This window comes from Henckelia pumila, chromosome 4, assembly GCF_033568475.1.
Source record: "Henckelia pumila isolate YLH828 chromosome 4, ASM3356847v2, whole genome shotgun sequence".
NCBI classification, from domain to species: domain Eukaryota; kingdom Viridiplantae; phylum Streptophyta; class Magnoliopsida; order Lamiales; family Gesneriaceae; genus Henckelia; species Henckelia pumila.
The window spans coordinates 65,836,201-65,908,289 of NC_133123.1; the positions used below are offsets into that span (position 1 = coordinate 65,836,201).

General features: G+C 35.7%; 3 protein-coding genes across 9 annotated transcripts; all 3 read left to right on the forward strand.

Annotated features, from left to right (window-relative positions):
• Nucleotides 1-24,587: 24,587 nt before the first annotated feature.
• On the forward strand, nt 24,588-29,346 carry LOC140894551 (phosphatidylinositol/phosphatidylcholine transfer protein SFH3-like). The gene is made up of 14 exons (XM_073303087.1): nt 24,588-24,722; nt 25,018-25,145; nt 25,538-25,799; nt 25,988-26,087; nt 26,194-26,460; nt 26,815-26,892; nt 27,016-27,117; nt 27,216-27,265; nt 27,383-27,482; nt 27,592-27,687; nt 27,773-27,871; nt 28,228-28,342; nt 28,436-28,833; nt 29,029-29,346. Exons 2-14 carry the CDS (start codon nt 25,100-25,102, stop codon nt 29,113-29,115), a joined length of 1,800 nt encoding a protein of 599 aa, XP_073159188.1. The 5' UTR covers nt 24,588-24,722; nt 25,018-25,099; the 3' UTR covers nt 29,116-29,346.
• Nucleotides 29,347-55,234: 25,888 nt separating this feature from the next.
• On the forward strand, nt 55,235-60,288 carry LOC140865013 (uncharacterized). Of its 7 annotated transcripts, XR_012144459.1 has the most exons (9): nt 55,235-55,630; nt 56,546-57,439; nt 57,713-57,802; nt 58,066-58,136; nt 58,245-58,297; nt 58,390-58,486; nt 58,743-58,831; nt 59,120-59,189; nt 59,997-60,288. XR_012144459.1 is itself a non-coding variant. In XM_073269491.1 (8 exons), the coding sequence occupies exons 2-5, from the start codon at nt 57,084-57,086 to the stop codon at nt 58,474-58,476; spliced, it is 567 nt and encodes a 188-aa protein (XP_073125592.1). In that variant the 5' UTR covers nt 55,235-55,630; nt 56,546-57,083; the 3' UTR covers nt 58,477-58,486; nt 58,743-58,831; nt 59,120-59,189; nt 59,997-60,288. The 7 variants fall into 7 exon arrangements, 6 of the variants coding, with proteins under 6 accessions (XP_073125592.1, XP_073125595.1, XP_073125593.1 ...); XM_073269491.1 differs by lacking the exon at nt 57,713-57,802; XM_073269494.1 differs by lacking the exon at nt 57,713-57,802 and having other exon boundaries at nt 58,245-58,289.
• A 6,079-nt stretch (nt 60,289-66,367) lies between these two features.
• LOC140861110 (bZIP transcription factor 44-like) lies at nt 66,368-66,838 on the forward strand. The gene has a single exon (XM_073264113.1). The coding sequence runs from the start codon at nt 66,368-66,370 to the stop codon at nt 66,836-66,838; it is 471 nt and encodes a 156-aa protein (XP_073120214.1).
• Nucleotides 66,839-72,089: the final 5,251 nt, after the last annotated feature.

Genomic DNA, 72,089 nt, shown 5'->3' on the forward strand with positions numbered 1-72,089 from the left:
CTGTTGGTATTTATCAACGTGAAGACGTCGGGGTTCAAACCATTGATGAACTGATCTGCCTTAGCTTCTTCATCTCCGGCAATTAACGGTGCAAAACGCAACAGACTATCAAACTTAGCCACGTACTCTTCAATGTTCAGATTCCCTTGCCTCAGATTGGCAAACTCTGCTCCCTTATCTTTGCGATACGAGATAGGAAAAAACCGCTTATAAAACTCAGATTTAAAAAGAGTCCAAGTAACCTCTGTACCTCTACTCTCAAATGCTTTCTTTGTCATGATCCACCAGCTCTTTGCACCACCACGCAGCTGATGAATTACTAACCTGATTCGGCGGTCATCGGTGTAGTCAATGGAATCAAACAACTGATCCATATCATCCAACCAACTCTCACAGTCAACTGGATTTTCTGAACCCATCAACAACGGCGGATTGAACGACTGAAACCTCTTCAGCAAGGTTTCCATAGGAGTCGCTGAAGCATCCAACTGATCAACTTCAGTGCTAGCTTGCTCAGTCGCAAGGATAACTGGCGGTGTGTTTCTGTTTATCACTCGACGAGGACCCATCTGATAATCAAAGGTTAGGACACGAGATATCTCAATCGCTACAATCAGTGCCCTTACAACCGCTTGGAATTCCGGATACCGGTCGATAACAGAAACAATTATATCTCAAGTAGATCATGCTTTAAAAATTTAAATCACAAAACCATGTAATTCAATAATTTCAATAATAAAGCATGCTCGCATGGAATTAAGTACACAGTTAAAATAATTCAAACACATGCGAGGAGCCAATACACGCAGACTCGATCTACCCGCTCACTCTAGTTCAACCAAGAATCTTATCTCTCTGATACCACTTAATGTGAGACCTCGGTTCTAAACAACAATTACAGGAGTAATTCAACAAGTAAGCAATTAAAAGCCAAGAGCATTTTTTTTTAAAGAGGGGCGCGCGGGCGCGTCGCTTGAGGTGCGGGCGCGCATGGCGTCCTGCCCAAGCCCTTGCGCGGGCACGCCTGAAGCTCTGCCCAAAACTTCCGAAACGTAGTGCGGGACGCGCGGGCGCGCATGGCCTGCTGAATTGGCTCAAAACAAGCCTCCAAAAGTGCAATAACATAACCAAAAGAAATCTAACATGATCCAACTAATATATATCCAACAACATAGCATTTAAATACATAAAAGTGAAGAACATGCATCGATGCTAGCTATTACAAGCCGAATACAGAATACAAGAGTTCTAACCACAAGCAAGACCACTTCCAATCCAAGTTCTTAACATGCTTCAAAACATAAACTAGATTGTCATGCTAACAAGACTTATAAACTGAGTCTCACTTCTACATCATTCCCTCAAAGCTAACCATGCCTCTTCTGACTTGATCATGCCCCACCTGTTGCCAAGTACACATACAAAACAAAGCAACAGCAAGATAACCGGTGAGATTGATAACCCCAGTAAAAGCAACATACAAGTAATACAACAACAAACATGATTTCAAAACAAAAACAAAATCAATAACAACGTAATGAAATGCATGTCTTTAAACCGGGATATCAAATCTGATAAACGAGGGATTTCTGCTGTGCTTTTGGGATCCCGAGGATAAGATCACGTAACCACTCACCGACTCTCCCAATCAAGGTGGTGCCACGTATCCCACTCCTCTAGACTTTGAGCAACTATAATGAGTATGCTAGCATTAGGCGAAAGGCTACAACCTAAGCCACTCAGTCATAGTCCCCAAACGTCTAAACAAAAAGGGCGGTTCTGCCCGCTAAAATCAAGTAGGCTCAAGATGAATGCATAATAGAAACATAAATATAAGCCACATAAACAACTCAAATAGCAACCAAAATACAAGTTCCTCATGCTAGAACTAGAATTGAAGCAATATGTGATTTGAAAGGGAAACTCGAGAACCAACAGTCCCGAGTATGCTATCCCGCTACGATGACTGCTTTTACCTTTCAATGCAGTAGTTCCAACTCTGGATAAGCTACAACAAAAGGTTTAATCAACAACTAAACAATCCAACAATAAGGCAACGGTTCAAGGTAATCTCTTTACCGTTCTTCGTCCAACTCTTTACGAACAATGCTGCTAACACGGGCTTGAAAAACTCCAAACGAATCTGTTCAGATACAAATCAAAGATCAATTACCATGATCGACTTACAAGCCAAGTTCAACAACTCAAAAACGGTTCGAAATCCCCAAAACTCAAACCGACGGCATAACGGCTATAACTGAAAAAACCGAAAACGCAGACAGCAGTTCAATAGCGATATCAACTCATATCAAAGCCAATACAACCATAACAAGGCAAACCCAACAAATCTCAAAACCATGATTTTCGAAAATGGCTTCCAAAAATCATAACAAATCTGAACTTCGCTCTATTTCAAAATCGACAGGTAATAAACGATCAGAACTCTGTCGAGAACAACATACTCTAATCTAGAACGATTCTAACAACATCCAAAAACTAGAATGTATCTGATCGTAGAAAAACTTACGATATAACAGAGTTCTCACTGCAGTGATCGATAATCTGCCTTCAGAATTAATTTCTAACGGACGGATCGAGCTCGGACTGGATTTTGAAAGCTCAAAAGCTCCAAGGAGGCGTCTTCAATGGTGGTTCACGCCCAAGGGAGAAGATGAGGAGAAATGAAGACTAGTCTCATGTGTAGATAATATATTAAACTCCAAAATTGCGTTCTAGTCCCTGAAAAATCCAATTTTTGCAAAAAGGACCCTGATCAAAATCAAGTCGGCTCGTGAACTCTGTAATCTCCGATTAACTCAAATAAACTCATTTGAGATAAAAACGGGGCGTTACAATCCGGAACGCCTACCAATTAATTTCCTTTCAAAACAAGGAATTTTCAAGGTCTGTAACTCCGATTCGCGCGCGCACAGTACAAATATTCTACTGCGAGCGACGATTTGAAAAAATTCATATCTCGAGTTCTAGCCGTCGGATCGAGCTAAAATTTGGACATCAGCTTTAAAACATCTTGTACTTTATTCTGAACGGTAGAGATCAGATTTATACATTTCTAAAATTAAATTTGAGTTTTTGAACAAAGCTACTCCGTAATTCACTCTTCAACAATTCATTTTCCTACAAAATTAACCCGAGGAGTGAAATACACACACATGCACTAAAACACATAAAAACACATAAAAACAATATGAATGCACACAAAAAATACAAAAACCTATCACGAAATAATGCACACAAAATGCACTTTTCAACTCCCCCATACTTAAACCTTGCTCGCCCTCGAGCAAGAAATGCAAAAACACTATATGCAAACAACGACATAAGTAAGAATGAATCATGAACAACATATCCTTCGATAAGTTTCAACTTGAACAACTAAAAACCACAAAAACTTCTGATTGTTCACAATACACTGTCAGTATAACGTAAACGTGAGTGTGTGTCATGTCATTCCAGTTTCATGCAACTTCAAAAGAATCTGTCCTAAGAACGCTTAGGACCTATGACAATTCAATGCAAGTATCACAATCCAGCACTCCGTCATCTCAACAATCCCAAACAAAAACATACACTTTCTTGAGATTAATTACGTACCTCCGGATTTTGCACCCGGTATTTTTAATAAGCCCAAACAATTACCCGCAAAATTAGTTATAACTAAGATAGGATTCGAATTTCAATCCCCTCGTCTATAGCCCGGATGGAGCATCAATCTCATTTAACCCGCAAACTTAGCTATGGAACAATGATTAGGATTTCAATCATTGTCCAAGCCCGGATAGAATTGTTATTTTAAATTTTCAAAATTTTTAACCACATGAGATCCGCATACTTAGTCAAGAACAGATATTAGGATTTCAATCTCTGCTCGTAACCCGGATGGAGTTAATTTAATTTTCAACAAAAGTTTTTTCAAAAATTTTATAGGTATGCTCAAGATCATACATGCAATGTCTAACAACTATCAAGAATCCAAAGATACTATCATGATCAACAAACATCTATTGTCGTGCAATGGTCAAACAAACACGAACATTATCAATTACATCGCTACACTACACCAGTCTAACATGTGTGCTTAAAAAGATTCACATTTCAACCAATAGTTTCTCATGTTCAATCAAAAGAAACATTTTTTAAAATTTTTTTTTCGACAAATCTATCATCATCGACCAACATTCATCATTCTACTTATTCACACAACACAAACAGAAAAAAAATGATATGCATGATTACGGACTAAATGCAATAAACTAGACCAAATGAATGCAAACAACAACACAAACAAAACTAATCTACCCCCCATACTTATCCAAAGCATTGCCCTCAATGCTTCAGAACAATGAACATAATGCGAAACAAACACACAATGACAACAAAAATAACACTCTCCTGGTTTCGTATTCGTCCTCTTCCTCCTTCGTAAAAGTCCAACAGCAACTTCTGGTGGCGGGGCAATATACTGCACATATAAAGGTGACAGGTAAGGCATTGGATTAGAAAAAGATAATAAAAAGGAAAATAACAATTAAAAAAATAATGAAAAGAGAACACTGGGTTGCCTCCCAGTCAGCGCTAAGTTTATAGTCTACAGCCAGACTATGCAGAAACAACCATCAAAGAGCGGCTGCCGCCCATAGTAAGAATCATACGACTCTACGTATGGGTTTTGATTTCCTTCACCCTCAAGCTTGGCATGATACTGACATGGGAAGCTCGTTGGTCCAGAAATACTCGGCATGAATTTTTTCTTTTTGAAGGAGACTCCGAATCTAGGCTGAAACTCATAGAGGATGCAATATTATGGAGTCGGCGTCAATGGCAAGAAAATATCTTCAAGTGGTGTACATGTAAAGACCATTGACGAGGTCAAATCTTTCTCCTTGGAAATTTCTTCCTCCTCCACCGTCACTTTTGGCTCCACGTCACATGAAAATTCTCCAAAAAATATTTCTTCTTGCTCTGGCTCAATTATTTCATTCTGTTGGCAGATCTCAAAAATTGGTTCTCTAAGAAGCGCAATCTGTTCATCCAAAAGACTCAAAAACTTGATGCGGCTTTCTAAGGACTGATTTATCTTTGTCTGTTGTCGCACCATGTTCTCCAACTGAGCCATGATCATCCTCAAAATACCCGATACACTCTTCTTGATACTCCGGTGGTTGGTTTGCAAAATTTTTGGGGTTGAATTCTGGAGGATATTTGTGACTCCAACCTTGCAGTGAAGGATCACAATGCCAATGATAGTCGAAATATGCCATATCATTTAACAAGTGCATCGCATTGTCGTAATCTCTGTGAAACAAGTGACTGCCAGTTGACAAAGCTTCATAATCTACCCAACTTCTTGTTGTCGCATCCAAACCACCATAAAAAATTTGAGTAAGGGTGCAGTTCAAAAATTGATGACATCGAAATATGTTCGCCAAATCATTGAATCAACCCCAAGAAGCATAGAATGGCTCTGAGTATTGTTGGCCAAACCTTGTGAACACCTGTCGATGATCCATCTCCAAGTACCTCACAAGTAAAAAATGATAAAATTAAAAATAATTTAAAAAAAACTAAAAATAATAAAAGATCTAGTCTCAAGCAAATAATCTATCCTAATATTAACTAAACAGTCCCCGGCAACGGCGCCAAAAACTTGACCGGCTAAATCGGTGTGATATAAATCTACTGGCAAGCGTACCAGGTCAAGTAATAGTAAAGTGGACATAGATTTCAAGTATCGATCTCACAGGAACTTTTGTCAATTCTCAAGAATTAATTATTTTACTTAATCTAGACAAAATAATAAAAAGCAATTTGATTTAAATAAAATAAGAATATAAAATAAAAACTGCTTAAGAAATAATAATAAAAATAACTGAAGATAAAAATAATTAAAACAAAAACAACCAAGACACACATAGGTACCGAACAAATCATGTAACATGTAGTCGATTCAGGACACAGATTTAATCTTAATTCACGGGAATTCTCCTAATTTGTTCAAAGGACTATTTCTAGAACAATCAAGCCTATTCAAATATTGACAGATTAATCTTTCGTAATTTTAATCAAATTTGAATGCATTAAATATTTATGAAAATTCAGTTTACACCCAAATCGCACATTGAAACCAAATTCTATTTCTAGTTGATTTTACAATATGATAATTATCAAAGTGATCAAAATCAAAACCTCCTCTGTCGACTTGGAATCGATTAACATGTAAACAAACTGTTGATCAGACTATTCACAAGACAAATATAAATCTGACAATCAATAAAATAAAATCAACTCTAAAAAATCTCAAACAAACATCCAAGTTTTCTACATAAATTTGTTCGGCCCAATCACGTCGTCTTGGTTGAAAATAAACTACTCAATAATTAAAAACAATATTCAAAAATAAAAATAAGAAGAATAAAAGAAAAGATAAATCTTCTCTCCCAAGCCTTGTAGCCGCCTCTCTCTGTGTTGTGCACGTTCTGGAACTTCCGAACCCTCAAAAATATGTTAAATCTTCTATATATATGGTCCGGAACGCCTATCAATTAATTTCCTTTCAGAACAAGGAATTTTCAGAACAAATCTGACGCCAAAACACGCGCGCGTGCGCGCGCAGCACTAAAAAACATAGGTTTGTAACTCTGATTCACGCGCGCGCGACGCAGTACAAATATTCTGCTACGAGCAACGATTTTGAAAAATTCATATCTCAAGTTCTAGCTGTCGGATCGAGCTGAAATTTGGACAGCAGCTTCAAAACATTGTGAGATTTTTTCTGAACAGTGGAGATCGGATTTTAACCTTTCTAAAATTAAATTTGAGTTTTTGAACAAAGCTGCTCCGTAATTCACTCTTTAACAATTCATTTTCCTACAAAATTAACCCGAGGAGTGAAATACACACACATGCTCTAAAACACATAAAAACACATAAAAACAATATGAATGCACACAAAAAAAACAAAAACCTATCACGAAATAATGCACACAAAATGCACTTATCACATATGCGCCTATTTTACCGCATATGCGTCTATTCCTTGGTCTCAAATCTAAAATCTCTGCCTGTTGCCGCTTCTGCACCAAATTTTCATGCATATGCGGTCCTTTTGTTCCTTCAATTCCCTTCCAATTCTCGCAACTGCTCCACTCCTGCCGCATAGCGCTCTTGACTTTCTCAACTTTAACAGATTTCCTTCTTCAATTTCTTCTTTTATCTATAAATTCACCAACTCTCATGAATCCTCCTACATACACATAAACAACAACGAAACCGCATAAATCTGCTCGAACAACGCAAATTTCAATTCAAATCATACCCAAATTAAGTGCTTAAAATGCACTTATCAAATTCCTTCAAACTAGATCTTTTGCTAGTCCCGAGCAAAATTAATCAAAACCAACACCAAAACTCAACTTCAACAACAACCCACAACTCAGTCAATCAAAGTTACATAATACTTTGAATCAAATGACCTCAGAAGTAGTTCAAAAACATTTAAAACCAATTTCATCCAACCCATTCAATACTGAAAAATTAATTATTTAACTTGTCAACCTCATAAACTCACAATTCCCGCAACTCACGTTTCAAAACACCTTCATTCAAATTCATTTCACACAGCCATAGATCATGAGGACTTTTTAAGTAATATGGGTTCAAAGAGAAATCAAATCTCACTCAAAACACTCAGAATCGGCTTAATGCAAAGAAGTATAGTGTGTGCGTATTTTGATTAAAAATACATAATCAAAGAAAGTGTCTCTCGACTGTCCATAGGATAAGTTCTCGCACCCTTACTCCACTAGTATATTAGGAGACTGTGACTCGGTCAATAGGACTTGATCAGTTTGTAATTTTTTGCCAGACTCATGACTACAAACAAAGGAAAACGGTTCAAAGAAGGGAGTAAGATATGATCAACCAATGAATCGCAACTCCTTTTTCATTCTCAAGCTAGATCAACTTCGTTATACCACTGTTTTCATTCTCGTTTTTCATATTTTCCTTTTCAACTTTTTCAACACTACCTTTATCTTTTTACTTTTATCCATACCTCATTCCATCTTCTCAACTAAAATTAGGAGAATAAAATTTTACATTAAAACTTACTCCCTTAGGGTCGGAAAAAGTGTTTAGGCTGAGGTAGTAAATATGAGACCTTGAAACGATGTCGAATGGGGGTTTATCACACGTTTTCACGCATTTCATTCGTTTTTAAATTAGGCTCAAACAAGGTACTAAGGATAATTAATTCATTGGGTAGCTTGAAAGGCACAAACGATTTCTAGAAAAATTGCCTAAATCATCCCTAAGTCACAGTATACCTGTATCTCGCCTCGAAGGGTGTCCGAACTATTTCTAGACAACATCTCAATCCACTTTCAAATCATACGAATTAAATCAGTGCAATAATCAATAATCATCAAAAGTAAGCGATGATTTTCAACACATTTCAGAAATGCACTTAATGTAATTATATTTGTGTAGGCTCAAAAGGGCAACTAGGGATATAATATGCTCAATGAAAATTAGGCCCAAAAATTTCAAAACAACGCCTCAATCATATCTAAGTCTGCATGTCTCAAACTCCAAATCAAGTGAACATCACAGAGTATATAGGGAATTATTCATTCATTTAGCTTTTCCAGTTCAGAATTTGTCAAATAGGCAGATACTCATGTAATTCATAAAAATAATTTTCTTCATTGGTCTTTCATTCCATTTTTTTTCATGAATTTGTAGTTACAACAAACAAATAAACAAAAAAACCAAAAAAGAAACAAACTTTAAAACTCCATACAACTGAACTCAACTCAACATACTCACTTTTCACAAGAATTAAATCACCCCCCCAAACTTAAACCCAATTATTGTCCCTAATGATTGAAAACAATAAACAGAACAAGGGACATGTACCTCTCGGTACCGAGCATCAGTACTCGGTACCATCCTTGTCAGACTCGTCATTGTGCGACCATGGTGGTGGCAATGGATATGGCACATTGGTAGGAGGGAAATTCTGAGCGAGTGCTGCATTGAAATCATGCACATGCACCATGTGCTCGCGCATTCTTTTCCATTGCTTATGCATTTGCTTTTCCAAAGCATCGAAGCTTCCAGAATAGTCACTCCCTTGAGCAGCATGTGAAGGAAGTGATGGAGCAGTGTGAGTCAGTGGAGGAGCAGGCTCAGACGGCTGTGGTGGGGGCTGTGCAATATCGGCTTGCGGTGTCTGTCTCTGTTTCTCCCTTTTCAATGGCCCAATAAGAACAATAGGAGCACGAGTAGGATGAAGCTGCTCAGTGGCATCCCAAGTCACTCCAGCATAACGGCAAAGATCCGTAATCAATGAAACATGGACTAAGATGCAAAGAGGATATTTTTTAATAGCAGCGTAAATGGATTGCTAAAGCACTTTACCCGCATTAACCATCCTTCCTGTGACTAGACAATACACCAAACTTTCCCTTTCCACCGTAATTTCAAAAGTGTGGCCCGATGACAACATGCGTGCGGCGACAAACTCATGCCAATTATTGGCGTCCCGGTTGAGAAATCTGGAGAACAATGTAATAGGGACACCTTTCTTATTCAATTTCCATTCGAAACCCTCAATGCAAAGTGAATGTTCTCAGTAAAAAGCCTATAATTATAGAATTCAATGTTTGGCATTTGATACATGGCGTTGATAGTTCGATAATCAAATGCCACCATTTTCCCTCGCACTCTCACTTTGTAGTCTTCATTCTTTACCATTAGATTGGCATAGAACTCCCGAAAAATAGACATGACAGCCTCGGGAGGTTGTTTGACGAATGCTTGCCAATTACGTCGTCGTGCTTCAACCAAAGTAGGAGCATTTAAGTCCCCCATATCCATTCCTCGCTCTTTATGCATACTTTTGAGAGACAATTCAGCAAAATTTTCAGCGGGATCAGCATTCCAAAACCGATTTTTATCAAACGAGGGTTGTGCCGAAGATGATGAAACCGATCCCTTTCCTTTTTTTTTGGTGGCATCTTTGCACTCAACTCAACTAAATATCACCAAATAACCCACTAATCACCAGCAACAAATTCACAATAAAGATTTCAACTACTCAGGCCCTTCACACTCTCTTATACAATTTAACAAACACCTTGGAGGCTTAGGTCTAACTCTCTCTTCATCCTCAATTAACCAACATAAATTCAACCAACATAAGAGGGATAGCCAAGTACCGAGCGCGATTTTGTAGACTCGAGCAGAGGCAGCAACAATTCGGAGCCTGTTGGATAGAAATCTTGCACGAATCGTAGAACCCCAAAAGCCCAGAGATCGGCGTCGACTGGAGAAAGTGAAGAATCGTGATAATCAAGTTTGGATGCCGGAATAATCATAAGCACTGACCGAAAGTGGAGATTTGTAATGGTGGAACACGCTTTTGAGGATATTGGGGTGTGAAGATGGAGTTCGGGATTATAAAGTGAAGACCCGACGAACCCTGTTTTTTAATTTAAGATAGCTGGTTTGGCGCGCAGATGCGGATGATTTCATGCAGACACGTGAATGTGATGTGCAGAAACGGGGCACAGCTGCGGAAGCTTTCACGCAGACGCATGAATGTGATTCTTCAATGCTCTGGAGTTCTGCTCAGTTGCGCAATTTTATCTTGCATATGCGCGACAATAATGTGTGGATTTTCTGGCCCTTAACGCATATGCGGGATGTTTTTCCTCTTCTGCAGTAATCTATATCAGAAGTAAAAAAATAAATTAAAATTGACATTTTAGCCATGTAAAATAAATTACACTACACAAAAGAAAACTGACAGAAAATAAGATAAAATAAAAAAATAAAATAAAATAATAAAAATAATAAAATAAAATAAAATAAAAATACATTAAATTAAATTAAATCAGTAACATGAGTTGCCTCCCAAGAAGCGCTTGGTTTATAGTCATCGGCCCGACTTTCCTGGTGCTTTTACACTGGCTCAATCAATGTTGGTTCTTCATATTCCGCACTTCATTGCCAAAATAGTGTTTCAACCGCTAGCCATTAACTTGGAAGGTTTGACCTTCATGACAACTCAGTTCAATGGCTCCATAGGGATGCACTTTCACCACGGTGAACGGGCCAGACCATCTCGATTTCAACTTCCCTGAAAACAATCTGAGACGATAGTTAAATAATAACACATGTTGTCCAGGCTCGAATTCTCTTTTCAACAATATTTTGTCATGCCACTTTTTGGTTTGTTCTTTATAGAGCTTGGCATTTTCGTAAGAATGATTACGAAACTCCTCAATCTCATTCAACTGCAATAGTCGCTCTTCGCCAGCAGCTTTCAGATCAAAATTCAACTTTTTCACGGCCCAATATGCTCGATGCTCTAACTCCACTGGCAGATGACATGCATTCCCAAAAACCAACTTATATGGAGACATGCCAATCGGAGTTTTGAACGCGATCCGGTAAGCCCACAGTGCATCATCCAACTTGATCGCCCAATCCTTTCGGTTAGTGTGGACCGTCTTTTCCAAAATTTGCTTGATTTCCCGGTTGGATATTTCTGCTTGCCCATTTGTTTGTGGATGGTATGCACATGCCACTTTATGTCTAACATCATATTTTGTCAGTAATGAATTAAAGATTTTATTGCAAAAATGCGTACCTTCATCACTGATTATGGCCCTTGGGGTTCCAAACCTTGTGAAAATATTTCTTTGCACAAACTTAACCACTACACGAGAGTCATTAGTGGGAGTGGCGATTGCTTCCACCCATTTCGAAACATAATCAACAGCCAGCAAAATATAATAATGACCAAAAGAGATGGGAAACAGTCACATAAAATCAATACCCAAAACATCAAATAATTCAACTTCTAAAATATTTGTAAGGGGTAATTCATGACGCCTAGATATATTCCCCATCCTTTGACATCTATCACAGGATTTTACCAAGGTATAACTGTTTTTAAATAAAGTTGGCCAATAAAAACCAGACCGAAGTACCTTGATGGCTGTCCGTGAGGCTCCAAAGTGACCGCCATATGGTGCAGAGTGACATTGTTCCAAAATTTCTTTTGCTTCAGCTTCATCCACACATCTCCTTATCACTTGATCCGAACACTTCTTTTACACAAATGGATCATCCCATAGATAAAACTTGACATCATGGAAAAATTTCTTCCTTTGGTGATGATTAAGATTTGGAGGCAAAACACCACAAGAAAGAAAATTAGCAAAGTCAGCAAACCAAGGAAGTTTAGAATTTACCTCAAAAATTTTCTCATCAGGAAACTGCTCCTTGATGAGTTCATGTTTAAATTTTCCTTCCAACTCCAAGCGATACAGATGATCCGCCACTAAATTTTCACTCTCTTTCTTGTCTCTACTTTCGAAATCAAACTCTTGTAGTAAGAGTATCCACCGAATCAATCTTGGCTTGGCGTCCTTTTTGGCAAATAGATAGCGAATTGCTGCATGGTCAGTATAAACAATTACTTTAGAGCCAATGAGATAGGACCTAAATTTGTCGAAGGAGAAAACCATAGCCAACATCTCTTTTTCAGTAGTAGTGTAATTCTATTGTGCTCCGTCAAGAGTGCGACTGGCATAGTAAATTGCCCGAAACATCTTATCTCTTCTTTGCCTCAAAACTGCTCCCACAGCATAATCGTTGGCATCGCACATCACTTCAAACGGCTCTTTCCAGTCAGGCACAATCATAATCGGCGCAGAAATAAGTGCCTCTTTGATTTTCGTGAACGCCTGCAAACACGCATCATCAAAGATAAAAGATGTATCTTTTTCTAATAAATTACACAAAGGTTTAGTAATTTTAGAAAAATCTCTAATAAAGCGACGATAAAACCCGGCGTGTCCCAAGAAACGTCTAATGGATTTCACATTATTTTGCGGTGGAAGTTTTTCAATTTCAAGCATTTTTGCTCGATCCACCTCAAGCCCATTAGATGACACCTTATGTCCAAGTACTATTCCCTCTTGCACCATGAAGTGACATTTTTTCCAGTTAAGCACTAGATTTTTCTGTTGACAACGCTGCAAAACAAGGGTAAGATTGTGCAAACAATGATCAAACGAAGACTCAAACACAGAAAAATCATCCATAAAAATTTCCATAACTTTTTCCACCATGTCAGAAAAAATTGCCATCATGCACCGCTCAAAAGTAACCGGTGCATTACACAAACCAAATGAAATTCTCCTAAAAGCATAAGTACCATAGGGACATGTGAAAGTTGTTTTCTCTTGATCCTCTGGCGCTATAGCAATTTTATTGTAGCCAGAATAACCATCTAAAAAACAGTAATGTTTATAAACTGCCAACCTGTCAAGCATTTGATCAATAAAAGGAAGAGGAAAATGATCTTTCCTAGTAGCCTTATTCAACCTTTATAATCAATACAAACTCTCCAACCAGTAACAGTACGAGTTGAGATCAACTCATTTTTCTCATTTTTAACCACATTTATACCTCCCTTTTTTGGCATAACCTGTACTGGCGACACCCAAGAACTGTCAGATACATTCAATAATTTCAACACTTCAGCTTTTACCACTTCTTTCATCGCAGGATTAAACCTCCTTTGATGATCAACATAAGGACTATACGACTTCTCCATTAAAATCTTATGCATGCAAATATTGGGACTAATTCCCTTGATATCAGAAATTGACCAACCCAAAGCAGATTTAAATTTTCTTAAAACTCTTAATAATTTATCCTTTTCATCAAGAGTAAGAGAGGATGAAATAATTACCGAGTAAGTCAAATTTTCTCCCAAAAATTCATAGCATAAATGACCAGGTAGTTCTTTCAATTCAGGAGTAGAATTTGGTACCGCTTTGCTGGGCTCCTTAGGCAATGCTTCAATTTTTTATTGGCCATCTTTTTCTTTTAGCAAACTTTCAAGAGAAAGAAGTTACTCTCTAAGTTTCCAATCCTCCACATCAAACTGGTTCACATAATTAATTAAACACCTATCCAATGTGTCCTCCAACTCCATTCCTGCACAAAAATTATTCTCATAAGAATTAGATAAATCAATGCGATTACAAGAATGTACCTCATCTTGGTATTTCATGGTTTTATAGATATTGAAAGTGACAGCTTCGCCACCAACTCGCAGAGTCAATTACCCTCCTGCACATCAATTAACACTCTGCCAGTCTCCAAGAATGGTCTCCCCAAAATTAGAGGGACATCTTGATCTTCTTCCATATCAAGCACTACAAAGTCAGCAGGAAAAATAAATTTATCTACTTTTACCTAGACGTCTTCTACAACTCCTCGAGGATATGTCAGAGAACGGTCAGCCAACTGCAGAGTAATCGTGGTTGGTTTCACCTCGCCAAGCTCCAAAGACCTGAAAATAGACAAAGGCATTAAATTAATACTTGCACCTAAATCACATAATGCTCTATTAACAGTCGCACCACCAATAATACAAGGAATAGTAAAACTCTCTGAATCTTTCAATTTCGGTGGAAATTTCTTTTGCAGGATGGCGCTGCACTCCTCGGTCAACTTCATCGTTTCAAACTTTTCAAGCTTTCTCTTCCTCGCCATCACATCCTTCATGAATTTAGCATAATGTGTCATCTGCTCCAAAGCATCAGCGAATGAAATATTTATATGAATTTTCTTGAATATGTCAAGAAACTTAGAAAACTTTTCATCCAACGCTTTCTTCTTGAACCGCTGAGGTTATGGCAGAACAGCTTTTGGCACTGGATGTTTCTCAGGCACAACTGCAGACTTGCTGGAATTTTTGCTATCAGATTTTTCAGACTCTACCACAATCTCTTCTACCTCTTCATCATCTACTACCTTTGGGTTAGCAGTCCCAAGTTCTTTACCACTTCTAAGAGTAACAGCCTTGCATTGCTCCCTAGGATTAACCTCAGTGTTGCTAGGAAACACACCCCTCTATTGATTATTCAATGCATTCGCCAATTGACCAATTTGTGTTTCAGATTTTTCATAGAAGCGCTCACATTTGTCAAGTGCATCTCCATACTATCAAGCCTATTTTCATTCCTCTTAAATCTTGTGGATGATTCTGCAATAAAATTACTCACCAAATCTTCCAACGATGCCTTACCCTCACCATTCTGAGTATTGAACCCCGGTGGAGGATTCAACACATTCTTATTGTTTGCATAGGAAAAATTCTCATGATTACGCAAACTAGGATGATACTGATTGGGTACAGGATTACCTCGATAGTTGTTGTAATTCCTGTTGTTCACATATTGAGCTTTCTCCACACTCTCAAATCCATCGGCAAAATTTACTGCAGTTTCCAGTGATGCTGTCTCAGTAGAACTTTGATTCCCTTTGGTCAGTGCAGCCAACTGTGTAGAAATATTATCTATCTGAGCAGTCAAAGCAGTGAATGCATCAACCTCATGAATTCCAGCAGGCTTCCTTAATAAGCGATGAATTCTAGAGGTTCGACTTCACTTCATTGTCCACCATAATTTATTTCTAATGATTGTTTAATTATAAATTCTTCTAATTTATTAGCCAAGAATCCCTATTATTTTCTACTACCTCTCTCGAGTGTCAAGCATAAATTCGTATTCAATAACAAACTCAATATCTCTATCAAAGTTCAATTATTAAATCCGGTAAATAACACAAGAATTCTTCTATGACTTCTATGGAGTTATATGCCTCTCGAACAATATAAACACCAAAGATGTATTTTCCTATGCCGTATTCAAAATCTCCTCTCTCAAGTGATAGATTCTAAATAAAATATCATTCAATCTATGGCCAGTAAATTGAAATCATTAAAATCAAGAAAACACAAATAAACTGTGCGAAGAATTCAAATATATAAATCAAAATATCTCAATCATGGTTTCCAGTCAAGATCCGTCTACCTCTAGACTAAAAAATTAGTTCATAATAAATTCAAAGATCAAACAAAAAATGTTCTTCAAATAATCCATCAAACTAGAAAATAGAGTTCAAAGAAAAACTAGAACGAAGTAGAATTAAGTTTTTCCGTCGCCGGATGCCGCCGTATTCTGTCTTCGTACCGAATTCTCAAGCTCTTGTTCTCTAAGTATTCCAAAGCCAATCGATTCCTGCAAATTCTGAATGCCAACTTCTCTTAAAAAATTTCTCTTTTCTATCTTGCTTCCAAGCCCATAAAAGCCCATCAATCTTGAACGTAAAGATTTTCCAAAAATTCTGATCTAATTCCCAAAAATACGCAGATATGCAAAATATTCCAAGTCCCGCAGATGCGTGTGAAATAGCACAGACGCGCTTTTAGTTGTTTCTCAATTGCTGGACTTTCACGCAGATGCGTGAGATTAGGCCGCATCTGCGTTCTTCTTCCCTTCTCAGATTCCTGATCTTTTGCGCAGATGCATGAACTTTTGCCGCATATGCCTTTTTTTCTTTTCCAAGTTTCTGGGTTTTGCCGCATATGCGCCTATTTTACCGCATATGCGCCTATTCCTTGTTCCCAAATCTCAAATCTCTGCCTGTTGCCGCTTCTGCACCAAATTTTCATGCATATGCGGTCCTTTTGTTCCTTAAATTCCCTTCCAATTCTCGCAACTTCTCCACTTCTGCCGCATATGCGCTCTTGACTTTCTCAACTTTAACAGATTTCCTTCTTCAATTTCTTCTTTTATCTATAAATTCACCAACTCTCATGAATCCTCCTACATACACATAAACAACAATGAAACCGCATAAATCTGCTCGAACAACGCAAATTTCAATTCAAATCATATCCAAATTAAGTGCATAAAATGCACTTATCAGGGTACTACCTACATCCCCTTGGATCTCTACTCCTTTCCCACTAAAGTCGTAATGACATAGCAGATCGTCCTCAATCAGGCTCTCGATATCAAAGGTTTGCGCGAACATTGTGTTGATAAAGTTTGTAAAGTCATGAGTGGACAGAGCTGGGGGCTCAAGAGTTGTGAAATTCATCGCCCAGTTGGATCTATATTCTCAGGGCTGGTTTGGTTTGAAAAAGAAATATCTGTTTGTCCAGCCCTTGTGGGAGCTAGGCTTACCCCTCAAAAATGGGTATTCGGGTCGCATGGAAAGGTAAAAGCAGTCTGGGGCAGTTTTCTTAATTTGCAGAAATTGGATAAAGTTTCCTATGTCTAAGGGAATTCTGAAGAAACAGAATAGGACACCTAGTGATAGAATCGAGCTAAAAGAGTTTGGGGATAATGGACTTGGACACACGCAAAATATTGACATAGGTATGACACGCAGCTTGGGATAGGAAATCTTAAACCCATCTTTACCTGATCTAGGATGAAACTTAAAAAGTCAGGGGGTGGTTTGTGAGCTCGGTCTTTACGGCTTGGGATTATAAGGTCATAAGTATCGGGCATGCACGATCTCTCCCTAATGAGGGGACCTAGGTCAGGACTTAGACGGGAGGCCAATACCTCAAACCATTGTTTACCCTTAGTAGTTAGTCGGGCTTCATCCGATCTAAGTCTGTGTAATCTCCTCAATTTTCCCTGTCAAGTCTCCGATAAATCCAGATCTGAGTTTGGATTATCAAAGTTGGAAGGCTCGGGGTTATCATGGGGAGAGTTGGGTGCTTCAACAAAGTCTACTATCTCTCTAATGGAGGTCTCATCTGGGGAAGACATATTAACTTACATAGTGAAATGAAGGTAAGACTTACAGGTGGAAGGGCTGCAGTATTGTAGTCCGGGAATGACACAAGCAGAACGAAAGCCTTTAGTCCAGTTCGGGTGAGCTCTCGGAATTTTGACAGCGTAATAGTACAAGAGTGAAAAGTGAAAAAAGAAAATTTTTACCGCCTATTTATAGAAGAGGTGAATTTATATAGACCGTTGACTATCACCTCGATCTACGGCTCGGGATGGGACAAGTCAAGTCAATCCAGCCTCGGGAAGTGAACCGTCAGAAGGCATCTGGGCCGTTCATTGAAAGCACATCACCCGGATCCTGATCTGGGCCGTTCAAAGGAAACACATCACGTGGATCCTGATCTAGGATGAAGAAACACAAGGAGGTCGGTGTTTTGTTTATACTAGGTCTAAACTCATTCTTTTTTTAGACCAGTTAGGGAGGTACTATTGATACCCCGTGAAATTATTCTAACCCGAACTCATTCATTATGGGTTTATGATGGTTGGCCCAATTATGGGATTATTATTATTATTAGGTAAAGTCCAGTCAGTTTTCTACCTGTTAGGTCTTGTCATGACCTGGGTTGCTGTTAAATGGCCGACCCGAGCTGGGGCCCAATGGGCTGGGCATACTTTTCTAGTTCAAATGGGACTCAGATACATTGAAGATAAGCTTGACCATTTTACAGATATTCATGAGATAGGGATAAACTCAAGGGTGGTCCAATGAACGAAGAGTCCTACTCCAGGACATGGTATAGTTCGACTAGGAAACTTACTCTATTAATCCCTATAAATATAGGTACTGTTATGGTTGTTTTCATTCATCAACACTCACTCTCACTTTTACATTCACGCACTCATATTCTCTTATTTTTGCATTCATCATACTCTCTGTCTTCAAGACACTGACTTAGGCATCGGAGGGGTCACGCCGAAAATATCTTTGGCGCCCCCCTAACCTAGTTGTTGCTCGTGCAGAATACACCGGTGCCCGATCCGACCTGCTTTATAAAGGAGTTGTAGGATCCATTCTACCAGACCGAACCCGAGGTAAAATTCCAACACCATCAATTGTGGAAACATTGGGAGTGTGGCAAATTCAGCATTTGGTGCCTCTTTGTGTCGTGTTCCGTTAATCAATGAGTGGTTACCATCTACATAACGAGAACAAAACACAGCATATTCATCTGCCAAATATGCCTCTGCAATATTCGCCTCTAGTCGTGCTTTATTTCTGACAAAATTTTTAAGTTTCACATACATCCACCGATAATGTACAGGCCCAGCAATTCTTGCTTCATATGCTAAACGTACCACCAAATGAACCATTACCATGAAAAATGATGGTGGAAAAACTCTTTCTAATTGACATAAAGCCAAAACAACCCCTTCTTCAGCCTTTTGTAATTCTTCTTCTTGTAAGTACTTTGCATACACCGCTCTAAAATACTCGCACAAAACAATAAGTCGTGCAGTCACGTTTTTTGCCAACACACGACGAAGAACAATTGGAAGAATTTGTTCTATCATGATGGGACAATCATGATTTTTTAGACCCATAATTCTACAACTTCCAACATCCACACACTTTGAAATGTCAGATGACATATCATCAGGGACACGAATATCTTTTAATACTGAACAAAATATTTTTTTTCAGCTTTGCTCATACGAAAACATGCAAGTGGCAAATATTCTGTACCATCTGGTTGTGACCGTGACCATAACTGTTTCATAATACCCAAAATTTTTAAATCTTTACGCTCGGCATAATTATCTTTGCTCTTGGTAGAATCATCTAACAATATTCTAACAATGTTATAACATACATTTTTTTCAATGTGCATAAGATCCAAATTATGTCTTATCAAATTGAATTCCCAGTATGGTAGGCTAAAAAAGATGCTTTGTTTTCTCCTCATTTGTTCAATCGACCCTGTTTTTGGTCTCACGGTTTGCTTTGAGGCGTTACTCTTACCAAACACCACATTCTTGTTCAATGTCATTCTTATAACTTTAGATCCATACAATGGTGCCAAATCTAACTCTTGATGCTCTGGTCTGCCATAACTTGGCATTGTTCGAATTTCTGTTTCTGGAGGTAGAAACGGTGACGCCCTCTAAATGACCATTTTCTATCATGTTTCAAGTACGATGCATCAGTCTTATCAGCACAAGTTGGACATGCATTTGTGGCATTTGTATTCCATCTAGATAAGCATCCCAAACCAGGAAAGTCACTGATTGTCCAAAGTAATGCAGCTCGCATTTGAGACAGTTCTTTGTCACAAGCATCATATGTAGCAACCTCATTTTCTCACAAATCTTTCAGTTATGAAAAAAAGGGACATAAACACACATCGATATCATTTCCAGGTGCTTTTGGACCTGGAATAAGCGTGGATAAAATAATAGAATAAGACTTCATGCATTTCCAAGGAGGCAAATTATAAGGCATGAGGACAATAAGCCAAGTACTATGTGAGGTACTTTGATTTTTAAATAGATTAAACTCATCGGTGGCAAGTCCTAAACGAACGTTTATGGGATCAGATGCAAAATCACGATGTCTTTCATCGAATGCCTTCCATGCTGGAGAATCAGCTGGGTGCCTAAGAGTTTCATCAGAAACACGTTTCTTGAAATGCCACTGCATACTTTCACATGTCCTGGATGACATGAATAATCATTGCAGTCTTGGTTTCAACGGAAAATGCCAAAATACCTTGGCTGGAATTTTAACCAAAAGACGTTTTTTCTAGTTTTATATGACTGCCCAGATTCTTTCTGCAAAATTTTCCATCTTGAAAGGTGACACACCTTGCAATCTTGTTCATTCTCATTTTTCCCCCCAATAAATCATGCAATCATTTGGACAAGCATGTATTTTTTCATATTGAAGCCCTAAACAAGAAATCAATTCATTTGCTTCATAAAAAGATGCAGGCAGTTGAGCATCAGATAGAAGTACACGACGCAAGAAGTCCAAAAATGTTATAAATGACTTATCATTCCAATTTCCACTCACTTTCAATTGAAATAACTCAACAAAGAACGTCAATTTAGAAAACTCTATGCATCCGGCATATATCTGTTTTTTCCCTTCTATATTAATTGATAAAAATCTTTCACACTAAACTTCATTGATGTATGACTCGTCGATGCACCAATGTAGTTTTCATTACTTGTAGATCCTTCGGGTATTCCAAATGCATCACACAACATTTCTTCAACCATGAGTTCATGATTTGTACGTTACTTCAAAAACTTGTTGAACTGAATCCGAAAGTTCATTGTTGAAGTTATCATGATCTTCTACAGTTTTTCTCCATTAAAATTCCAAATACGATAATCTTGTAAGATACCATTTCTCATCAAATATTCATACACTGTCTCTCGGTCATGATTCAACGAGTTTATGCATTTGCAACAAAGACATGGTTTCATGACTTTTCGAGTCGCTTCACCAAATGCATGACGTAAAAAATATAGAATTACCACCCGATACTCTAGAATGCCACATGGGAAGCCATTCATTCCTTCATGTTTCGATCTTGCTTAATTATATCTAAAAGAGTAATAAGAAAATTTCATAAAAAAAAAACAATATGAAATAATAACTTTTTTGTTCTTTTAAAAAGGTAAATCATAGTTTTTTTTCCTTCTTTTTATGTTTTATATGAGAAAAAAATATTTATCAAATTAAATACATATGATAAACAGTGATCACAACCAAAAGTCCCCACACTTTGAATGACGACAAATTTTTAGTATAAATATTATTCCTGGAATTCAACAAATACAAAATAAAATACCTAAATTTAGAAATTAAAATTAACATGATAAGTCTTCAAAGGAAATAAAATAATCATTTATGTCAATGGATTCCGAGACAAAAATCATTGGCCTTATTCAATTTAGAGGAAAAAATGATATGAAAATGAAACTTAATATCACCAAATTAAAGTGGGCTCTAATACACAAAATAATACATTTCAACTCGGAAAAAATACAAATACACAAAATTACAAAGATTAATAAACGGCGTACCAAAGTAGTTAACCAAGTTCGTCAAGTTTGTTTCCACGTAGTAGATGTACGATCTAAAGCTACATTGCCTATAAGAAAGCATGAAGTTTTCATGGGCATAGACGAGTTGATAAAGCTGACGCAGAAAGAAATTTTTCAGCGTTGCGGGTTCGATTCTCGTGTAGAACATATTTCCTGCTGAAATATTATGAGGTATGCTCTAGAGGTTGGCCATGTTGCTCCCTCTTTCAGGTCACTGCCGCTCGTGCGCATCTCTCGATTTAACCTCGCATGAGTCAATGGGCTTCTGACTCATGTGGAATGGACCCCCTTCGGGATCAACCCTTTTAAAATAAAAACATGAAACCTTGATAACCAGCAAAAAAACACATCGATGCAAATGTATGAAAGATTCTTGATCCATTAAACAAATATGAAGCTACTGCCATAATTCTCAAGTTGTTAACGGTGTTCAGATGTAGGTTGTAAAATAATATTAAAGCTACAGGAAAACACATAAATTTACACTTAAATCCTAAATCTCACATATCAATACTCATCCCACATTTTTCAATCATAACTCTCAAATTTTGCACTTAAAAACAAGATTATGCAAGCAAAAATTCTTCCTCAAAAATTTCAACTTGGAACACAATATGATACAAACAAAGGATTCATAGAAAAACTTTCCTAACCCATCACCCCAAAACAACTAAACCAGCTAAAATTTCAATATCATTAACATAACAAAAGATTATTGACCGGTAAAAACTAAGGAAATTACCTTCAAAACTTTGAGAGAAAGACGAGGTTGGATGATTCTAGGGTGCAGTAAACTCTGATGGTTCGTTTAAAGATTTTGGATTTTGTAAATAATATCATATGTGTGAGCCATGTTTTCTAATTCGTGCGAAACCTTTGGAATCGGTTTGTACCCGCTTCTCTCATATCTGTATAGGAACGGCTATATAAAACCGATTCTAAAGAAGCACTAGTAGAAGTGGTTAAAACAAAGCGTAGGCATAGCTCTAGCTTTTTCAATCGGTTAATTAACCGATTCTAAATTACCGGTCCTAAACGCCATTTTTTTCCATCATCATCCGGCGGGCCCAACCTGAGTTTAGACCCGCGAACCTGTTGATATTTTTTTTTGTAAAAAAAACTTAAATAAATTATTATTTATAATATATATATAAATATTTATACATACATACATATAGAAATATAGAAATAGTATACGTATATAATATATATATACAGGACGAGTTCGGGGCGGTTTCTGTCACGCCCCGGGCCCAGGCCCACGTCTGCGCGACTGCACAATGGGCCCCTATAACAACTACTTCGTATTCGTCCTCGCTTTATAAAAATGATTAACTCAAGTTGCTATAAAAGTCCATTGTAGCCCATTTTAAACTCATTTTAAACCTTTTATTTTTCTCATGTGGGACAGGGTTCTCACAATCACCCCTTCTTCAGAACGCGACGTCCTCGTCGCGACCTGAACTATCGATCCATCAGCACCGAAAACCTAGAGGGGGCTCCTACGGGTTCAAGAGGTGGCTCCCGCCATGTAGCACTTTGCCCCGCAGGTTCAAGAGGTGGCTCCCACGCACGTAGCAATTTGTCCCGTATAGCACTTATTTTCCGGGGTCTGCCGGCTGGTAACCTGTCTCTGATACCATTCTGTCATGCCCCGGGCCCAGGCCCGCGTCTGCGCGACAACACAATGGGCCCCTATAGCAACTACTTCGTATTCGTCCTCGCTTTACGAAAATGATTAACCCAAGTTGCTATAGAAGTCCATTATAGCCCATTTTAAACTCATTTTAAACCTTTTATTTTTTCCATGTGGGACAGGGTTCTCACAATTCAATCCAAACCCGGGACCCGTCCCGGACCCGTTGACCTAGACCCGTCATGACCTGAAACCCCTTTGACCGGGTTTGAACTCGTCCCGGACGAGGTGGGTTTAGTACGGGGTCGAGTTTAAATCCGACTCATTGTCATCTCCAATTGCGGAATAATAATATTGATTTATTTCTCATCCTTATGTCTAATATTTGGCCCACATTCTACAAATAATTAGTTTCATACACCATTATATTATCCAAATATTTTGATTTATGATCCTTATATTATTCATCATTCATATATAATCCCATTGTCCATGAGCCAACCAAATGCAAAGTTGTCAAATTCAAGTTTTAGTATTATATATCAAATAATAATTTTTCATGGACAATGTGGATGTAAGAGTGCACATGTATTGCATGTAGACATCAAGTCACTGCTAGTCGTCGCAAAAAAGATAAAACTGCACAAAAAAAAAAAAAAAAAAAAAAAAACACACATGATAACAAACTAAGTTTGAAATTTAACAACTTAAAAGACCAAAAATCGTATATTTATGAAATCAAAGTGCCGAAATTACTATTTCACCTTAATTTTCGCAATATAAAAAAATAGGATTTTTATTTTTTTTTTTGGGGGATTGCAAATATATTTTCACAAAATAAAATGGATTCTCAATTAATGAGAAACTAACTGAAAGCGACGCTGGTTAAGGGGATATTTGGTTAAATGGGGAGCACTTGGAATTTGAAGGGAGTGGCTTGCATTACGCACGATAGATCCTCTCTGCGTGATAATTAATGGGAAGGAGACATGGTCAAACTAAATTTCAAGAAATATGTAGATTTGTTTGGAACACATATAATTATCCCAATTATTCTCTAGAATATATTCAATGGTGCAATCTTATTTTGAAGAAAGAATGGGAGTGAATGAATAATGGGCAGCCATTGATTCTTTCGGTGTTGGTTGATTTAAAACTCTGCCCTTTATTCTTTCTCCAACCCCGGCATTTTTGTACACTGGTAATAATACCCAACAAAAGCTCTCCTTCTGCTTCTTCTCTCTTTTTTCCTCTGTGTGTTTCTCTTGTTCAATTTTCTTACTCGCTCTTTATTCCAAGAAATTGTCAAAGTTCTGCTCCTGTTTCGCGTAAATATTTCATCTTTCTTGTTGTTTCTTGATTTTGAGGACTTGGGAATGCTTTATGTTTGTATGGAATTGCTATTGGTTTGTGGGAACATGGTGTTATTGATCAAAATGAATATATGCATGCTTTCTTTTCGATGAAAATTTTCCTTGAAAATGTTAGAAAACGTATTGACTAATGTAATGAATCGTATCACCACCATTATGAAGCAATCTTTCTAGATTCATAGCCATTTCTTTTCCCCGATTCTTCGATTTTATATGACAACAATTTTATCTGACCCGATTCTTGCAAAAGGTGTAGGCAACCTGCAAGTTTGTAGCTTTCAAGAACGTGTATATATCTTCGCACAAAGTGGTCAAACTTGCGAACTGTAATCATGAGTGACACAATGTCTGGACCTCTTGAACGCCCCCACAGGCCGAGTAAGTCTCTTTGTGATCTTTATGTTTTTTTGTTTCATTTGTCTTCGATCTCGTGTCGAAACGTAAGCTCGGTTCATCTTCGTTCTTGATTTTTAGCCTTGTAAACGATTTCTTATGGACTAAATTGGTTTGAATTGTGTTAACCTTGATGGCTGAATCTCAAGAAAATCTAGAATATTTATCTTGATGATGAAGATTACCATAATCATTTAAAAAAGATGGCCTAGAATTAGAATGGTTCTTGGAATCCTGCAGAGAGGGCAGACCCAAAAGGGGTCAATGGAAAGACAAACAAAATTTTTTGTTGTTTTTGAAAAAAAATCGAGTTTTGCCCCCTCATCAGGTCCATACCTGGATACAGAACTTTCACCGGTGGGAAAAATCTTTGTCAGGTCTCGAGAAAATTGATTTCGAAAACACAGAGGACGAGAGGAAAACAAGGCTTGGATCTCTCAAGAAGAAGGCAATCAATGCCTCAAACAAATTCAGGAACTCTCTGACTAAGAAGGGCAGGCGTAACAGCAGAGTTATGTCTGTCGTGTTTGAGGATGAACGAGATGCGGAGGAAGTGGCAGCTGTTGATGCCTTGCGTCAGGTGCTTATCCTCGAAGAATTGCTCCCTTCGAAACACGACGACTATCAAATGCTGTTGAGGTAATTTTTGTAGAAGCAGGCACCTATCTCAATATGAAAAGTTATAACCGGTGGAAGTCAAATCTTTTCTTATCATTTATTTATCCAAGCCTCACTGTTTGGAGACATCTGCTAATGAATCACAATATTTTTGTAGCTAAAGTTATGTTTCTTTTTTTATTTTATACTATATGTTTGGGATGATGTAGGTTTTTGAAGGCCAGGAAGTTTGATATTGAGAAAACTAAGCAAATGTGGTCCGATATGCTTCAATGGAGGAAGGAATTTGGTGCTGACAATATCATGGAGGTCTGCAGAAACTTTCATCTTTACCTGAAAAATAAATAAAATCTTGGCAAAATTAGCTTAAAATCTCATGTAAATTTTATTTAATATCCTTCAAATATTATGCTAGGATTTCGATTTCAAGGAAAAAAACGAGGTCCTGAAATACTATCCACAAGGGCATCACGGTGTTGACAAGGAAGGCAGACCGGTTTACATCGAAAGACTCGGTCAGGTTGATGCTACAAAGCTCATGCAAGTCACCACAATAGAACGATATCTCAAATACCATGTTCAAGAATTCGAGAGGACATTCATTGACAAGTTTCCAGCCTGCTCAATCGCAGCCAAAAAGCATATCGACCAGAGCACCACCATTTTGGATGTCCAAGGAGTGGTACGTAGAAAATGCCATCTTTCATTATCGAATGTTTCAGGGTGGAATGAAGATGATAGTTTTGTGGTCGAATTTTTGGATAGTGAAGGGCAAAATCTTTTTTCAATGTTAGGATATCAAAGTAGCCTTTATCTAATACCCTGTCTCACATTGTATTGTGGCCTGTGGATGAGAAGTAAAGGTCTTTTAATAGCACACAACAAACAATTTTAGTAGTTTTATCAATGATCTTATTAAATGGAGAACAGATGCGAAATAGTTGCTAGTAGATCCCATTAAATAAAGTCTTGTTCGTGCCGGCACACGGGCCTGAGATGTGACGCCATAATTTGACAGAAGTAAGTCTTTGTGCAGGGACTTAAAAACTTCAACAAGGCTGCTAGAGAACTCATCCAGTGCCTTCAGAAGATTGATGGTGATAACTACCCCGAGGTGCTAGTCTTTTTCTTTTTCATTTCTAAAAACTAAATTGTGGTTCTTTTTGTTTTTAACTTTAAAGGTGCATCTAATTCTAGTTTTCTCCCCTTTTTTCGTGATCTTTTTAAAAAAAATTAGACCCTATGCCGCATGTACATTATCAATGCGGGATCTGGATTTAGGCTCTTGTGGAATACTGTCAAGTCATTCCTTGACCCAAAGACCACTTCCAAGATTCATGTAAGCTAAGAAGCTACATTCACCTCTTCAAAGTACATTACACACTCTTTTTCTCAAATTTCACCACTTTTGACCCGCTATGCTCTCCCTTTTGCCAGGTTTTAGGCAATAAATACCAGAGCAAGCTACTCGAAGTCATTGATGCCAGGTACAGTTACCGTTACAATTCAAATACTCGGACTTTTACAGAGAAACTAGCCAACAAGCAGATGAAATTCATGCATATGTTAATGATACAGTATCTCTTCCTTTGATCTTGTATCAGTGAGTTACCCGAATTCTTGGGTGGCACATGCACATGTGCTGACAAGGGTGGATGTATGCTATCTGATAAAGGTCCCTGGAACGACTCCGATATCATGAAGGTATTTTGTATTTGTTAATATAGTATATCAAGATCTTTAATACCGATTCATTTCTAGCATTTGTTTCATATTAAGAAATACTTGAAATGGTGCTTATTTTGATCGCAAGATGGTCCGAAATGGTGAACACAAATGCTCAAACAAAATCGTCATCCCTCTTGTGGAAGAGAAAACCATCTCGGAGGACGAGAATGCTACTTCCAAGGTACTTGTGAGTTTACTACTTATAGCCTGAGCTCGGTTTGTAACGGCTGGTTCATATCAAACTGACAACCCATTATGAAACACAGAATGTGAAGAAAAACAACTCTTTTACCTCAATGGTTGATTCTCCAAAAGGTCCTAAGGACTACGCTGCAAATATGCAACTCTCCCCTGTCCATGAAGAAGTAAGTTGGGACAACCTTCTGAGTATGTTAGCATTACATTCGCATCAAACATGATGCCATACACTTGAGTCGTTGATCACGTGGGATCACGTGGATCGCACACGGGTCCAGTAGAGAATCTAGTTTTTGATGACCCAAAATAGTGGTTTATGGTGACAGAAGCTTTATTGATGTAACAGTGATCATTGTATCTGGTGTATACACGAGTGTCACGTTAAGAAAGTTAAAACATTAATGGATGTTGCATCAAAGAACTAATGTCGATTCAAGCTCTGCTGATCGAAATCGTAGTTTCTTGCATTTACACACAAAAAATCATATCTGAAAGTTTTCTAACTAACAAAATAATCCCTCAGGTAATCAGAAACTGCCCTAGTCCATTTGCAAGGGAATACGTGCCTATGGTTGACAAAACCGTCACTACAACTTGGGTTAAAGGACCGACAAATAACAACTTTGTTGTTGCCAAAGGTACATAATCGTCATTCTGTCGTGCTCACAAATTGCGATACTTTTAAAAACAAACTCACTGATTTTCCAACCCATTCGTATTCTGAATTTTAGCCACGGACTATTTCTCGGTGCATGATGATTGCAAGACATCCGATAAACTCAGCAATCATATCTTCACTGGAGTGATGACTTTGGTGATGGGCGTTGTTACTATGGTCCGTATGACAAGAAACATGCCTAAGAAGCTCACAGATGCAACCCTCTATTCGAGTTCCATGTATGGAGTTGATGTGATGGTTAAAGGTCATGCAAATGCCTATGAACTGCCTGAAGCTGCCATTTCCAGCGCCGATTACTTCACCATGATGAAGCGCATGAACGAACTCGAGGATAAGGTGATTGTCCTCAGCAGAAAGCCTGTAACTATGCCACCAGAAAAGGAGGAGATGCTGAACAATGCATTGAATCGCGTTGATGCCTTAGAGCAAGAACTTTCTGCAGCAAAGAAGGTATCGCTAGTTCTCTTATCATCTCCTATTTAGGCTGCTATACACTACACCATTCACCCGTCGCCACTAGTGCATCAAAGCACTTGATATCTATGTTGCATTTACATGAACCATATCTTCTCCTCTGACTCATTGCAAATACGATTATATTTGCGACGTGTTGTCTATGCATTTTGACGGGTCCAAATTTTGCAGGCTCTGGACGACGCTCTCTCTCGGCAAGAAGAGCTCCTGGCCTACCTCGACAAAAAGAAGAAGAAGAAGAAGTTCTTTGCTTTCTAAGTTCAGAAAACTAATGAAACTATAACTTGGTAGCGTTTTGGTCTTCTATAGATGGCATTTTAGCTTCAAAAGATCGCCAAGACATTTGTGTGCACTGTTTTTTTACTAAAAACTGAAGCATTTGTAAATTATAAAGTATGCTATTTGTGTTAGTTTCTAAGTGATGCTGTTTTATAGTATGTATTTGTTTGCCTTCATTGATAGGTCAAGCATCTTCTTGGGCTCGCTCAATTGTTTGTACCTAAACAATTTGCGGAATGTTTCTTTATTTTCCCATTGAATGTTCGGGGCAAAAATATTGGGACAAATAAATTTGCGAGATAAAAAAAAAAAGAAAAAAGAAAAAGATTTGAATCAAGTTTTTTTATATGAAATAATGATCTCTTCTGCGTAGAGTAAATTCTATATGATTTTATTTAGTGAATATAATTTGATTTTTTCTTTCTTTCTTTCTTTTTTGAATTGATTTTTATGCACATAATAATAGGTATGAGGTGTTTTAAAATCTAATATCTCTTAAAAAGTGTAAGGCCCTGAAATTAATTATTTCGAGATTAGCAGAATTGATTATTATTATAATTTGGAATTGTTGGAGATTATTTGAGTCGGGATTGAATTGATTTAATTAAGAGATTCAGGGACCGAATTGCAATTAAACCGGTTGACTAGTCAAAGGAGATTATTATATTATTTGTTATATATAATATCTACCTCTCACCATCACTCTCCACTCCTCTCTCTTTCTCCTGCCCCTCTCCCTCACGCCTAAAGCCGAGAAACCATGGCCAACGATTCTCCAAGCTTTTCTTCCGTCCGATTCGCACGATCCGTCCGTTAGAATTTTGAATTGAAGACATATTCACGATCACCGCAACGAGGGCTTCATTCTGACGTAAGTTTTGCTACGATCCACGAACTTTGATTTTTGTTGGGTTATCAGAATTTGATAATCTTCGAGTATGATGTTCTTGAGCTAGCATAGATCGTGTATTCGAAGTCGGTTCAGAAAAAGGACAAAGTTTGGATTTTATATGATTTTTGGGGTTTAATTTCGAAAATGGGTTTTAAGATTGTGGTTAGATTTGGTTGTTTTTGATGGATTGGAATATGATGTGAGATGGTTTGAGTTGTTTGTTGATGTTGGTAAATTGTGGTTTGACCGTTTATAGCCGTTATGCCGTCGAAATCGAGTTTTGGATTATCGATCGTTTGTTTCGGTTTGATTTCCGGATTTGTTGAGTTTTTGAATTGATATCGAATCCGTATGTTCAACATTTTCAGATTTAGTTGACGATTCGGGTTTGGAACGAACTTGAGAGTTTGAACCGATTCGAGAATTGAAGACGGTATATTGATTGAGTTTCTTTGCTTTGATTTGTTTTGATTCGATTGATTATTGATTGAGTTTGTTGTTATTTTCAGACTTGAATCCTCGACGAACTTGAAAAGGTAAAAAGACGACGATTGAATGAACGGGTCGATTAAATCGAATTTGAATTAATTCGAGTGCCCGAAAGAAATCACATACTCGTATGCTTTTCAAATTATTTGATTTTAAATGGAATGAGTTTAGTTTCATTTGCATACATCTTGAGCCGAAGATTCGATTCGTTTTGAATTTAGACGATTTAGGGAGCTATATTGAAGTGGCTTTGGATTTTGAGTTTTTCCAATTGCTAGAATGCTTCTTATAGTTGCTCTGAAGTCTAGGGGTCTGAGTTGAGCGACATCCACCCCGAATGGGTGTGTCGGTGAGTTGTTCGTGAAAACTTGACCTTGGGATCCCAACCGAGTACTGATTGATATTCGATTATCCGATTAGATAATCCCGAGTTTTGAAGTCATGCATTGCATTTTAATGCATTTCGAGTTGATAGCTGATATGCCTTTTTGAATTAATTGGCTCGTTGTTTTATATAGCATGAATTGTTATATTATTTGAAATTGCTTTATTTGTCTCTTTTACTGGAATTATATTCTCACCGGATTATCCGGCTGTCGTTTTGTTTGTATGTGTACTTGACGGAAGGTGGGGCAGGATCGAGTCACAAGCTGCATGACTAGATCGAGTTGGAAGTGATAGAAGTGAGACACCGTGCGTCGTAGGGTTATGTCATTGAACTTGTATTATTTTGATTAGTCGAACGAACCCTATTGTCGAACTTGTAATTGTATTTTTTGGGCAGAACTTAGAATATTGTATGTTCTAAATGTTGATATATATATGTGTTCTTGAGTTTAGAATTGATCGGAAATGCTCTTGGTTGTTTTCTTCAGTGTTTCCGGGTTTCTGTCCGTTTGGCCTGAGCGTGGGCGAGGCTGGACCTCGCGCGCGCGCGGCTAGCTTGGAGGGGCTCTGGAAGTCTTGCCCGCGCGCGCGCGAGCACTCCCCTCGCGCGGGCGCGAGCACTTCCGTGAGCCTCTGGACCTTTTGCCTGCGCGCGCGCGAGGAAATAGCTCGCGCGGGCGCGAGGCAATCCTTTAAAAAAAAAAAAAAAAAAATTTATTCGATTTTACGCGGCTCTTCGTGTTCGATTTTGTGTAATCATTTGAGAATAGAAGATTAGAAACGGGGTCTCATATTAAGTGGTATCAGAGCCATAAGATTCTTGGAACTGAATTAGAGTGAGCGGGGTAGATCGAGTCCGCATGAATTGAACTCTCGCATGTGATTGATTTATTTAAATGATTTATTTACGATACATGCGAGCATGCTTTATTGATTTAGAATTATTTTAATTACATGACTATGTGATTTAAAATTTAAAGCATGAATTACTTGAAATATGAACTGTATTTTAATTTCGGATCCGAGTTCCACCATCTGCTTGAGCTAGCAGATCAGAGATTGTTTGCGATGAAAATTAGAATTTGATTGAGAACCGAAATTTAGTGATTTGTAGTTGAACGAACTTATCGAAAAGAGATGTGGAACACCGAATTTTGAGATGGAGATTTTGTGTCCATTTCTTACTGATTATCAGAATTTTGTCCTGAAGAACTTTAGCAGACGACAACCAACAATAACTCCTTCGACTGATCTAGATCGTACCACTATTGCACTGATAGATGTCACACCTACACCAATGGGAGTACTACCGAGGAGGTTTTAGTCGTTTATATTACCTACTTTGAAGAGTACCGAGAATGTTATCTGATGTAGAAGTTGAATAGAAGAGATCGATTAATTGGGTGATTCTCTGAATACACAGATGACCGGAGAAATTCGGTTAGTGTGGTACCAACTTAGAGAATTGATAAAAGTTGGTAGAATTGGAGAAGTGAGCTTTAGGGAATCAAAGTTCGATCACTTTTTGGAATCCGCTTTCATCCGAATTTCTTCGACAGACTCCTTTTCACCGCTTGATCAGAGTCAGAGGAACGTAGAGATCATCTTTAACCAAAGAGGAAGCAGTTTATGAAATCAGTGAGCAGTGCATTGAGATCAGAAGACACTGTCAGGTCTGTCATCAGCCCGGACACTATGTCAGAGTTCGTCATCATAATATTATCGAGAGATCTTCGAAGAGGAATTCCTTTTGTAGTCAGCTCTGATAGAGATGCAAGTCGTTTCAGTTGCTCCTTTTGGCCGCAATAGCAGAATCTTGGAGAACTCAACCTTATGACGAATCAATCTTTGAGGCAACAGATTCTAGTTGCACTCTTATCGAGGATCAGAGTTAGATTTCACCGATGACGACTGCAGGAAACAGTAGAGTATGTTTTCTATTCTTATTCTTATATGATCGGTTACACACCTTATCTTCTTCTTATTGATATTTATTGATGCATCTCGGTTGTTGAATTTTGATTAGCAGTAGTCGCAATTCTTGAATTGATGGGTTAAGTTGGAACCGAGCAGTAGTGTACTTCAGATTCTGATTTGATTGAGATTTTGAATTGATTGTAACTGAGCTGTATCGTACTTCAGTTATCAGATTTTGATTTGATTGGTTGTTAGTTGCTTTATCCAGTACAAGACTACGGTGGATTTGTTTCAGGAAGTCGACAGATTCCGATCCGAGTCAATAGACGAACGGAAATCCTCCGGTAAGGATTCTCGATTCCAAGATTCCTTGTTAGTTAATCTGCTGAATGACCTTCTGATTTCAGAACTTTGCGGAGGAATTCTCTTGTTCAACTGATGTCCTAGAAACTAGCCTGATTTGGTTGATAAACCAGTGGTTAGAGAGTTGCTGTTATCATCCAGATGAGATTTCTGGATTACCTCTGAGTCATGAGGTTAGATTCAGCAATGACTTGAGATCAGACATCATCAGCTGAGAGTTTGATGGAAAGTAATATTGAAGACTGGACTTGGATCGAGGTATGACTTTTTTGAAGTATAGTCGTACCGTTTGAAGAGAAACTCGTCTACAGTATTGTAGATCTTTTGAACTGAATATATCAAAGATATTTAGATGGAATTAGAAATCCTCATCGATCTTTTTGTTTTCTTTTCAAAAATAGTACTGATCTTACAGAGTATTGAAGAAAGGTCTTACAGAATTATGTGCCGAGACATTGCATGTTATGCTATTGAAGTCTAAATTTTGATTGTATCGAGATGTCCTTTCTTCAATCATATTAATTCTAGAGCTGGAATTTCTGTGATTGACCGAAGTCGCTTGATTTAAGGACAGTCCTACATTTGTACCTGAGAATCGAATATTTTGAATTCTATATCAGATTTTTGATAAATTCTTATCGTCATGGAGCCGATTTCTCATCTAACTCTAGAGAATGCACTTGTACCTGAATCGAATCTTATGAGATCAGTTTATTGGACATAAAGAAGAGATCGATCCGAGCTCCAGTATTTCTTGTTTTCCTCTGTACTGATGATCTTCAGTGCATTGAATTTTCTTATCTAGATTCTGGAGGTATTCTTATTCAGAAGAAATCTGTGATAGCTCAGTCATGGTAGCAGATGGAGCAGTTCGAGGATCAACATCCTTTTCGTGATATGGAATTGACAGTGATCTTATTGCTGTTAGATCGGACATCTTTATCTCCAGTGAAATTTTCGAAGTCTTTTTGTTGAACTGAGAAGTCAGAGTATGAGTTTCGCAAACGAACTGATTTTGAGATTGAGGTACAGATTGGATATGATGAAGATTCTGATGGTGAATTCCAGTATGATCCGAAGTGACACGATGCAATGATTGAGGTTTGAGCAGAATTATCTATTATTATTTTTATCTATTGCCGTTTTTCTCTTTGAGCCGATGAGTCTGTTCTTATTTTATCTACTATCCTTGACTTCGTCGACCGATGAGTGTTGCACTTCTGATTTGGAGTCTGGAACAGATATGAAGTTTATCAGAATTCTTTTATCCGAACTGAACCAGAATTGATTTAGAAGATGGAAATAGCGCAGAAAACAGATTCGAATTGGAGAATTTAGTGAAGAAGAGTCAGAACTGGGCATAGATTGAATTTCAGAACAGTGACGATATCTCAGTTGTGAGTATTTGTGTTTTGTGCCGGAGATTTTGATAGAGACCGAGTATCTTGAGATTGGCACTTTGCGGTTCTTCAGTATTCTTTCAGACGACCGAAAGATATTCAGAGGATTGAGAAACTGACCTTTGTAGGGACAGATAAGAACGATGTCCGAAGTATGATTTTGTAATTGCTAAGTCTGTCCACAGTTGATAGCTGATTGAGAGAAGGAACCGGCTATCTGTGGTACAGTTCATTGTCAGAATGAAAAGATGATTTCTTTTCGACGAATACCTTTCTGAAGCTATCAATCAGTCTGGAAGCCAGCTGAACTTTATTAGACCGATTGCAAAAATCTGCTTTTGTATTCCGTATGGAATGAAGTCCTGACTCGACCCGATGTTGAGAAGTTGGTCAGAAAGAATTTCAGATTGTTTTGCTCTGTCGTGGTTTTATCCGTGCAGAATAGAATTGGGAGCGTTCGGCATGTGGTCACGGAGGTACAGAACTGTCTGATTTGGAGATGCTATCTGATTATAATCGAAGTATAACTATAGTCTGCTTCTGTGTCCGTACAAAATAGATTTCAGACACAACAATATGAATGAGATTGTTGTCAGGAGAATTTTCAGATAGTTGACTTGTCAAAGTCTGTCCTTTTCGAATAAGATTTTGAGTTAACTCTCCTCTTGAACTCAGTCTTTGAGAGACTTTTGTTATCGGATATAAATGAGTTCAGTTTATTATCCTCAAAACGACGGACAGCCAAAAATTAGCGATATAAACATTAAGAGGATATGAGGAGCTTTAGTGCTTGATTTTGGCACTAGATGAATGAATTTTCCATCTTGGCGAGGTTTCTGTACAACGGTTATCAGACGAGTATTTTGATATCATCTGTTGTAAATTAGTTGTACGAGAAGAAATGAGAATCCCAATTGAATTGGGGTGATTTTCTGAGTTCTCTGACTTGGGATCAGTTTTGATTCGAGGTTCGATAGACGGATGGAGAATTCCTGTCTAGGATAAAGACAACTTGAGAGAAAGGATGAACGAAGTATTCGAATTCCGACACAGATCTCCGTGCTGATGTTTAGTGAGGCCGAGTAATTCAGAAGATTACTCCTTTTAGAGGTTGTGGCAGGTTTGATAAGAGAGAGAACTGTCTCGATGAACTCTCGAGTTCTTTTGAGATTCTAGAGGAGATAGGCGACCTCGCCTACCGACTTTTACTCCTTCGGTTCTCTTTGTTTTCCACTACCTTGATCTTTCGTATTCATCAGGTATTCTCGACGTGATTATTGTCTTTTGTTGCCAAGTTCACTGATTTTCTTAGATGTCGAGACAGAAATTGATGAGTCGCCAGTTTTGTTTGAGACGACCGATTCAGAGTTGACCGAACTTTGTAACAGCTCCTTAGCGGAACAGATTCAGATGAGTTTGTGTAGTTGAGCCGATACGGATTTGAAGAAATGGTGCAAGAAGCAGAGTTTGATCAAAACGGCGATTTCAGAAATATTTTGAGAGAAGAATCATTCTAGCAGTCTTCGAACTGTATCTTGTTTTCTAAGATGAAACTGCTTTGATTTCGAGGACGAAATCGATTCTTAGAGGGGGAGAATTGTAAGGCCCTGAAATTAATTATTTCGAGATTAGCAGAATTGATTATTATTATAATTTGGAATTGTTGGAGATTATTTGAGTCGGGATTGAATTGATTTAATTTGGAGATTCAGGGACCGAATTGCAATTAAACCGGTTGACTAGTCAAGGGAGATTATTATATTATTTGTTATATATAATATCTACCTCTCACCATCACTCTCCACTCCTCTCTCTTTCTCCTTCCCCTCTCCCTCACGCCTAAAGCCGAGAAACCATGGCCAACGATTCTCCAAGCTTTTCTTCCGTCCGATTCGCACGATCCGTCCGTTAGAATTTTGAATTGAAGACATATTCACGATCACCGCAACGAGGGCTTCATTCTGACGTAAGTTTTGCTACGATCCACGAACTTTGATTTTTGTTGGGTTATCAGAATTTGATAATCTTCGAGTATGATGTTCTTGAGCTAGCATAGATCGTGTATTCGAAGTCGGTTCAGAAAAAGGACGAAGTTTGGATTTTATATGATTTTTGGGGTTTAATTTCGAAAATGGGTTTTAAGATTGTGGTTAGATTTGGTTGTTTTTGATGGATTGGAATATGATGTGAGATGGTTTGAGTTGTTTGTTGATGTTGGTAAATTGTGGTTTGACTGTTTATAGTCGTTATGCCGTCGAAATCGAGTTTTGGATTATCGGTCATTTGTTTCGGTTTGATTTCCGGATTTGTTGAGTTTTTGAATTGATATCGAATCCGTATGTTCAACATTTTCAGATTTAGTTGACGATTCGGGTTTGGAACGAACTTGAGAGTTTGAACCGATTCGAGAATTGAAGAAGGTATATTGATTGAGTTTCTTTGCTTTGATTTGTTTTGATTCGATTGATTATTGATTGAGTTTGTTGTTATTTTCAGACTTGAATCCTCGACGAACTTGAAAAGGTAAAAAGACGACGATTGAATGAACGGGTCGATTAAATCGAATTTGAATTAATTCGAGTGCTCGAAAGAAATCACATACTCGTATGCTTTTCAAATTATTTGATTTTAAATGGAATGAGTTTAGTTTCATTTGCATACATCTTGAGCCGAAGATTCGATTCGTTTTGAATTTAGACGATTTAGGGAGCTATATTGAAGTGGCTTTGGATTTTGAGTTTTTCCAATTGCTAGAATGCTTCTTATAGTTGCTCTGAAGTCTAGGGGTCTGAGTTGAGCGACATCCACCCCGAATGGGTGTTTCGGTGAGTTGTTCGTGAAAACTTGACCCTGGGATCCCAACCGAGTACTGATTGATATTCGATTATCCGATTAGATAATCCCAAGTTTTGAAGTTATGCATTGCATTTTAATGCATTTCTAGTTGATAGCTGATATGCCTTTTTGAATTAATTGGCTCGTTGTTTTATATAGCATGAATTGTTATATTATTTGAAATTTCTTTATTTGTCTCTTTTACTGGGAATTATATTCTCACCGGATTATCCGGCTGTCATTTTGTTTGTATGTGTACTTGACGGCAGGTGGGGCAGGATCGAGTCACAAGCTGCATGACTAGATCGAGTTGGAAGTGATAGAAGTGAGACACCGTACGTCGTAGGGTTATGTCATTGAACTTGTATTATTTTGATTAGTCGAACGAACCCTATTGTCGAACTTGTAATTGTATTTTTTGGGCAGAACTTAGAATATTGTATGTTCTAAATGTTGATATATATATGTGTTCTTGAGTTTAGAATTGATCGGAAATGCTCTTGGTTGTTTTCTTCAGTGTTTTCGGGTTTCTGTCCGTTTGGCCTGCGCGCGGGCGAGGCTGGACCTCGCGTGCGCGCGGCTAGCTTGGAGGGGCTCTGGAAGTCTTGCCCGCGCGGGCGCGAGCACTTCCGTGAGCCTCTGGACCTTTTGCCTGCGCGCGCGCGAGGAAATAGCTCGCGCGGGCGCGAGGCAATCCTTTAAAAAAAAAAAAAATTTATTCGATTTTACGCGGCTCTTCGTGTTCGATTTTGTGTAATTATTTGAGAATAGAAGATTAGAAACGGGGTCTCACAAAAAGTGTCTTTGTGTGAACATTAAAATGGTGAGAGTTTAATTGTGGCATGCCTATTTTGTCCTTGTGCCAACATTTAAAGAATGTGTGTGGAATTATCTTCCTCTTAAATGCTTGCCTCTCAATTTATTGTCATATTAGATAAATTTTTATCCTACAAATATTTTTTGCCTTTCATTGTTCAATTAAATTTTTTGTCATGCACTCTTCGATTTATTGTTTAAATATAAAATAAATTGTGTTTTTTAAGTAATTGTCAAATGTCCACTTTGTCCTTGTGTGAACATTAAAATTGTGAAAGTTTAATTGTGGCATGCCTATTTTGTCCTTGTGCCAACATTTAAGTTTTTTAAGTTCAATGTGTAAATAATTTTGTTTATCATCCAAATTCTCCTTATTGTTAAATGATTTCCTTAAATTAATATTTGTATCCACATTCGGAAGTTTTTATGTATCCACTAAACTTTTTCATTTTATTTTCACTAAATTAAAAAATTATTTATTCGATAATAACCGTGTTTAATGGAGATTGAATGAAAATTAAAAAGTTTAGTTGTCATCATTTGAAACTTAATTGGATTAAAAAAAAAGTTGATAGCATAAAAATAATTAAAATAATGGTTACAATGTTATAAATATTTTATTTTAAAAAATGATTGCATATACAAAAATACATTATTAAAATTCAATATTTGCAATATAATATATGATTTTTTTTATTTAATAATATTTAGATAACTTTTTTTTAATAATTAGTTATGTATAATAACTTACCGATAATAATAATAACGTTATAAATAATTTTATTAAATAATACAAAAAAATAAATTAAATTTACCAAATATCTAAAACAAAAAACTATATAAAATTTATCAACCAATGTTTAAAATTTAAATTTAACAAAATATGGAGTAATGTATTTTTTAAATATTCATATGAAAATTCATAAAAAAACATATTAATGTAAAATTAGTTAATACTATAATGATTAATATTATAATAATTAATGCAAAAAATTATTTAAGAATTTATAGGATAGAAATTTATAATTTATTTGTGGTGATTTGAAAATTAATTATATAAAAATATTTATTTATATAAAAATATTAATATAATTATGATTACATTATAAAGTTTTTTTTAAAAATAAAAAATATTTTAAAAAATTAAAATTTAGTGATAAACTGTAAAGTTTTTAAATAACATAATAATAATAATAATAATAATAATAATAATAATAATAATAATAATAATAATAATAATAATAATAATAATAATAATAATAATAATAATAATAATAATAATAATAATAATAATAATAATAAGTTTTTTTATAATATACATTGTTTAAGTTAAAAAACCAATTTATATATAGAAAAAAAATTAAAAAGAACAACTACTTTGTGAGATTTTTAACCAAAAACATGAATGATTATAATATTAAAGTAAATTAAAATGTTAAGTATTTTGAGATTGATTAAATATGTGAAAGATGTATATGAATTAATTCTATCTTTTTTATGTTGTTGATTAATTATTTTTTATTGACAGTCAGCAAGGTGCTCTTGGATCGGTTACATGTACTTGCATCGATCTTATTGTGTCATTTTTGTCGTTCTTGGAGGTTTTCTTAGAAACCTTTGTCGTTTAATTGGGTTTCTGGCAAGAATAAATTGGACTTATCGGTTACTCCAATAATTTTCCAAAATTTGTTCAAATATATGTTGTCTCCTGTTTTTTTATTCCGTCAAAGTATATAGTCGTACAATAATATATTTTCATTCAATTCTTTCGACAACCGGTTTTACAATAATGTATTTTTTGTTGAATCTGGGTATGTAAAGTTGTAAGATTTGATGCGATGAAATTAATTTACTTATCTTTTAAAAAAAAACTTCAATATATATATATATATATATATATATATATATATATATATATATATATATATATATGTCTATATTGTCTATATTAATATTCATGATTTTGAATATTACGCCACATCTTTCATATATAATTGAATTGTTTAATTGTGATATGTATTTCAAAGTTTTTTATAACTTATTCTTTTTTATTGATCTATTTGAACTAATAATTATTTAACATATATATCAGTTTGAAATAACTTTTTAATTTATTAAAATACATAGATTTTACTTATTCATAAAATTTAAATCATTTTAATCCTTACATACATGTATTTGCATCTATCTGTTGGCTTCTTTATATACCATTAATTTTAAAAAAATTTGTCATTTTATTAAATCAGAAACTTTATGTTTGAATTTATAATATATATATCTTCATGTAAAAAAATATTCAAAAATATTATTTACAATTGTGTAAATATAATTTTTGAATAAAAATATATTAATTTACATAATAATTAAAAGTACGAAAAAAAATCAATTTCAAAAGTTAAAAAAAAAGTTTATATTTTATTTATTGAAAAATTTAATGTCTTTTAATTCCTATGGGCAACAAATTTTTATGATTTTCATAATAATTTTATTTAAAAACTTATAATTTTAATTTGGTTTTGATTTTAAACTGTTAGAATCGGTTGAAAGTCTAGAGGGAGGTGAATATACTTTCAAGCAATTTATGAGAATATTTTGAACTTGATCGGTTAATGAACAAGCTCGATGATTATCTTAGTATCGAATACAGTTTGGCAAACAAGATATGTGCGGAAAGATGTCAAACTGTAGATTTGAAAACACTGAGTAAATATCAATTTAAGGTATGTGGTGAGTGATGAATAAACTGAAAGTGACACACGTGGTTGTTTATGGATGTTCGAAGATTTCAATCACTCCTACGTCACCCCTTCTTCCACCTCGGAAGGATATCACTAGAAGACTTTGATTTATACAAGTAATTTGCACAAACCCAATCCAGTTTAGGATTTAGACACTGCCTAAACAAGAACTTCTAGTAGAACACTTTAGTTTCAATCCTAGACTAATAGTATATAGAGAATAATACAACTCAGAATCTTTTAGAACAAAGATTGATCCTTCAATGATCTGTATACTGCTTTGAACGTTTATGCTTTCGAGCTCCTTGAGCAATTATTGAGCGTAATAAGCTTTTTGTGTTCTTGCAAAAATAGTAGAGTTTTTGGAACGTGTGCCTCTTTGAGTTGTTGATCGAGATCCGTATTTATACTCTTTGGATTTCCAACGGTCATAAATTCGAATTGTCCTTTTGATAAGATTTTGAATTATTCCCGTTGGAATTCTCACTATCATCAACGAATTCTTGAGCCGACATTCCCTTAGGATCGCGACACTACCTTCTGCAGAGATTTCAGAGTACGGATGATCTTATCCGGAAATAGCTCGGTAGTTAAACTGTTGTGGCCACCTGAAGTAGTGAGTTTTAGCAGGGGTAAACTGATGACTTCAGTTTAGCGAGGTAAACTGCTTTGTATCCCTGAAGCAAACAGTTTAGCGAGGTCAACTCAGTATAGCGAGGTTGTTGATGGTTTAGTTTTAGTGAAGTAGTTTTGGTAGCGTTCACTTTATCTGTGACATCACCATTTCCTAAATATCAGTTTAGCCCTTTGTGTTGTTGCTCAATTAGTTTGGCTTTGTTTTGTAAATACCAAAACTAAATTTTCCAACTATTTTCCCCTTTTTGGTGTTTATCAAAACATTTCATTTTATCATGCTAAACTGTTATTCAACATTATGCAAAGTAGTTTTAATTTCGGTCTTCAAATTCTTCCCCCTTTTTGATAAACTGAAAAAGGGCAGTTTCAGAGAGAAAGATACAAGAGTAGATAACATAATGTCCACGATGTGATACAAGATAAACTATCTTCGATCGGAAGAAGATCTGTGAAATGATGAACTGCGAGATGGCTTATTAGCTCCTGAGTTACTTCGTTGTAGAGTTTGAGCTTCATGTTGAGTTCGAAGAACGTTCTGAGATAAGGTCATTAAAGTGCTGAGTTGCCGAGAGATTCCTTGAAAATTGGATTGTAATGAATTGTGAAAGATTTGAACAAATCCATTCAAATTGTCAACTTTTGTCTCCAAAGACTGATGAGAGTTTTGCAGTTGAGATAGGGAGCCAGCCAGTTGATTGGAATCTACAAGGATTTTATCCAATAGTGCAAACTTTTCTTGAAGTTTACCAATCTCGGCATTCATTGATTGTCTCAGAAAATATATGTTGTTGTTGGTAGTTTGTTGATTTTCTTTGAGACTAGTGACAGTCTTGGAGATGGCATAAACTGAATTCTCAATTTGAGAAAGTGTTTGATACCAATCATCTTCAGTTGTGGAAGTGGGAGATGGGAGTCCTTTGTTGGTGAAGGAAAGATATTTCTTGGTAAAATCTTGCTTTTGTCCCTTGGGCGATGATAGAGGTGTAGCTGCGATCATTTCAACTTTCTCTTTTCCTTTGTCCTGATGAGTTGATGATTCAGCAACTGTATGAACAATTATTGCTAGAGCTTGAGAAGGAGTCTCAGTCTCGATACTTTGCCAGGAGGAGATGAACTTAGGAAGATTTTTTCATGTGGGGATGATTCATTCAGTGGTTCTTGCAGCGCGTCATCTTCAAGAGAAATTGGCGGGACTAAGGAATCATCAGTTGAAGGAACTTTTGAAGATGCTTCTTCAATAGTAGACTTGGTTGGAGCAGGTATGTCATCAAGTTGGGATGAGATTTCCAACATTTGAAGGACTTCCTTGGACTCTATTGGAATTTGTTCGGTGGGAGTTGAGAAGGGTATCTCAACTGCTTGAGACAAGAATGGTTCTGAGATTTCCTGCTAAGATAGAGTGAATTTCTCATCTGCTTGATCAAGACGGGGAGAGGATTGAATGTCCATGGTGAGTGTGTGAGGTTCTTTCGGTTCTTCTTGATGAGATAACGAAGGTACAACTTCCTCCATAGATGCTGCTGTAAGTACAGGAGTTGAATGATCCTAACCTTCAATATGAGAGATGACTTCATCAATGTTCATAAGTTGAAACTCGGGTAAAGTATTTTCAGTTTTTGAAGTGTGTAATTGTTGCTCAATGACTGTATCAGTTGTTTTGGGGTCAACTGAAGTTTCTTTTTGAAGTTCTTCAAAAACCTGATCAATAGACTGGTTGGAGGAATCCGTGGAGGTGTGATTTTTTTTGCTTTTCTTGTGTTTGGATTTGGATGATGAGTGTGATTTATGCTTCTTCCAAACAAAGGGTTCTGGAGTTTCCAAAGTTTGATCAGTCTCCCAGAATTTTACTTCTGTTTGAATATTGATGAGCTCAGTTTGTAGTTGTGTAAATATGGCTCTGTCTTCATAATAAGTTCTGGCACGTGGATCATAATTGTTTTGAAACTCATCAACAATTTCTCCCAGTTTCTTTATCCTTAAGAGATCATAGAAGTACTTCCTTCTTATCAATGCAGCTTGAATGTTGGCAGTCTTGACAACTCTTAGTACAATTTCTTCAAGCTTGACAAATTTTGACAGTTCGTTCTTTAAGGTGAGATGTCTGGCCAAAGTAGATGTCCTGTATTGGTGCCAGGTATCAAAGATTTCAGTCGTACGCTTTTCAGCATATTCAAGTACTTCATCCATTGTTAAGTCAATTTGTAGTTGAATTGCATTGGATGGTCTGTCAGGATCGGAGGAGGATGTTATTTGAGAGCTTCCTGTAACTAAGTCCAAACCTGAGTGAGTATATTCAACAATTTGTTTTGAAGATAAACCACCAATTGGGATTGCTGGAGGCAGGACTACAATTTGAGAGACTACTTGCAGAGAGGCTTTCTGAGTTTTAACTTCCTTTCCTAAGTCTGCATGTGTTGTAGTTTCTGGAGATGTTTGAAGACTCTGTAGAGGTTCGATCATCATAGGTTGCTTTCCCTTCGAATTAGTTTTGGTTTTCAACTCGTCAACTGTTTTATCAGAGAGATGTGCGTCTTCAGTTGAGGTTATTTTAGTTGGTTTGGGACACACAGAAATGATCAGTTTAGATGGGGATGTAACTGCCTTGGTTTGAAGGGTTCTTGCACGCTTGGTTTGAGGTAGTTTAACTACTTCCTCACTATCAGTTTCATCACTGTCATGAATAATAACAGTTCTTCTCTTTTTGGTTGATTTTTTCGTTGGTGTTTTCTGTGGCTTTGCAGTAGTCAATTCAGTCGATTCTCTAGACTTAAAATTTGCTAGATACTCAATATTCAGAACTCTAAGCTTATGCAGTTGAGAGGGCGCCTGAAGAGTAATTCCAAGAGTTTCAAGAAGTTGACTAGCTTGTAGTATATATCCTGAATATTGCTTGGTCGGTGTCATCATTTGAACAAATATGTTAAAGAGGATATTACTCCAGTTAATCTTCACACCTTTCATGATGGCAGTCATGACCTTGAATTTTCCAACGGTTAGTTTGGCGAAGGACCCTCCTTTTCGCCAAAATACTCTTGGCCACAATATTACCCTACATTTGATATTCAGGCTTTAAGTCTTTTTTTAGTCCAGACAGAGAAATTGGTTGACTTGAGCCAGAAAACGTGCCTTGCATCTCAGTAGTATCCGTATTTGATATAATATTGAAGTCAGTATTACCTCAAGTAGGTAATTTGAAGGTGTTGGCAAAAAACTCTTCACTGATTTGAATTGAGTGTCCTCCGAGAGAGAGTAACAATACACCATCATCCGTAAGTGTGCAATTGTGATATAATGACAGTAAGTTTGTTTGATAGAAATTCAAATTCTTTATATCCAAAAAAGGTCGAAGTCCAGATTGTTCCAGAGTCGTGCACACTTTGGATATTCCTGGTATATCCATTCCATATAGAGAATCAAAATCGACGGCAAGAGCATTGAGAATGTAGACTGCAGATGAAGTAGCCATTTGAGATTTTTCCCAGAGAATCAAGAGAGAAATTTTAGGAGAAGTTAGAATGGATTTTAGGGTTATTGATGAACTGAGATGTTTGTAAAAGAAATTACTGGTCAGTACGACACAAGTATGACGTGTCTTTCAGAGTAATTTAAAATTCAAATTATATCGTACAGTAGGGCGGAAAATAGTACACATGTTTATCTCTATAAATACAACATATTTCATAAAAAATATATCCGATTCAGTTAAGTTTAAGAGATATGAGTAACATTGTGCCCTTGTTCGGTTTCGGTCGAGATCCTTATGTGGCGTGTGAGGCATGTCGAGGTAATTACTTTGAGTGTGAGAAGCAAAAGATCGAGGAGAGAGTGTTTGAAAAGGTGATGAAGGTTTGGTTGAAGATAGAAGAGCTCCATATGTATCATCATTCTCAGTTTCCTCCGATGAGGTATGAGGATGCAAAGGAAATAGCTCAGAGGGCGATGTACTATATGATAACACTGGATACATTTGAGCCCAGAGACATTTTTAAGGAAAAAAATGTTCTCTATATGATGCTCAGTAAAGAGTACATCATTTTGGTTCGTATAGAGACCGATGAGCTAACGGACCCTTCAGTTGCTTTTCTACGAGCATGGGTAACTAATTGGAGCTATGAGATTTTCCTGAAGATGAGGGAAATAAAAAGTGTGTGATTGTACCTTTTTATATTTTGAGTATTAAAAGTTATTTTCTAAACTGAATCTTTTTGTGCGCAAACTGTTGTTCTTAAACTATGTCGATGCAACTACTAAGTACATAAGGGTAAACTAAAGTAGTAAACACGAAAATCAATGTTTATCAGGTAATGATTACACGCAATCAAGTTTTCAGAGATTTTTTGTCATAAATAGTGTATTATTTCATGAAAGCTATACGTAAGAGACTCTTGATATTCTAAATATAATAAATGCTAGCAACGCTTCGATATCTGGGCTGTTCAATCTATAAAAACAATATGTGCGAATAATCATAATATTAAGAAAAATAAATGGATAGTTGGAGAGTTGCTCATGATAATTTCATCGAGGAGAAGGTTGCCCGTCTACGAGCAAAATTGATTCAGATGCAGTTCAGAGGTCCAGAGGCACTTGAACCTGAGGAGGTGCGTCATCTGGAGAAGTACAAGCAAGTGCTTGGAATCAACGACACTGCATATGTCCTTGGTCGTGAGGGCATACGACTCCTGCTGTTGAAGAAGGAGTTAAGGGTAGTAACCCTTCTCCATGGCCTGAAAGAAGTGGAAGATGGTCAACTGGAAGGACATCTTCGCCTCTGGAAAATGGCTGTGAAAATGGAAATAGATATTTTAAAAAGGGTTTATTAATAAAATAAGTTATTTTGTTTGAATGTGTTGTTATTTTTATTTCGTTTATTGCAAGCCTAAAATATACACTGCACAAGAATGTATTAGTATTTCCCCTTAAAATGTGCTTATAATAGGCAGAGAGGGGAGTTTTTATCGAGCTTTAAACAAGTAAGATATCAATGGAAGGTCAGTTTAATATCTTTGCGAAGAATTCAGTTTAGGTCATGCTAAACTGTTAAGACAAGTTGCAATGGATAAACTAATTCTAATTTAATTCAATAAGTCTTAAAATATTTCGAAAGTAAGAAAACTTAGACTCTGAGAGTGGTTTTGTGAAGATGTCTGCAGTTTGTTGCTCTGTTGATATGTGCTCCAGCCTGATATTCTTCTTGAGTGCATGATCTCGGATAAAATGATGTCTAACTTCGATATGCTTTGTTCTTGAATGAAGAATGGGGTTGTAAGTAATTGCAATAGTGCTGGTGTTATCACAGAAGATTGGTGAATCTTGTTCTTCAATTCCATAGTCCCTCAACTGTTGTTGAATCCAGAGTAGTTGAGCACAGCAACTTCCTACAGCCAAGTACTCAGCTTCTGTTGTGGAGGTTGCAATTGATGTTTGTTTCTGGCTAAACCATGAGATCAGTCGATCCCCAAGAAATTCACATGATCCACTTGTACTTTTTCTATCCAGTTTACATCCAGCATAATCGGCATCTGAGTATCCAACTAGATTGAAGGAGTTGTGCTTAGCATACCATAGACCAACATTTTGCGTTTCCTTAAGATACCTTAGTATCCTTTTGCCAGCTATGAAGTGGGACTGCTTAGGAGTTGATTGAAATCTTGCACATAAACAAACTGCAAAAACAATGTCAGGTCTACTGGCTGTTAAATAAAGTAATGAACCTATTAGACCTCGATACATTGTGGCATCAACTGATATTCTCCCTTCATCTTTGTCAAGTTTGACTGATGCACCCATGGGAGTTGTTGCAACTGTGCAGTTTTCCATACCAAAATTTTTGATTAATTCTTTGGTGTACTTAGTTTGGCTTATGAATGTTCCATTTTCCATTTGACGAACTTGCAATCCAAGAAAGAAATTCAGTTCTCCCATCATGCTCATCTCGAATTTTTCCTGCATTAACTTTGAAAATCTTGTACACCGTTTGGGGTTAGTTGACCCAAAGATAATGTCATCAACATATATTTGAACTAATAAAGTATGGTCACCTTTTGTGAATTTGAACAAAGTCTTATCAACTGTGCTTATTGCAAACCCGTGTTCAAGAAGAAATTTAGTTAAAGTGTCATACCAAGCTCTAGGAGCCTGTTTCAATCCATAAAGAGCTTTGTTTAAGTGATACACATAGTCTGGAAATTTATGACTTGTGAATCCTGGTGGTTGTTCAACAAAAACTTCTTCTTGGAGTTTTCCATTTAAGAAAGCACTTTTAACGTCCATTTGGTAAACTTTGAAATTTTTGAAGGAGGCATACGCAAGAAATATTCTTATGGCTTCCAGTCTAGCTACTATTGCATAAGTTTCATCATAGTGAATTCCTTCTTCTTGCCTGTATCCTTGGGCTACTAATCTTGCTTTATTTCTTACCACAGTTCCTTCTTCATTAAGCTTGTTTCTAAAAACCCATCGAGTGCCAATAACTGATTGATCTTTAGGTCTTGGAACAAGATCCCAGACTTCATATCTAGTAAACTGATTTAACTCTTCTTGCATGGCCTCTATCCAACAGCTGTCAGCCAACGCATCTTCGATTTTCTTGGGCTCTACTTGGGATATAAAGGCTTCATGAAGGAGTTCTTTAATCATTTGCCCTCGAGTCCTTAGTGGTGCCGTAGGATTACCTATTACTGAACTGAGTGGATGCTTTTTGGACCATTTAAATATAGTATTAGGATGATATCCACTGATCACTTGTGTTTCTAAGTCTTGATTAGTCATGTTGTCTTGATTGACTTCTGTTTCTTCAAAGTGAGGATGAAGATCTTGAGTCTCATGATGCTGCTCTTCAATATTCTCAACTGTGTGGGTTTGATGACCAACAATTGGTTGAGTAATGTTACGATCCTCAACTACTGAGTCCACTAGTTCTGGTTCAGGAGATTGAAGTGTTCTTATAGGTGGTGAAACTTCGTCTTCACTTTCATTCTGACTGTCACTGTCTAGTTGTATTTCCTAAAACAGGTCTGAGAGTTGATGAGTATTAGTTGCAACATCATTAATGAGATCTTCGTCAAAGACAATGTGAACTTCAACATTTAGAGTTCTCTTGTTGAAGACTCTATATGCTTTGCTGATTGAGGAATATCCTAGGAATATACCTTCATCTGACTTTGCATCAAATGCAGTCAGATGACTTTTATCATTGTTATGAATGTAGCACTTGCTCCCAAAGATTTTGAAGTAAGATACATTGGGTTGTCTGCCATTCCAGATCTCATATGGGGTTTTAAAAAATTTCTTGCATATCATTGATCTGTTCTGAGTATAGCAAGCAGTGTTCACAGCTTCTGCCCAAAATCTTTGAGAAACTTTGGAGTCAGCTAACATGGTCCTTGCAGCTTCTTTAAGAGTACGATTTCTCCTTTCTGCAACACCATTTTGTTGTGATGTTCTAGCTGCTGAGAATTCATGTTTGATTCCATAATATTCTAAAAAGGAAGATAAGGCTTGATTGACAAATTCAGTTCCTCTGTCACTTCTGATTCTGTCAATCTTACTTGATTTTTCATTAAAAAGTCTTTTAAAAATCTTGATCAGTTGAGAAGTGGTTTGATCTTTTGATTTTAAGAAAATGACCCAAGTAAATCGTGAGTAGTCATCAATGATGACAAGAGTATACCTCATTTCTCCTAGACTTGTTACTGGAATTGGACCAAATAAGTCCATGTGCAATAGTTTCAGACAACGGGAATATGAGTTATAACCCTTGTTTTTAAAAGATGACCTAACTTGCTTCCCAAATTGACAAGTTGAACAAACTTTTCTTTAGAAAAGTCAATTTTGGGCAGGCCTGTTACTAGCTCGAGCTTACTCAGACTGGCGATGGTTTTGAAGTTAAGATGATTTAATCGCTTGTGCCAAATCCAGTTTTGCTTAGAATTGGAAGCTATGAGGCAAACTGGTTTGCTAGACTGAATGTTCCAACAAACTTTGTAAGTGTTTCCATATCAATTTCCTTTCAAGATAATGTTACCAGAGGCATATTTAATAATGCAATTTAGCTTTTGAAACTCAACAGGATGCCCGTAGTCACACATTTGACTAATGCTGAGTAAATTATATTTTATAGTTTCAACCAATAGAACATCTTGAATGATAATGTTGCCGTGGATAATCTTATCCTTACCCACGGTCTTACCCTTTGAGTTGTCACCAAAGGTGATAGTAGGACCATTGTATTTAACGAGTTCAGACAGTAGTTTATCATTTCCAGTCATGTGTCTTGAGCACCCACTGTCTAGGTACCATGATTCCTCTTCCTTTTCCTTGATACCTGCTTCCTGCATTCACAAGGTTGAATAACTTTTGGTACCCACATCTATTTGGGTCCACGAGGGATTAATCCTTTAGGAACCCAAACCTGGAATACTTTGACCAGTTTACCAGTTTTTGTGTTCCTATAGGTATGTACTAAGTTAGATGCTCTAGATAGTGAAATGTGATGTGCTTGTGAAACTGTATGTTGTTTGCCTTTTCCAATATCCTTGATATTTCCATATCGCTTTTGAACTTGACGTTGATTATGGAATTGATTTCTATTCCCTCTCATGGGATTAGGTTGATATGCATTAGTCTGTTTAGGACTTTTAGCAATCTCTACCTTAGTTTCATGAGGGTTGATGAAACATCTAGACCTTCTTAAAACTTAAAATGCGGAAAACTTTTTTTTTTTTTTTTATATACTATACATATATGCCTATACATATATGTATCACATTTAAAACCAGCTACTGCTACACGTAGTAATTTAAATAAAAATAAACAATTAAATAATTTAAAAGGGTTTCATGCATGAAACAAAATAGTAAGTATTCCATGTTTAAAACTTAACATAATAAAATAAATGTATCTTAAAACATCCCATAAAAACTGCAACGGTCACGGGGTCACTGTTCCGTGAACTCATACGTCATCACCACCGGTAGGAGCTATATAAATATCATCTGGCTCACCTGCACCATATAAGCATAGTGAGCCTAGGGGCTCAACATGTCTAAACTTGAATATCAAGGTTTAAAATAATGCATCACATAATCATACTAATACATATACATGATACATGAACATGCATTGAAATATTTTCATAACATAAATGCTGAATCATAATCTTAAGCATAAACATCATCTTTCTTCATCATACATAACATAGTTGAGCATGGTATTTTTGAAACAGTCTATGGTCCTATCCGTAAGTGTGACGCTTATCTGTGCCGACTGATCAGTCTCATGAACCAACGTATGTGGCGGTGATAAATCACCTCCTATGGTAGTAAACTACCTCATAAATCATATGGTGGATAACCACCCTTATGTCACACTACTTCAATTTTCATCATGAAAATATTTTATTGCTCAACACTTGATCATAATCATAACATGTAAATTTTTCATGAATGCATGCACTGAAAATATGTCCGTAATATATATTTATTGATTTTCATAATAAATATACTTATACTTAAAATATAAAATTCATGCATAAAATAATTAAATATATATTCCGGACTTAGTTATTTTTCATGGGTTGGTCCAGTCTGCTGATCACTCACTTTAACCCCATAATACTTAAATAAAACCCAATAATTATATTTTAGCCCAAATAACTTGATTAAACTTAACTGGGCCTAAATAAAAATATTTAAGCCCATTAACTTAATTAAACCCAATAAAACTCTAGAGTGACCCAAAGATCCACTGACTGGCCCAAAAATTCTCATGGGCTTCCAAGCCCATAAAAATCATTGGGCTAACTTAAATAAATTATTTAAGTCCCAAATAAAAATATTTGGAAGCCCAAATAATTTTCTAACTATTTATTAAAGCCCAAAAACCACTTAAATTCATAAACACTTAAAAATTAAAATACCCGAGCCCGACCCACCTAATCCAAACCCAGACCCTACTGACCCGACCCACTACACCCCAAACCCGACCCAGATCCCAGAACCGACCCGGAACCCCTCCTGGACCTTAAACCCGTAGCCCCCCCTTCCCAGCTCTCCTCAGCCGTGAGCAGCAGGCTTTGTGGCCTGATTCCGGCCAGCTCTGGTCATCTACCGGCCGGAGCTCCACCATCTACACGTAGAATACTTCAAGACATTTCCATAAAGCCAAAAACCAGCCAAAACGGAGTCCTAAATAAGGAGAACGAATCCCTGCAAGTTGCCCTGTCCTCAGCTCGCGCGTAGACGCGAGCAGTCCCAGCGTTTTGCTTCGTGCCGACGACTCAGACCACCAAAGGCCACGAAACCACCTCTCAATCTTAGCCAACATCTAAAACTTTCAAACCCAACAAACGTCACCCAAAATGGTGTCCTGAGGAAGGAGAACGAACCTCTTTTCCACAGAAGCCTAAACCTGCGTGAACCATGCACCAGAAGTGATTGGTTCGACTTTGACCCATCTAGCCCATTTCCAACCACATCACTCGACCATGAGGACCCTAAGACACCCCTTGACCCTCAGCTAACTGCCCTGGACTGAACCTTGATGGATAAAACATGAGCATGAACAAGAAATCACCAAAAGCATGCATCAAACCACAATATCTTGCATAAATTCGAACCAAGCAATAATAAATCCTTAATAAAGATGTCATTCATGATATATAGCTTATATGGTGGCCAAAGAAAAGTTTTAGACATGCCTTGAAAATTCTAGGACGATAATTGATGTGTATATGAGCCTCCGGGACGACGAACGGACCAAAATCTTCAAAGAGCTAGGTTGGAACGGCTATGAAGGATGAGTTTTCTGAAGAAATCGTGAAGAAAGGCTGAAGATGATGATAGGAGGCGGCTGATATGTTTTTGATCGGCTAAAGGAATTAATTTTAGGTTTAAATTTGAGTAGATAATGGGTAGATTTAGGATAATAACTAATATAAATTAATTAGGTAGATAATATAATATAAATATAAGATTTTAAACTTTTAAAAATACCTAATAATCTGATATATAATAATAAATCCCGAAATATAATATTAAAGGATTTTTAAAGATCAATAAAAGTCATTAAAATGACTTATTTTGGCCAAAAATCAATTCTTAAATAAATATATAAGTAAATACTAAATTTTCTTGACAAAATACCTTATAATATTATTTTAAGGCTCATAAAACTCATAAAATATTTTTGGCTAAGAATTTTGGTATCTCGTCCGTCCACGATCCCGTCTACGCGATCAAAAATAATAAATTCCTTAAAAATCTAGAATTTCCATAATTATGGGTTAAATGCTAAAATAAATTAAATCATTCATATAAATCACATAATATCACATAAATACATTTAACCCTTAATTAAAAATTAATTTCTCCTAATTATGCATGCGGATTTACGTATAAAATTTCCGGGTGTTACAGTTGAAGCCAAAACCAAATCTTTTTCTGTTCATCTGCTCTATTTGTTGCCAAGTCATCAGAATAGGTTTTTCATTTTCATTTTCCCTAACTGCTCGTACAAAGTTTATGTATTTTCCTTTGCACATGTTCAGTTTGGGTAAAGTACTTGATTCACCAGTTTCCACTGTCTTACCAAATCCAAGACCAGTTTTGTCATGAAGTGGTCTTTGTGAATCATTCATTTCTGTCAACAGGCTCGAATATTTATTCCAAGATCTTATAATTTCATCCATGTTATGTTTTTCCATTGTAAGATTCTTGATATCGATCTTGAGCTGTTCATTCTCCGTTCGGAGCACAACAATCTCTGTTTCAAGACAGTTTATCTCAACTGATTGTTCCCAGGAGAGTTCAGTTGAGTTGTCTTACAGATCCTTTTGCTTGGCTCTGACTTCATCGAATGCTAAGGACAGTTGATGGTATTCATTTGTCATATCATGAAGAGCTTTGATTAGCTCTTCTCTGGTAAACTTCTCAAAGCTGAAATCAAATAACTGCTCACTAGTGGATGGAAGTTCATGATCATTTGCCATAAGACATTTGACTTCTTCTTGATCATCACTTGAGCTAGAGGAGCCATTTGATTCCTCTGAATCACTATCTGTTTCTGCCCACTTGGTTTTGTTGTCCTTTGCAACCAATGCTTCATGCTTCTGTCTTGAGGTGTGTCTATCATTCTTTGAACTTTTTCTTTTGTCAAAGTTCTTAGGTTTGGGACAATCGGCAATGAAATGTCCTGTTTTGCCACAGTTGAAATAGCTTCTTGGATCTTTAGCTGAATCTTTCTTTTGGAAATTTCTTCTGTGTGATCCTTCTTGGTTTCTTCTGATGAATTTGCCGAACTTCTTCACAAATAAGGACATGGAATCACTGCTCAGTTGTTCTGCTGACTTTTCTGATTTGGCTGGTGACTCAATTTTTACTGCGGTCAAGGCCTTGGTCAATTGTGAGGTAGACTGATCTTCCTCTCAAGTCTGCAACTCGAATTCATATGCTTTTAAATCTGCAAACAGGTCATGCAGCTCTAATTTGTTCAAGTCCTTTGATTCTCTCATGGCCATTGTCTTTACATCTCATTCTTTAGGAAGACCTCGAATTACTTTGAGAATAACTTCTCTGTTGGGATATGTTTTTCCTAGACCATTAAGCTCAATAACAATGCTGCTTACTCTCTCATCAAATTCTGTCATTGATTCTTCTGGTTTCATCTTGATGTTGTAAAATTTTTGAGTGGCGACAGATAGTTTGTTTTCTTTTGTCTGTTCATTTCCTTCACAGAGTTGAATCAATTTTTCCCAAATCTCCTTTCCTGTTTTGCATGTCTTGATTTTGCTAAAAGTATTCTTGTCAAGTGTTTTGTACAAGATATCTTTAGCTACATTATCAATATTTGCCTTCTTTTTATCTTCAGCAGTCCATTCAATTTTGGGTTTCTCAATATACTGTGGACCACCTCCAGAAAGAGCTATAGCAGTGTTGACTTTGGTGATTGCAAGAGGTCCATCTGTGATGACAAACCACATATCATCGTCTACTGCTAATAGGTGTGCTTGCATTCGAATCTTCCAGTCGTCAAAATCCTTTTTCGAGAACATGGGGATTTTGCTGAAAGAGGTCATTTTGGTTTAGTGTTTTGTAAAAAAGATAATAAGCTCTCTGATATCACTTGTTAGGATCGGTTGAAAGTCTAGAGGGGGGGTGAATATACTTTCAAGCAATTTATGAGAATATTTTGAACTTGATCGGTTAATGAACAAGCTCGATGATTATCTTAGTGTCGAATACAGTTTGGCAAACAAGATATGTGCGGAAAGATGTCAAACTGTAGATTTGAAAACACTGAGTAAATATCAGTTTAAGGTATGTGGTGAGTGATGAATAAACTGAAAGTGACCACTAGTAGAATTTATGCATATTACTTCGCTATTTTTTACTTCGCCAATCACTATTGCCGAAGTAATACATAATTATTTACTTCGGTAATATAATTAACGAAGTAAAAATTATTTTAAACTTCATCAATTAAAAAAACGGGCTTCACTTAAATTTTCAAGTGACCTTTTACTTCATGAAGTATAATTTGATGAAGTAAAAAGGTAAAAATAAAACTTTTAATTTGTATTTGGTGAAGTAAAAGGTAATTTGTTTATCCATTTACATTTTCTCGTATAGCATCGTCTCCCCCCTTCTCTCGATCTCTCCAGTGCAAATTTATTTAGGGCTTCCCTATTCGTCTCCCTCCTTTCTCTATTTCGTTCCAGCTTGCTCCCCGCTTATACACATTCAAGCACGTATGGATATATGATGCATTGGAGTTTCTGAATATGTTGATGGTTTGTATATGGTTTCTGCAGCTATCGAATCCTCCGACCGGACGCTCTCACCTCCGAATCGATTCATTTTACCCGTTCGTATGAATTTCTGATCTCTCAAAGCCTTGTGCCCTATTACTTCATCCCGTATTGTTTTTCTCCATTTGTAAATCTGAGAAATTTCATCACCGCCGGGATTTTTGTTTGTGGTATAATCGGTGGATGCCGATCACTTTACGTTTTAGGGCTTGAGGTACTTGATATTTTCATTTGATTTGTGGTTTTTCGTTTATTCGATAATTTTTTTAGTTCTTCGGGGGCCTAATTGTTTGTGTAAGTATTGTTTGTGTAATTACTATTTTTGGTGATTTGGTTTGGGTAAAATTGTGTGTGAATTCGAGTTTTGATTGCTTGTATAGAGAAGATTTTCGAGGGTTGACTCGACATGATTAGTTGGTATTCGATTATTTGTAATGTTAATATATAGTGGTGATTAGGATTCTGAAATTAATTCTAGCTTTTAATTGTCTGTGTAATTGTTTGTGTAATTACTGTTTTTTGGTGATTTGGTTTGGGTAATTCTGTATGAATTCGGGTTTTGATTTCTTTGTATAGAGAAGATTTTCGAGGGTTGACTCGACGTGATTAGTTGGTGTTCGATTATCTGTAATGTTAATATACCGTGGTAATTAGGATTTTGAAATTATTCTAGCTTTTAAAGGAGAATAATGAAACGAAATTAGTTGTGGTGTTCCAGTGACCGGATTTTTATGAAATTTCATTTTTTTGTTTTTGACTTGCTCCATTTTTTTGAGAAGGAATGGAAAATGAACCAGATAAGAGGTCAGACTCTTCTTCTTCAATATAAAGTGGAGTACATCAGCTTGCATTATGTTATGACTTGCTCCATTTTTTGAGAAGGACAAGGACGCAAAATAAATTAATATTCAGGAAAGATATTGTATGGGTTTTTGTTGGAAATCTGTGGAGTATATATCAACATCGATTTTCCAGATTTGAAACAAAATGGTAGTGAAGACAAGAGAGTACTCGTGGAATGAACTCTACCTTTTTGTTGAAGGATTAATATTTGTTATATTTACTTGCAAGTATTTCAATATTTCTCCCCTCATTTAATTCATCACTGTCGTTTCTTTGTTCTTCACAGATAATGGAACTTCTCAAGAAATTTTTAGTTTTGAAAACACCGTTACGGGTGCCGTTCGCTGCAATAGTTTGCCGGTTGCATCGAGTACTTCTGCACTAGGACCAGATACTCTACCTGAGACTCAGGCCGACAAACACTTAATTCCAGATTCTAAGAGGATTACCATGAAATCTCTTGTCCAAAAATCAACTAACTGAGTTGAGAGGTAAAACCTTGAAATGAATTGGTTTCTTCACTTGGAGGTACGTAAAACTCTCTATATTTTGTTTATTTCTCTGTCTAGTTTACAAAGAATTTCAAGTTTTTTCTTCATTATAAAAAAAGAATTCAGTGTTCTTTTGACAACTTGACCCTGTTTTTCCTTGTGTATACGCGATAATATTCTTTTAGTTTTTTTGAGATTTCTGTAGGTTTTTGACAACTTTACCCTGTTTTGTCCATGGCACATGAGGTGCATCAATATATCATTGCTGCTAGGAAGAAGGTTCCCATTAAGGCTAAGATGGCCTTCATGACTACTCCCTAGAGTCATGACGAGATGTGTAAGTTTATTTTGAGAAAGGTAAATGCAGTGTCATTTGTCCTTAGTTCAGAATTGTCACATGCTTTTTCAGTCAATTATCACCCCTGCAACACCATTCCTCTTAGATGCTTATGCGGTCAATCATGGATTAACCTGCATCTTAATGGAATAACACAACTTATTTATTTCTGTTGGTGTTCCAAGTTATTTGAAACAACTTTAGAATATGTTGGAAGCGATTATTTATGCTTTCCTCTTTGGGACAAATTCATTGAGTATGAAATTTCAGAACAAGATTGGTGTAGTGTTGCAACATTATGCACACGGGTGTTGGAAATTCCAAATCAGCAGCTGGATCGCTATTTTGAAGGGTAATATTTTAAATTTCGTTTAGTTGCCTTCGTTTCAATTTTTTCCTCTAATCACTCTGTATAGTAAAAGAATGCCTTGGGAATCCTAATGGTATTCAATTTAATTTTGAGTAACTGCTTGTTTTGTTTTATCTAAAAACAGTTTGTTTGTATGTCATATAATTTTACAGGTAATAAACACATTTTTTCTGAATGAATAGTTTGTGTTATTACAACCACGTTAATTCTTGATAGCACTGCTGAGTGCTATTTTATCTTATTGTGATGTTACAGTTCAAAAGAGTTTATTGTCAATAGGCCTCTATCATAATTGAGAACAATTGGAAGCTGCTGCCACAACTTTTACAAATTTAGAAACTAATGGTGAGGAAAACGAGGGAGAGATCCCCACTGGTGCTTTGGAACAGTCTTTTAAACATCTTAACAAAAGCTTAAAGGATGCGAGGCATGCACCAGCGTTTTTCTTTCCTGGTTGTTCTTCTGAAATTTTAAATTTCTATTAAATTGATTATTAAATTGTTTTTCCTAATACTCTATTGGGTTGCTCTTGCTTCCCTTTTATCCGCATTGCTTCACTGCTAGTATTCATCCTAAAAATAGTTCATTGAGAAACCATGTTTATGTAGGAATGTATTGGGAAGGCAATTCTTGTCCAAAGAAGATAGTACAGTTAATGTGACCTGTGATTTGCGAACCAGTAAGAATTATGTAGCTCATGCACATATATTGATTGCAACAGAGGAGTTCATGAAGTACATGTTGAGGAAATATAAATGTGTTGGTGAAGTGTATTTACATTATGCAGCTCAATCTCGCCAAATGAAGAAAGCCATGCCGAAGATCAAGATGAGTAAGCTGGTTAGATCCTAGGTTCCAGCTTAGGCATTATATCCTTGTGGAAAATTGCTGTAGTTTTTACTCATTTGTTCATTTGTGTTTTTGCGCCGCAGGTCTCGCAATATTTGTTGATTCTATCTTTTGGAGGGGTTGCCCATGAGCTGGAGTTTAGCTTGTTGTCTGAACATGATATAATTTAATTACAGATAGGTTAGACAAAAAAGCTTATTTCAAGACACTAGTAATCACACTTTGAATGTGATTCTGATGTTTCTAATGGCTTTGCACACGTTATTGCTGTTATTAGTGGCATACTTGGTTGCATTATGAGCTATTGTTATTACACGGAGTCCACATATAATAAAAAGTGTATAGTAAATGGGCTAAATGTTTTTGGTTTATTGCAAAAACTATATATCATTGTTGTATTATCTGCTAAGAGTATTTTAAAATTTATTATACTCAGGCAGTGGCAAGAGCTACCTGGCAAAGATGTTACGTGATCTCGAGGTTGAAAATGGTGGCAGTATTCCACGAATTCACTCCATGTGCAAGGTAATATGTTGGGACACACCGAGAAGAAGCATTTAATTTAATGTTATTTCTCTTGTAGCCTACATATGTAATGATGTGGCCTAAAAGTTAAAAGGGTTGTGATGTGAGTATATAGTTTTATAAGCCACAAGCATGCAAGCCTGTTAAATTATTTGTCAGTCTATTTGAATTTTTGAGATTGTAGTGAAAGGTTTACTGTGAATATAGATTTAATATATTTTATATCCTCCTCTTAACTGTTTTCATTGCTTTTATTATTCTTGCTATAACATTTTGTTTGTCTATCAGGCTTATAGTTCAAGCATGCTGAAGGCATTTAAAAAAACCCTTGATGAAGGGGTTTTCTCCTTTGTAATTGGTATGGCCTTTCTGTAGAGAAAGCACAAGTTATTTTCAAAATGATAATTTCTTTGTTTTGTTGCTTTTAATATCTGTTTTTGTTTACTCTATTTACATTAAAGAAGTTCTAAGGTGAATAAAGCAAAACTGGTCACTTTGTTTTTCATTTTCATGATGTTTTTTTGTGAATTTATTGGCATTTTCGCTTTAAATTAGCATTTCTTGTGAAAATTTACATTTGGAGAAGATGGTGAGTTTTTTTTTTATTTTATACTTGGTTGATGGTGAGCATATGAGCATGAATTTTTCAAAGAATTCTTATTTGTGTTTTACTTGTGCACTGGTTATAATAGTGCAATTGGTTTTATGTGTTTTTATGGAATATAATCTTCAACTCTGCTTGTCCAATTATTTGTTTGTTAAATAGCTTGTAGTTATCATTTTTTGTTTAACGTCGCTAGAAGACAAGACCTAACGCATTATGCTAACACTGGTTTGTACTCCAATTTCGATAAAGTTTTATGTCAGTTTTGAATTGTTCTTTGTGTTACTTGCGTGATTGAGCCCACAGTCACAAGATTAGTCTGGACTATCATGCATGAAAGTTGCAACCTTTTTAATTTAAGTTAATGATATCCTATTTTCTAAATTAAGATAATGCAAGCCACACTATAAGCATGTATCATCTTATGCATTAAGTCTGTAATCTCATAGATGTTTTTACTTTCAAGTGACTTCACCAAGAAACAATATATGTTTACTTGATTCCTGAAGATGATGACATTCTTATTGATGTCGAGATATCTTTTTTTTTTTTACATTTTAGTTTGCAGGATCCATCGAGAACATTACAGCCAAGATCAATTTGACGAAGTTAAAAGTGAATGGGGTGAATTCGTCTACTCCTATTTAGGTGCCTAAACGTGTCATGTATATTGGGATAATACTTTGTTTTCTCTGTTTGAATACACTTCTAGTTTTGTGGAAATACTTGTGGATACATGCATATTTCTGGGTAATTTTGGTGGATATACTTTTTGATGTATGGATGTTTGTCGTTTTGAGATGAATAATTTATTAATTTTATTAGTCTATTTTGAGTTTCAAAAATATATTTATATTGTGGCATTATTGTATCTAAATTTTAATGTAGTAAAACATATGTTTTTACTTCACTAAAATTAAATGGTGAAGTTAAATAAATAATTTACTTCACCATAAATCCGTAGCTATGAAGTCGTTCAAAGAATTTACTTCATCAGTCCATATAAATGATGTAATCATATATCTTCTATTACTTCGGCAATTTCACTAATCGACGGAGAAAACATATATCTTTTACTTCATCAATTATTGAACTTACCGAAGTACAAGATATTTTTTTGTTTCGTGGATTAGTGAAATTGCCGAAGTAAAAGACTTCTTCTACTTTGTCAATTAGTGTCATTGCCAAAGTGTAAGCATTTCTTTTACTTCGGTAATTTCATTAATCGACGAAGTACAAACATATCTTTTACTTTGGTAATTTATGAAATTAACGAAGTAAATGATTTTATTTTACTTCGTTAATTAATTAAATTACCGAAGTAAAATATATGTTTTTACTTCGGCATCAGCCCAATCCTGAATCGGTTTTGGCTCCATGAACCTCGCAAAGACTTCGGTAATTTCAATGCTACGACTTCAGTTATAATGCGAAGTAAAACAGTACCTATTACTTCACGTGACACTACTTCGGTAATTATCTATCTACGACTTCGGTTAATAACCGAAGTCTTTTGCGATTTTTCTACTAGTGGACACCCGTGGTTGTTTATGGATGTTCGGAGATTTCAATCACTCCTACGTCACCCCTTCTTCCACCTCGGAAGGATATCACTAGAAGACTTTGATTTATACAAGTAATTTGCACAAACCCAATCCAGTTTCGGACTTAGACACTGCCTAAATAAGAACTTCTAGTAGAACACTTTAGTTTCAATCCTAGACTGATAGTATATAGAGAATAATACAACTCAGAATCTTTTAGCACAAAGATTGATCCTTCAATGATCTGTATACTACTTTGAACGTTTGTGCTTTCGAGCTCCTTGAGCAATTCTTGAGCGTAATAAGCTTTTTGTGTTCTTGCAAAAATAATAGAGTTTTCTGAACGTGCGCCTCTTTGAGTTGTTGATCGAGATCCCTATTTATACTCTTTAGATTTCTAACGGTCATAAATTTTAATTGTCCTTCTGATAAGATTTTGAATTATTCCCGTTGGAATTGTCACTATCATCAACGAATTCTAGAGCCGACATTCCCTTAGGATCGCGGCACTACCTTCTGCAGAGATGTCAGAGTACGGATGATCTTATCCGGAAATAGCTCGGTAGTTAAACTATTGTGGCCTCCTGAAGTAGTGAGTTTTAGCAGGGGTAAACTGATGAATTCAGTTTAGCGAGGTAAACTGCTTTGTATCCCTGAAGCAAGCAGTTTAGCGAGGTCAACTCAGTTTAGCGAGGTTTTTGATGGTTTAGTTTTAGTGATGCAGTTTTGGTAGCGTTCACTTTATCTGTGACGTCACCATTTCCTGTGTAGTGACCCTGCATGGAATCACCTACTAACTGACAACTAATAGCATGCATTAAACTTAATACATCAAGATACTTAAACAGAGTAAATCGTGTGGAAACATAATCCATAGTTTACATATCAGCTTAGTAAAACAAGTTCAGGCTTAATATTGTAGTGATACAACCATATCAAAGAACTTAAAAAAATAAACATTATACAGCTAAACAAATCCTGCTGTATAAAGTCCCCTGACAGGCTCCGGCTCTCTAGTCCTTCCTCGAACTACCAGCTCCGTCCATCCTGCGACCTGTCCCATGGAATAGGGTGTCCAAGATAACAACTAGGACGTGAGCGCTAACGTCCAGTACATAAACATGAGTAAACATATGTATATAGTGCATGCAACATGATGACTGGTAAAGGGTCATCTGAAAAGTCATGCTCAGTACCGGCGCCACATGAGTACTGCCACCGCACGGATCAACCTATGGGTGCAACCAAACTCGTCAAGTACACCAGAGTAGTCAGACATAAATGTCCCCGCCGTCGCGGTACTCTCAGTGATAGACTATCGAGTATAGAGCTGAGCGACTCTATAATCAGGTATATCAAAGTATAGGCTCAATGTGTATATGCACATGACATATGAATATAGAAAGCGGTAAATCATATATCATGCCATATAATAATAACAAATAAATGCAACATATAAACATGTATACTCGCTGGCAATCTCAGTGAATGTGTACGTACCTCTAAGCTAGTTCAAGTATAGTAGGATCCTAGGTTCTAAGACTATATTCAGAAGTTTATCGTATTACTACACAAGTTCTATAAGCCTTAACTAAGCTAATAAGTACTCCCAAAACTTAAATAGATTCCCGGACCATACCTTCGTCCGTCGATAGCCCTTTGAAGTCGCTAGTCCCGGATGACTATAACCACTCCTTGGTTATTCAAGAACCTCTATTATAACCGATAGGGCCCTCAAGTTTATAACTCACACTATATAACTGGAGAAGAAAACTCGGAAATTCGTAATCAGAAATGAATCTGAAGGCCCCTATTTATAGGAAAATTTTCGAACGAGTTCGGGCCCTCCGAACTGGGGTTCGGATCGTTCGATCCAACTCAATGCATGCATGCAAGCCACGTCGGGTTTGGAGCCTCCGAACTCAGGTTCGAATCGTCCGAACTTCTCTTCGTCCGACACTTGTCAAAATCCATGGCTGAGTAATCCTGCTTGCATGGCATGAGGGAGTTCGGGCCGTCCGATCCTTAGTTCGGATCGTCCGAACTTGCCTTAACTCCAAAGTCAACAAGCCATCTTCGGAGCCCCCGAGTTGCTGAGTTTGGGCCGTCCGAAGTCTTCTTCGGACCGTCCGAGCTGGCTCAAAAAATGAAAATCCAATTCTTGATTCTGAAGTCCGATTAAGCCCCGGAATTGGTTAATTACCAACCCTTAATCATGTTTAACTTATTATTATCTTAAAATAGAATCTGGGTTACTACATCCTGAATATCATTTTAGCCCTTTGTGTTGTTGCTCAATTAGTTTGGCTTTGTTTTGTAAATACCAAAACTAAATTTTCCAACATAAACTATTGTAAAAAAAATTAATGACTTAAGAAAGTATTTAAATCTTGTTCGAAAAATGAAAAAAAAAAATTCTTAAGATAAAAATTATAATTAAAAAGTGTATATATAAAAATACATTTTGAAGATAAAAAAGATTGAGATAGAGAGGAGAGGATATGAGAGGAGACGTGAAAGGGAGAAAGAAAGAGAAGGAGAAAGAGAAAATTTATATGTAAATGATGAGTTTTAAAAATATATCCAAATCTTTAGGTTTGATCAAAGAAAATTGTAGATAATTTATAGTTTTACTTTATGTTTTAATGTTTTTATGTTAATGAATTCAATCAATTTGACTTTAAAATAATTCGACCTGTTCACGATCAAATAACCTTTTTATATGACAAGTATAATTAAATCAAAGAAAGCATCAATTAAATTCAAAATAAAGTATTGTCGTAGTACAAGGCTTGCAGTAATTGTTACAAAGATGTTATCAAAACTTCTGATGGATTTAATTGCAAATATTATGTCAAGATCAATATAAAAAATGTCATAAGGTACTCACCTATGCTAAACTCTATATAGATTCTTAATCAAAAAAAGTAATTATTGTGTATAAATTTTCACAATTGATTTTTTAGGTACCAAATAACAATAATCATCCAAGATCAAAGTGAAATGTCTAAATTAAGTGTCATTGTTTGAAGAAACGTTGTAGTGTCATTTATTGGTTGTTCTATTGAAAAATACACCAACATGCACACTTGTAAATTAATTTAAAATATTCATTTCAATATTTTTATATTTATTAAATGTATTTTATATTGTAGAGACCATGTACACTGGAACAAAAAAACATACTTTATCACCCAAGAAAATAAGATCACAAGTTTTTCTTTCAAATTAGATAATTTCATCTTATATAAAAATGTGACGCTATAAATAATTGAAGAGGGTTTTGAGAAACCAGAACAATGAAAGACAAATGTTACAGATAATTAGAAACAAAATACTCATTATAAAATAAATAAAATACAAACTGATGATAAGAGAAGAACAGACGCAAACAAAACAACAAAACCTTATAAAGAGAATCAAAGTCATTCGTCTCCAAAAAAGTTATCGCAATGATTCAAGATTACGAGAGGATTGGTGATTTTAATAGAAGAATCAAGAAACTCAAACAAAAAAAACAACATAGTCATGATTAAAAAGTAAAAATTAAGCGGCAGAAAAAATTTATAATACTTTTTAATATCGAGAATTTAAAATGAACACCATGTTTTTTATTCAAATTTCAATGGACAATAAAAATTTTGTTTTCTCAAATAAATCTACATAAATATTTAATTTATCTTTAAATTCTTATAATTTCATTTTTTAAGATCGTATAATACGTGCAACGCATGTCCTACTTACTAGTTATTAAAATGTGTGTGCGTGTGTGTGTTTGTATACGGATGGATTTGGGAGTAGAATTTAATTGGAAAGCACACCGTTGAAATTTTCACCCACTTTTTACCGTATTTGTTATGTTTATTTATTTTTTTTTCCACCAACTTAAGATTTAGTTTCAAGTTTGATATTTTATCAAACAAAATCATTGGTTTGTCCCAAAAAAAATCCCCTTGACAATATATTTCAAATTTCAACTAGTTTGTATTTGAAAGTTACCTCGACAAAGACCACTTTCAAATCTTCTCAGTCGGACCAATTGATAAAGACTCAATTTGATTCTCGGCAACACAACAAAGAAATGAGAATGACACAAGGTACGTAATATTGAATTGAAAAGATAATCCCAGAGTTTCCTCTATTACAAGAGTTTACACACTCTCCTCTAGCTACTGCTAGTATAAACTCACAAGATAACTGAATGAATCTATCACACACTCCCACATGTTCTTATAACTAATTATCCCGCTCAACTAGCTTCTTTCTTCTAAATCCTATAATCCAAACATAACTCAGAAAAATTTGCCTCTGATATCTCATTTTATTTAATCAACTAACAAAAACCTCGTTTCTATGTAGAAGCTAATTTTTCTAGGTAATAAATTTTCATATTAGTAATATTAATTTTCCATAACTTCCGTAATAATCATTGCTTTCATCTATTTAAATTCTTTGGACAATAATTATCAATCATAGCAAAAAATATTTATAAACGAGGAAATTTTTTATTTTTGATCTTTTATATTTCATGTTATCAGGAGTCTCGTTGAATCGAGGGTATTAAATCTACTCTAATAAAACTAGATGATGATCTTCTTCAAAATAACAAAAGTTCAAAATGAGATAGAAATATAATTGACGATAATGATTTCACTCTTTTTATTTATTTTTTAAATCAAGAGGATTACATGACAATACACACAATAAAACCATAGTACAAAAAGACTAAAAGTAAAATTAACGATCTCCCTGAAAAGTGAAAACTTGAACTCCAAAGTCCAAACTATTAAAATATTTGTTACTTTTGATTTTAATAATAATTCTTTTATTCCAAAGGAACTTTATGGAGCATCCGATTTTCCCTCTATAAATGAGAGCCGAAACCACCTTCCCAAAACCCCTCCTTTTCTTCTTCTTCTTCAGTCTTTCACCCACAGTGCCCTAATTTTTCAATTTCAATCTCGATCGATCTGCTCCATTACTCCAAACTCTGCTGAAATCTTTCTCGATTTCACCGCATAATCAAATTCCGTCGCCTTTGAATCGATAGGTTTTGGGGATTTAATTTCAATTCGGTCTTAAATGCTCCACCCATTTACCCTAATTTTTCATATTCATGTCTGCGATTCTGACTGAACTCTTCCTCTCGGAGGGTTTTATGATAAATTCATCGTACAGGCGCAGGGCCCATCTTGTTCAATCCTTCTCTGTCGTCTTCCTCTACTGGTTTTACTGCATTTCATGATTTCCCTAATTTTCTGAACTGGAATTATTATTATATATATTAATATTATTATTAGCGGTATAAAATTATCGGATCAAGAACAGATATAGCTTAGAATAAATACAGGATTTTCAGAAAATTTGAGCTCGGATTTTCATATTTAAATGGATTCGTCAAGTGGGATCTCTTCAATTTCATCTGGGTTTCAGAATTCAGGCTCCGAGGAAAATCTGCAGCTGCTGCTATTGGACCAGCGGAGAAGAAAGCGCATGATCTCCAACCGCGAGTCGGCTCGCCGGAGCCGGCTCAGGAAACAGAAGCGGCTCGACGACTTGATGGCTCAGGTGGCTGAGCTCAGGAAAGAGAATCGCCAGATCCTCAACCGCCTCAATGTCACTACACAGCATTACCTGAATGTCGAAGCCGAGAATGCTGTTATCAGAGCTCAAGCCGCCGAGCTGAGCCACCGGCTCCAGTCGCTGGACGAGATAGCCAGCTTCGTGAGCGTCTGCGGAGGCTTCTGCGCCGCGGCTGAGGAGGAGCCGGCCTGTGTCTTGGCTGAACCGGCTTGGGATTACTTTGGGATTAATAATATGAGCCAGCCGATTATTATGGAACCTGGATTTGAGTATTGATTCCGATCTCCAATTACCTTTTATTATAATTATAATTATAATATTATCATAATAATAATAATCATTAGTTAATTAATTAATTAATTAATGGAGCAGGATGGTTAAGAAGTATATTACAAGGAAAAATATTAAATATTAATTATAATAATTATTGTTATTGTGGTATTAAGGTTCTTGTGATGGGGCTTTATAATGAGTAACTAAAGATCAAGAACTTTTGTAATTGTATTATGCTCTCAAAGTATGCAATAAATAGTTTATCTTATGCTAATTCTTTTGCTCAATCTTTGCTAACAACTAAATCTTTGATAATAGCTCATAATTACCGAGATTGTGTTTAAATTGATGGGGTTTGAGAGTATAATTTTTAACGCATCAAAATCTATTATTATTATTATTATTATTATTATTATTATTATTATTATTATTATTATTATTATTATTATTATTATTATTATATATGTAATATAAGAACATTTACAGAAGTCATTGTCAATGTCACGTGTGGGAATCTTCACCAATGATGGATTATATAAATTTCACAATATAAAAATGTATTTGAATCTATAATTAATATGTTGCTTCAAATCCACTTGTTAAATCAAATCAGACCCTCTTACACAAATATTGGTTCAAATAATATAAAGCTTCTTGATGAATTTTTAGTTTGTTTTTTCACTGGAGATGAGTTTTTAGTTTTATATACAATAAAAAGGGACGAATTGAAGATACAATATTAATTTTTTTTTAAAAAAAAAGAAAAGTAAGTAAATTTCAGCTATTTTATTTGTAGGATCTCAAATCTGGAAGACAAATCCCACGTGCGGGGATCTTCACAAAGTACGGTAATTCGCTAATACACGGGAGCAGTCAGATCATAATTAATTTGTACTAACATTTATTATTTATATATACAATATTATACATGTTTATCGTAGTTTTCCTTAAAAACGAGAAATGAGCAATAAATCCTTGTAGAAACTTGAATTTGTTGTCGGTCCCTGCATCAGAATTCTTTTCTTCCAACTTTATTTGAGCTCTCTAATTGAGCTGTAACTACTAAATTGCCCTCAAATGTTATTGAAACTCATCAATGCCCAATTGAACAATAAATATTTTTTTTAATACAATTCTCTCTCCTTCCAATCTTTCGTCTCCCCAACCTCCTTCTACTTGACCCTTCATGGCTAAACCAGCAACGATCTATAAATTTGCGTCGAATTTTGGTGCCAAAAAATGAGGCGAAGGAGTTTAAAGTAAAGAGGCGTTGGATTTTGAAAATATTTGTGAAGAACCGACATCCAAACAACAACTTCGAGGTATTATTTATTTTTTTATTGCTGGAAAATTAAAAAAACTTTTTAGATGTAATTTCATCTTGATGATTGTTTCTTTTTTAATCTTTTTCAATTGAGTGTAGTTGTTATGTTGAAGTTTCGTACATCGTTTGAATTATATAGATTTGATGGCCAATATTTAGGTTTTACGTTTCTCAGTGGGTTTGAGTTTCATCTCAACCAATTATAGATTGATTATCTGAAATTCTTTATTGTTCTTGATTATAACAATTTTGTTGCCAATTTTTATAGTTTAGTACTGGATTATAAAGATTATATTGGATAGTCTTTATAGTATTCGAATCTGCTATTTAAAACTGTGATTTTGTGATATTTTTTGTTGCAGAATGAGTTATGAATAAAGTCACGATCTTCATTTTTGATCTTATTGAATTGAATATTATGTTTTTATTGATTATGTTGAAAATAAAATATGTAAGTGGTTCTTACAACCTTGTGTTGTTTTGTTGTTATAAATACAAAAAGCATATGTTTGTGATCTCAATATATAATCTATGAGTGTATTTTGATAGATATATTTAGGAGCCTCGACAAAAAACGTGCAGATATTTCTTTGGAATTCATGATTATGCAATACATAGCACCACATCATAAGATGTTCGTATTTCTAAAGATTACGATAATGTTCTTATTATGATTAATTTTTATATGTGAATGAAACTCACAATGATCGAATTGAGGGCAGAAAACAAACATTAACATCTCAACATTTTTTTTTTATTTTGAGAGGTAATATATCTGTGTGTGTGTGTGTCGTCATATTGAGTTTTTTTTTATCACGGTTTATGTTACATCTATTAATATTGAAATTATGTTTTGATATTATTGTTTTGTATATTTGATCAATGTTTTAGTAGTAATATTATTTACATTATGTACCTTGTATATGAGATTTTATAATTATTGTTTCTTATTTATATTTTTAATTTTATATTAAATTGATAAGGGTTCATGAGGAAGACACACAATTAAGGATCACAAATTGGATACATGCGTTGAAAAAAGCTATATAGCAAATGAAATCGTAGAGCCGATACATATTAGATCGCGAATGTGGTAAAATAAAAATTGAGATGCGAGATCTCTTATAATCTTTCTACTATTCAGAGCAACTTGCAAAGAGATTATAGGGTAGAGTTAGACTACTGCAACGTGTGAAAAGACAAGATGTTGGTGAGGCAGGATATTCATGGCACATATAAAGAAGACTAAGATTGATTATGATGATACTATCAGAGATCCAGATATTATCAAGATAGTAGAGAAACTATTTGTTGGGAATCATTTTTATCTATCATGTGAAATTATTTTGTAATTATGGTTAATTTAGACTTTTTGTTGCTAGAATTTATTGTTGTGGTTGAGAATGATGCTAGACACATGAGTAATATATTATGTTAGATTTTGGTACATGCTATTTTTTATTGAGGTTGTAGGAATTAGTTGCAATATGTTTATGAAATTTTTTTGTTTCAAAACTTCTTTTATTGGTTCATTTATGAATGACAAGTTGATATACATGAGTATTCATGGTCAAACTATTATTCGAATACAGAATTTGTTATATAATTTAAAATTTCAAGTATACTAATTGATATTTACTAATTAGTATTAATTTGATACTAATTGACAAATTTGGTACTAATTGGTAGTCTCTTTTATCCCAGCAAATACAATAATTTATACTGAATTAGGCCTCATGTATACTCTTTTTGTTAATGTGTTGTACTAGACCTCATGATAGGCGTGCAAATGTATTTGAACGACAATTCATTCGACAATAAAAACATAAATAAAATCTTCTTGTGTGTGCAGAGAATGAGTCTCTCTCATACCCAATTATTTTTTTGTTTATGCCGTAAATATTCGAGATTGTTCCAAATTAATATGAAATGATTCTGAATCCTGGACAATTTGATCCTAATTTATTTTCACTTGGCAAGGTTGGTCTTGTGGCTAAAATTTTATCCCGGTAAGTAGAATAATTTATGCTGAATTATGCCGCATTTGTACTCTTATTGTTTATGTGTTGTGCCAAACAATATGATCATACATGCTCTTTTAATAGTGGACGTCAAATATAAATTTTATCTTACTAATTAAGCTAATCAATGTCTAAATATTATATTTAACAAATTTTAAAGTTTATAATGACATCTAGTTTTGCAATTGTAGTCATTGTACAATGAATAATATCACCATATATGATCTCATTCAATAATGAACAATGCATTCATCTTAAACAATTGTCAAAGTAGTACACATGCTATTACATGACCAATACCAATGTAATTTGACGACAATTCATACGAATGAAAACTTATTATAAACATTATAATATGCATTATGCACAAAATCATAACATCTTCGTGTGTCTGTAGAGATAATGAGTCTATCTCATACCTAATTGTTTCTTTATTTATGTCGTAAATGTTCGAGATTGTTCTAAATTAATGTAGAATGATTCCGAATCCTGGAAAATTTTATCCTAATTTATTTTCACTTGGAAAGGTTGGTCTTGGTGTCCTAAAATTTTATCCTGGTAAGTCGAACAATTCATGATGAATTATGCCACATTTGTATTCTTATTGTTCATGTATTGTGTCAAACAACATGATCAGACATGCTCTTTTAATAGTGGAGTTCAAATATAATTTTCATCTTATTAATTAAGCTAATCATGTCTAAATATTATATTTAATAATTTATAAACTTTATAATGACATCTAGTTATGCAATCATAGTCATTGTACAATGAATAATATCACCATATATATGTGATCTCATTCAATAATGAACAATGAATTCATCCTCTATATTTGTCAAAGTAGTGCACATGATATTATATGACCAACACCAATTTGATTTGACGACAATTCATATGACAATGAAAACTTATTATAAATATTATAATATGTGTTATGCACAAAATCATAACATCTTCATGTGTGTGTGTGTGTGTGTGTGCGCAGAGAATGAGTCTTTCTCATACCCAATTGTTTCTTTGTTTATGGCGTAAATGTTCGAGATCGTTCCAAATTAACGTGAAATGATTTCGAATCCGGGACAATTTGATCCTAATTTATTTTCACTTGGAAAGGTTGGTCTTGGTGGTCTAAAATTTTATCTCGATAAGTAGAACAATTTATGCTAAATAATGCCACATTTGTACTCTTATTGTTCATGTGTTGTGCCAAACAACATGATCAGACATGCTCTTTTAATAGTGGAGTTCAAATATAATTTTCATCTTACTAATTATGCTAATCATGTCTAAATATTATATTTAATAATTTATAAACGTTATAATGACATCTAGTTATGCAATGATAGTTATTGTACAATGAATAATATCACAATATATATGTGATCTCATTCAATAATGAACAATGCATTCATTCTCTATATTTGTCAATGTAGTGCACATGATATTATATGACTAACACCAATGTGATTTGACTACAATTCATATGACAATAAAAACTTATTTTAAATATTATAATATGTGTTATGCACAAAATCATAATATCTTCGTGTGTGTGTGCAGAGATTGAGTCTCTCTCATACCCAATTTTTTCTTTGTTATGCCGTAAATGTTCGAGATTGTTCCAAATTAACGTGGAATGATTCCGAATCCCGGACAATTTGATCCTAATTTATTTTCACTTGGCAAGGTTGGTCTTGGTGGTCTAAAATTTTATCCCGATAAGTAGAACTGTAGTAGCCCGTAACCAAAATCAGTAATTAAGAAATTAATCATAATTACTTGGGAAGAGTTCGGAAGCTCCGAAGGTGAGTTCAAAAGCTCCGATGCAGGATCGGAAACTTCGATGGTATTGCGTCAGGCATGACGTGTGTCAAGATCGGAAGCTCCGATCACCCCTATCCGAAGT

Bases quoted from the DNA above. Each gene is read 5' to 3' on its own strand.
- LOC140894551 (XM_073303087.1), top strand. From the start codon at position 25,100: ATGAGTGACACAATGTCTGGACCTCTTGAACGCCCCCACAGGCCGA. The intron at 26,088-26,193 runs GTCTGCAGAAAC...ATATTATGCTAG, and splicing joins GTGCTGACAATATCATGGAG to GATTTCGATTTCAAGGAAAA. The intron at 27,688-27,772 runs GTACTTGTGAGT...TATGAAACACAG, and splicing joins ACGAGAATGCTACTTCCAAG to AATGTGAAGAAAAACAACTC.
- LOC140865013 (XM_073269491.1), top strand. From the start codon at position 57,084: ATGTGTAAGTTTATTTTGAGAAAGGTAAATGCAGTGTCATTTGTCCTT. The intron at 57,440-58,065 runs GTAATATTTTAA...ATGTTTATGTAG, and splicing joins CTGGATCGCTATTTTGAAGG to GAATGTATTGGGAAGGCAAT. The intron at 58,137-58,244 runs GTAAGAATTATG...TACATTATGCAG, and splicing joins GACCTGTGATTTGCGAACCA to CTCAATCTCGCCAAATGAAG.
- LOC140861110 (XM_073264113.1), top strand. From the start codon at position 66,368: ATGGATTCGTCAAGTGGGATCTCTTCAATTTCATCTGGGTTTCAGAAT.